Source organism: Podarcis cretensis, assembly GCF_951804945.1.
Source record: "Podarcis cretensis genome assembly, chromosome: 1".
In the NCBI taxonomy this organism is placed as follows: domain Eukaryota; kingdom Metazoa; phylum Chordata; class Lepidosauria; order Squamata; family Lacertidae; genus Podarcis; species Podarcis cretensis.
Window position 1 is genome coordinate 65,615,877 of NC_137170.1, and position 72,089 is coordinate 65,687,965.

Consider the following 72,089-nt stretch of genomic DNA (forward strand, 5'->3'; position numbering starts at 1 on the left):
ATTTCTAGGGATAATAATCAGTATGCTACTTCAATGGCTGTTCCTAGCTCTCAAATTATTCCCTTCCCTTTATTGAGGGAATTAAGCAATCACCTTTGCACTCCAATAGAGACATAGCTGCTAATGGCTGCTGATGAACCAGTACTTAAGCTAGAGATATGCCCATGTGTCACTTGCCTGTCCATCATCCTCTCAAAGCTACTACTGAATCAAACAAATGATTTCTAATTGCACGGACATCAAGATATTCAAGATATTTACCTACATATCTTACCTTAGCTTACATAGAATCATAGAATCGTAGAGCTGAAAGAGACCCTGAGGATCATCTAGTCCAATCCCCTACAATGCAAGAATATGCTGCTGTCCCATACGAGGATTGAACCTGCAACCTTGGTATTATCAGCACTAAGCTCTAACCGACTGAGCTATGCATACCATGAATATGGATATGAATTCATCTAGATAACCTAGATTCAAGCTAATGGGTTCAGATTATGGACTGTAGCTGTAGCTGGAGTCCAATGACCAATTTTATTCACAGCGAAGCAACTTTTAAAAAGCTACAACATTCATTGCATGCTGAAACCACCAAGATAAGTGACAGCTTAACAGAAATACAATCATCTGTCAGCTTCCAAGTTGTGTTCAAATGTGTCCCTCCACTGATAGGAGTTTGATCCAGTGGCACCTTCTGTGAGCAGAAAGTGGATAAGGACACCTTTTTGCAAATTTCCCCTTTCTCCTGCTGTGCCTTGCACCACTTCCCATGCTGTTGGTTCAAATTGTTCCCCAATTCTCTGGAGCAGATTTGGAGGGTACAGTGGGCTTCAAAGGGAAGAACTGAAAGAAACACCTCCCCCCACCCTTTCTACAAACAAGCATCCATTGGAACAAAGAGGTTTCCATCAGCAGGTGGACAGAACTGGATACCAGCTCCATTTTTTTTACAAATATTAAACAATACTGCTTGCTTAACTGCTTAGTGACTTTGGACCCAATGATATATTTGATTCTTTGTGAGTCTTACTGTATGGTGATCACAAAGGTTATCAGATAGTAAAATGACGCATTATCCATACCCAGCTCAAGAGTGATCACTTCAGTGCAAAGTAGTTGTGAATTCAAGAATGCACCCTTTGTCTTTGCACCATCTAGCTGATTAAGTTTGCATCAGTCCTTAAAGCATCTAAATGAAATCGAAACCGACAACACAATTCCATTAAAGTCTGAGTTACTCATGTGAACGATTCAAAGTCCAAAGTGCTCCAAGGGTGCTCATGTAAATGTGGGCACTCGTCAAAGGAAACAAATCCTCATGTTTTACCTACAAATTAGAAAACTGCTTTTGCTTTCAGCTCAGTTTACAACCCATTTAAAAATGGCAAATCACTTAATTGGTAAAGTAAAGATCACACCTGGAGCCCAAAGGCAGAAAAATGCACTGAGCTCATTCTATTTTTGTGGCTTTATACCAGTTGGTTCAACTTCTGCAGTCAATCTAGGTGACTGGTCCCAGTGGCGTAGCGTGGGTTGTCAGCACCCGGGGCAAGGCAAGTGATTTGCACCCCCTAACCCATGGATTTGCACCCCCTAACCCGTGGATTTGCGCCCCCTAACCCTAACCCCCAGATGTTGCGCCCAGTGCGGCCGGGCCCCCCTGCACCCCCCACGCTACGCCACTGACTGGTCCAATTGTTCATACTTCCCACCACCTTTTGTGCCTTATATATAAAGTGTGTCTACTAAGGGTTGCTACAATCTTATAATGAAATATGCCAGGACTTAACTCCAAGCAGAGAGAGAGAGAGAGAGACCTTATTTCTGAGTACTGATTTGAACCTGAATCTCTGTTATTTGTTCTTCTTACAAACTGCTATACCAAACCAGCTTTCATTTAACTTGATTATGAATTGGAGTTTATAAATTTCAGGCCTCCCCTTTCCCTTCCAAATCATCATTTAACAAAAAGATTTTAAGTGTTAAACAGGCTCAACTAAACAACTAGTTAAAAGAAAAATTGCAACAGGAGATGCTGAATATGACAATAGAATTCTGTTTCCAGGTGAGCAGTGTAGTTCAGAGCACATCAGTATCTTCCTAAGGATATGCCCCTCCAAGGAAAATGACTATAGAGCTATAGGCAGCCAACATGGTGGTCTTCAGATGTTGTTGGATTACAGCTCCCACCTTCCCCAACCACTGGAGCTGCTGGTTGGGGCTGATGGAGCTGGAGTCCATACACTGGTGGAGGAAGAGGCATGCAGGTGGAGCACACCGCCCCCGACAACGCGATCCCAGTGGGATGCCATCGTGGCTTCCCCCCACCCTAACTGGGTGCCTACAGGAGGGACACCATGCCCCCAGGACGCGTGCCACACCCCTATGGGCGGCGCGCCATGCCCCCAGGATGCGCGCCAGCCCCGCCCTGGCCTGCTCTCTGCCCCCTGGTGCTGGAGCATGAAGCTCCGCCATTGAGACCATAGCAACTTGATGGCATCTGCTATAGCACTAGTAAAGTCAATTCAATGCCATCAAGAAATATTTGCATGTATATTTCAAATGCAGCCACATTCCAGCAATTCCAGCTACATTGCTGCACCAACACAGCATTCAATATGCTTTGCTGGAAAGCACCGGCTTCATTACCTATGCTGATAACAATTTTATTTCCTTAGCGAGCTTGGTTTTTTAAAGCCTTTTTTTCTCCCAGATCCTTTAGCTTTTGTTTCATTATAATGCAACGCATGTCCCTTATAAAATGATCTCTGAAGTGTACAGCTTAAGTGTGTTTCGTGTATAATCATATGTGCCCCATTAAGCTCAGCAAAATATGTCCTGTAAGTATATGCTATTAAGAGCCTGACTTGCTCATTCTGTTTCTCTGTTGAAAAATGAAGTGTTCTTCAATAAGCCATGAGTGATTCTGCTAATGCTGCAGTCATTAATTCCTCAACTATCTACTTCTGCCCCTGGATCTGAAGTCAAACTTTGATAATGACGCCCAGGTGTCTTGGGCCTTATGGATGCGGGGGACTTGAAATCAAATAAATTAATCAATGTCAGCATACTGATGCAAGACCATGGTTGACTAAACAGAAGAAATTAATTATGGTTGAGGATAAATATTGTTGGAAGGTAAATAGGGGGAGAAAGAGTGTCGACCATTGGGCCATTAAGCTCAGATTTTCCGACACTGACTGACAGCAATTCTCAAGGATTACAACAGTTCTCAAGGAATCCAGACAGCAATATCTCCCAGGCCTACCAGGAGATGCAAGAGATTAAACATGAGAACTTCTGCAGCCAAAACCAATACTTTACCACTGAGCTTTAGCTTTTCCCCAAATAATAGGTAGAACTGCAAAGAGGGTAATAGCAGCTATAACTAGAATGTCAAAATCGTTTGGTGCGTATTCTGTAGAAAGATCATATCAATGGTAAATATCATAAAACAGCAACGCTGGTGATCAAGGAGAAATACAAAATGACATAATGAACAAAAAGAATGAAAAAGGGCTATGATCCTTCCGAACAAAAATGGCCAAGAGGTTTTGTTACTGTCCTATCGGGATGGTAAAATTCTAGTACTTTGGAATAATTAGATATCAGTTTTAATACTATGACACAGCTGTTACAATGTATTTCATCATCACCATTGTCCTCATGAGTGACAGTGTTTGTTGTTTTTGGTGCAACAAACTGACATGGCAATCTTTCTTAATGCTCCTGGAGAAAGGGTTGAACCAGCCCTTAATGTGTATACACAGATATATTTCTTTTCCAAGGTTTGATTCACATGTACATGATTTGATTTCTCTATATGTGATCACTGTATACTTTGGTGTAGTTTGCACATGCAGCAGCAGAATGAGGTGGAGTGGACTGCAACACTTCTGACTACAGGTGAGAGATGTGATATTTTAAGTACCCCTAATGTTGCAAGTCCCCTTCATGGATCACTGCCTTGCCGTGGCGAAGGGGTTTGAATAACTCAGAGAAGCTATGAGCTATGCCGTGCAGGGCCACCTAAGACGGACAGGTCATAGTCAAGAGTTTAGACTAAATGTGATCCACCTGGAGAAGGAACTGGCAAACCACTCCAGTATTTTGCCAAGAAAACTCCATGGACATAAAAAAGGAGAAGCTTTGAGAAGAAAGCAAAAGTTTCCAAGGCATGCTCTTGTTCATGGGGTCACAGAGAGTCAAGCACGACTAAGATGACTAAACAACAGCAGAGCTTTGAAAAATTAAGAAACAAAGTGCGAGATTGGCTTCATTATTATCAAATAATGGAGGCATACAACGTGGACAAGAAAATTGGCTTCCAGGTGGAAAAATCAAAATTGGAAACAGAACTGCTAGATCCCAAAACTAAGATTCTGTCAAGAATTTATAACTTGCTGTTGAAATGGAATACTCAGGATGAAACGGTGAAATCTGTTATGATTAAATGGGCACAAGATGTGGGTCACAACATTATGCTGGCTGGCTGGGAACAGTTATGGACCACTGGTATGAAGTTCACGGCATGTAATGCCTTAAGAGAGAATATTATGAAAATGATATACAGGTGGTACATGACACCGGTCAAGCTTGCAAAAATATATCATTTGCCTGATAATAAATGCTGGAAATGCAAAGAGATTGAAGGTACATTCTTTCACCTTTGGTGGACGTGCCCAAGGATTAAGGCTTTCTGGGAGATGATTTATAATGACATGAAAAAGGTATTTAAATATACCTTTAACCCCACCACTTGGCCTTCCATCATACATGTCATCTCTTTCATCTGTACCACACCGACTTGCATTTATTCGTGCAAGGTTCAATGTTTTTCCTTCGAACCTGCTGAGCCACAGATTTTCCAAGGGTTTGGTGTCTCCGCTATGCGAGTGTGACGGGAAAACAGTTGAATCTCTTCCACATATAATGTTCAGCTGTCCCTTACATAGCATAGCTAGGACTAAATTCCTGGGTCCTGCTTTACTGCGCTTGGTTGGCAGGCCTGTTGAGTCACATGCCGCACTGCTTTTGCAGGATACAGATCCTTCTGTAACTCTGCAGGTGGCGAGATTCCTGAATGCGGTTATCTCACATACAAAAATCACCAAAAAACAACAACAACAACAACAAAAACTAATCGGACAGTTATGATGAGAGTGCATGATGGATCTCGTCTCCAGTTCTCCTTTTTCTGTGAACCGTCCCTTGGATCTTTCCGGGCCCCAAGCTGTTATTTGTCACTGCTCAATGACCCACCCTTGCATCGTGGTGTTCCCCTTCTGTTGTTAGATGTATTGGTTTTTTATGCTTCTGTGCTTTTATGTTTGTACATATTTTATGGGCTAATAGCCGTAAATAAATTTGAATTTGAATTTGAATATACCTTCCTGAAGAAACCAGAGGCCTTTCTTCTGGGCATGGTCGGCCAATTGGTGCCAAAGAAGGACAGAATTTTTTTATGTATGCAACAACAACAGCAAGAATACTCATCGCAAAGTACTGGAAGACACAAGATCTACCCACCAGGGAAGAATGGCAGATGAAGGTGATGGAGTACATGGAATTGGCGGAAATGACTGGCAGAATCCGAGACCAGGGAGAAGAGTCGGTAGAAGAAGATTGGAAGAAATTTAAAGATTATTTACAGAAACATTGTAAAATTAAGGAATGTTAGAAGGATGCTGGAATGAAGTTTTGTGGTTTAGCAGTAATGTTATAGAAATAAGTAAAATCGGATTATGAATAGGTGAGAATGTAAAGTCACAACGTATTAAGATGAACTATTAAGATAAAAGTAAAGATGGAAAGGATTTGCTGAAATTGCTAATTGAATTAGAATACAAAAAAGGGAGGTGTGAGGAGGTCAGGGAAACAAGTAAATGAAAGACAAGACATGGAAAGATTGAAATGTTTTCAATTGTTTTTTTATTTTTCTGTATTTTGTATTTTTTGTTTTTTTCTCATTTCTGTAACTTTTTTTTGAAACTTTAATAAATATTATTATTTTTTTTAAAAAGATGACTAAACAACAACAAATTCTGCAAGTAATTTTAATAAAATTATGCAAGTAAAAGACTAGCAAATGAGAGAGGAAGGTTCTAGACCAGCCTGCTTCTTGCTGTGTTAGTTTTTGAATTGCATAGGAGTGAATGGAACCAAGGAGCGGAGGGGAAATACTGGATAGGGACTAAATCTGCTCCTGTTTTGTTGGTGATGCTAATGACCAGGCGAGGATGAATATGTCAGTTTCAGTTTCACTCGATTTCTCATTTTTCTAACTTAAGCTAAACTCGCCACATGTTCATATCAGTTTGCAGCTTTTAAATAAAATGAACCAGCAGCATTTTGGTGTGCATTTATATTAAATTTACTTTTTTAAAAAACAAACCTTTTTTATATATGCAATTGCTTTATGTATGTCTTGTATTGTGAAATCACTTTGAGATGTTTCATAGGAAGTGATTCACATATAAAAATAATAATAAGAAAATTTACATATGCAGTTTTGCCTAATATTCACATTTTTGCAAGCAATTATTCCTGAATATAATGTCTTTTGCATGCTATTATCATGAATATATGCATTTTAGGCATACATGTTTAGAGGACTGCATTGTAGAATGTGGAGAAGTGCAAACTTGGAAGGATAGTGAATATGTATGTATGTACTGAAACTCTGGAAAAATATAATAAATAAATAACAATTAATATTTTTTTGGAAGGATAGCTGTGCTTTGATTTATGCATCGTTTTGGAAAGTGAAAATTAGGTAGGTTTGTATTAAAATATGAAGCAAAAGTAATTTCTTCCCCATTCCTAGTAGTGATCTAAGCCATTAAGAAATCTGCTTTTGCTTGTAGCTGCCTAGCCCCATTCTAACGGAATGTTGGAGAATTTATAGAATATTGGACATATTGGCTTTTTACAGAGACTTATGGGGTTTATTCAGGGTTGAAAAAGCAGTGAGTACCTTTTGGTTCTTTTGCATTACTTTTGTACTTCTCAAATGCAGGGAGGGATCCTTATTCTTCAGACTTGATGAATCACTCCAGGAAATATGATGCTTAAGTTGCTTTAAGAAGCCCTGCATATAATTTCACATAACGATGTGACATAATTTGCTTAACTGAGGCAATCCGAAGTGATTCATTCTAAAGCAATGCATTATCCAGACTTTTTTTTAAAAAAAAAAGGAAAGGAAAGGAAAGCTTGTCATAGACATGTGACTTGAGAAACAATGTTTGAGAAAAATAATTGGGCAGGGGGTGTTTCTGTAATGGGGAAAATGCATGCAATTAAGTGGCCATATTTCAATTATTTGTTGACATTATCTGTGGGAAATGAATTTGAAAAGATGTCTATACAGTGGTACCTCGGGTTACATATGCTTCAGGTTACATACACTTCAGGTTACAGACTCCACTAACCCAGAAATATTACCTCGGCTTAAGAACTTTGCTTCAGGATGAGAACAGAAATCGTGCTCTGGCAGCGCGGCAGCAGCGGGAGGCCCCATTAGCTAAAGCGGTGCTTCAGGTTAAGAACAGTTTCAGGTTAAGAACAGACCTCCGGAACGAATTAAGTACTTAACCCGAGGTACCACTGTACCTTGTCTCGTCCATACTAAGGACAAAACACTTCAATTACTCTTGCTGACCTTGATCAGTAGAGTAAAGGGAACAATGTTGCCACTGGTGATGATAGTAGCACCATGGTCGCCAGCCATTCTTACAGCAAGCATTGGGGAGGAACACTTGGATGAGCCACAGCTGAATTGCAAATAGAGGCACCGCCTGGCCCATCTAACCACCCAGATGTCTTGCCATTTTTAATCCGAGCCAGAGAAAAGTTTGACAGCTTGTAAAGCTGTCCTTTGAGTCTTCAGGCCAGGTGTTTGGTCTTTTAAGAGACTGTATCCTCCAAAATGTGCAGAGCATAGAGGTGGTGTGGTGATAAGGCTCAAAAGGCTTTTGCTTACTTCCAGACCTTGTCAAGCAAGTTGCTCATTAGGAGCTCTCCATGGTGCTATGACAACCTACCAACCTTGCCCTCTTGCCCTGTCGGCTTTTTCCCAGGATCAGAACAGGATAATTGCATAGCCATGGCTGACAGGCTACAAGGTGCTATGATGCCACTAAGTTTGCTCCATGATCTCTGGTTGTCTAGGATCGTGCAGCGAGGAAGCTTTTTTGCAAAAATGAAATGTTGCAGAAGAAAGGCATCAAAACGTGCAAAAAAGATTTCATTCTCCAAAACATAAAATTTTAATGGGACAACCGTACAGGTGATTAAAAGGAACCAGAGGAAGGAATCAGTGAACACATTGTTATTGTGGCAAATTTCCCACTGGCTTTAGATACATAATGAGCCAGTTCCCACAGCCACTTTCTTCCTTCCATGAGGTAATAATGTCACTCTCACCTATTATCAGGCAGTCATTTTATACATGAAGAAGGCAGCGGACGCCATTTCAAGTTTCAATGCGTGGGCCTGTATCAAGAGGGTCAAAGGCCTGCTCCAATGTGGTTCTCCCAACCAGTAATATCAAGTTCAGGCCAAGAACCCATTCTGGATCCATGAGCCAATGGCACTATATAGTCCCAACTCAGCATCCTGGTCACTGCTGAACTCCAAGATTATGACAGTAATGATATTACTCAGGCCAAGGCAAGCCTTCCCACTGTTCTCATTCTGAGTAGTTAGAAAAAGTGCATCTCCATTGCTCAAGCAGTCAGACCAAGGGTAACCAGAATGGGAGGGCGGATCATTGTCCCAGTTGTATGTCCGTCCCCCCCCCCCCCCCCGCAATTTGGCAGGGGCTCAAATATTCGGAAAAATACACCCATTGTGTGCATTTCAGCTTAGCACTAATCATAAATATTCCAGAAATCCTTGAAGCATTTCACAACATAGGCAATTACATCTCCATTTTCTTATCGTTTTCTTTGGCTGTTTTGTTTTTGAGCAAAGCATTCTCGGAGTGCATTGTACAGCCCCCAAGCAAACCAGCACTGGATTTAGAAAGTGTCATTGCTTTGCCTAAGGTCTGATCATTTAGGAGCAGTTAAATAATTAAAAGGTAGCAGCAGCAGTTTGTTATGGCTTTTGTCAATGCCTGGGAATTTGTTTCCATGTCACAAACATTAATCAGAAGCAACCTACCTTCCAATTGTCCCTTGAAGCCTAAATATTACTTCTAAAGTTCAAACACTGCCTAGAGGAAAAGGCAAAGGCAGCACACAATTAATGCAAAGTTTTTGCTCCAGAGTTCAATATTTTTTGGTCTCATTTTCATAACACCTTTTGCTCTGTTTTCCCGCTGGAACGAAAGTGACTTCTCAAGTTACGTTGAATGTTGACAGATATTTCCAACATTCTCCTCCTCATACAGATAAGCAAATTGGGTGCCACTAACTTCCACTCAGAGTAAACCCATTGAAATTGGACCTGAGTGAGCCATGTCTACTCATTTCAGTGGGTTTACTCCAGTGGTACCTGGTGTCCATTGAGGCTGATGGGATGGGAGGCATGGAGCTCAACAGTGGGGGGAGCCACAGCCAATGACAAGCACAGCCAGTTTACACTAGTTTTGTCACCATCCTCATCCACACTGAGTTCCACAAGAGAAACACTGAAACTAAGGAGGAGAAAGAAGCTGACAGGCTGTGCCACTTCCTGGACCAGTTGCAAGTGGGAAAGCTGAGGGCAGACTGAGGTTGGTGGAGCAGTAGCCCTTTTGTCCTAATGGAACTACCACCACTGATCTACTCAGAGTATACAACCATATAATTTTTAGTCCTTTTCCGATATGAATTTAGGGCTAAATAATTTCTTTTCTTTTAAAATAATTTTTTATTGATTTTCTTTTCTATCATTACAAACATTGCATATCAATAACATACATATTACACATCATCACCCCCTCCCTTTGGACTTCCCTCAGCTTCCATTTCTGATTTGTTGTCCTCCTTATTATATACTGTATCGTTCCTTCATCACATTAATTGTTCTCTGTCAATCAAGGTGTGAATGTTTATTTAAATCCTACCATCGAGTCAGTGCTCTTTTTTTGTTTCTGCAAATATAATATAAAAGGTTCCCACTCTTTTTCGAAGTCACTGTTGTCCTTTTCTCACAGTTTATCCATCAGTTTTTCCAATTCTGTGTAATTCATCAGTTTTTCTTGCCATTGTTCTTCTGTTGGAATTTCTCCAGGCTTGCAGTTTTGTGCTATCAAAATTCTCGCCGCTGTAGTAGCATATGTAAATAGTGTCCTCTTCTCTTTCAACAGATCTTGACCTAAGATACCCAACAGGAAGGCTTCTGGGTGCTTAACAAATGTTATTTTGAACAGTTCATTATATATCATTTCCCAGTATATTTTTACATTTTTACAATCCCACCACATATGATAAAAAGTACCTTCAGCCTTACACCTCCAGCACTCCTGTTCATTTTTATACATTTTTGCTACTTTTACCGGTGATACATACCATATATACATCATCTTCATACAATTCTCTTTCAACAATATACAGTCCGTAAATATCAATTTTAGGACTAAATAATTTCACATGGGAGTGGGGAACAGCATTACAGTGACAAGCACCTTCCCTGAATTTTGAGCATCAGTTAGACCATGCATAGGTAGCCCTGGGTTTACATTCACATCTCAAAGGTTCATGTGGTATACATGCATGTGTTCATGCATAGGTTCCCAGCTAAATGTTTGCAAAATGCTCCTCTCCTTACCAGTCTGGGCTAGGTGACATAGCCCATGCAAGCAGAGTAAGGGCAGAAACTAGCAAGTGATAGGGGGAATTTGGCAGGTCGAGCCACATCAGAAGCCGAATTTGGCTGGGGTCAGTGCAGCCAATCTACTATTAGAGCATCCCAGATTGGTGGACATCCAGCACCCACTTAAAAACTTATATGATAATAATGGAAACATAAACTTGGAAGTGTGTGCCTCAACACTACAACATGAGTGGGATCCTCTACGCATGTAAGATCTGTGCTCAGATATCAATACTGGTTAACCATTTGCTACCGAGTCAGATTCAAAGTGTCACTACTGTGGTACCTCGGGTTAAGAACTTAATTCGTTCTGGAGGTCTGTTATTAACCTGAAACTGTTCTTAACCTGAAGCACCACTTCAGTTAATGGGGCCTCCCACTGCCGCTGCTGCACGATTTCTGTTCTCATCCTGAAGCAAAGTTCTTAACCCGAGGTACTATTTCTGGGTTAGCAGAGTCTGTAACCTGAAGCGTATGTAACCTGAAGCGTATGTAATCCAAGGTACCACTGTATTACTTTAGGAAGCTGTTAATGGTTTACTTGCAGGATCACCTCGCCCCCAATATACCCACCTGACTGCTTTTCTCTGCATTGTTACAGGTGCGGTATATTATTGATTCTGCACTTGTATGAAATTGACCTTTTGGTGTGGCAGCAGCAATACTTTGGAACTCCCTGCCGATTGACATCAGGCAGACACCATGACTGTTTTTTCGGTGCCTGCTTAAAGCATTTTTTGTTTAGGCAATCCTATCCAGAAATGTGATGTCACCTTGCCAACAAAGGTCCGTATAGTTAAAGCTATGGTTTTCCCAGTAGTGATGTATGGAAGTGAGAGCTGGACCATAAAGAAGGCTGATCGCCGAAGAATTGATGCTTTTAAATTATGGTGCTGGAGGAGACTCTTGAGAGTCCCATGGACTGCAAGAAGATCAAACCTATCCATTATGAAGGAAATCAGCCCTGAGTGCTCCCTGGAAGGACAGATCATGAAGCTGAGGCTCCAATACTTTGGCCACCTCATGAGAAGAGAAGACTCCCTGGAAAAGACCCTGATGTTCGGAAAGATGGAGGGCACAAGGAGAAGGGGACGACAGAGGACAAGATGGCTGGATAGTGTTCTCGAAGTTAGCAACATGAGTTTGACCAAACTGCGGGAGGCAATGGAAGACAGGAGTGCCTGGCGTGCTCTGGTCCATGGGGTCACGAAGAGTCAGACATGACTAAACGACTAAACAACAACAACAACACAATCCAGAAATGTAGAAGCTGCAGACATTTTATTCCTCCTTGGCTGTTGTTGGTTTTAATAATCTTCTGATTACTTTTAAATATTTGCTTTTAGCAGTTTTTATCAATAATTTCAGCATCCTACCTTATATTTTTGGTCCATGGGGTCACGAAGAGTCGGACACGACTAAACACACCTTATATTTTTGTAAGCTACATAGAGAGTTTTTTACAATCAAGGGATAGAGCAGACAGTTCAGTGCAGACAACAACACTGAGCTTTATGGACCAATGGTCTGGTTTAGTAGGAGACAGATTCTTGGGTTCTTAGACATGTTTGCCTGCAAGTATTGATAAAGGTTTTTCTTTCGAGCGCCATTTGATATTTATTTTCCTTAAAGCTGCTGACTAAAAGCAAAACAAAACCTAATACCAAGCTGATTTGAGCAACCTGTTATTCCATCACTGGGAGGTTCTGTTAATTGAAATAGTAAATACTGACTTCAGCATATATCACCTGGAGCACCTAAACACCCAAGTGAAACTCAGCATTTTTGGATCATGTGGAGAACAGAGCAGTGGGGGGGGGGCGAGAGAGAAAAACTTTCCTTCAACATTGCTGTATATGCATTTTTATTTTTTGGATATTTTACTGCAGCTTTGCAATTTGATGGTATGCAAAGTCTCCATGGGATAATGTACAACTATTATCACTATCTATTTAGGATGTTACCTGAACAAAGTGCTTTCCGAATTCTTATCATATTGGCCACATTGCCATATTCATTTTTTCCATTACTATAACTAGAATTCTTCTTTTAAATTAAGGCCCCGGTTAATTATTTGATGCTCCTGTCAGACCAAAGGTGGAAACAGCCTCGCGATGTGGGCAGAACCTAACATACAAATGGGAATTAGCATTTGCCTTCAGGTTTCTTTTGTAGAAATGTGTCAAGCTAAATGGTGCACATCATTCCCATGCAAAGTTCCACCACAATGTGAAGTTAAAGGAGTGGTGGCACGTGAAAGCTCCTTCTCTGCACCTGGCATCTCCCATCAGGAGCGCATCTGACACTGACACTCCTGACTTTTGGTTGGTTGGTGAAGAACAAACCTCTTTGGATGGGACACTGAGGGTCATCTAGTCCAGCCCCCTACAATGCTGAGATTCCTGCAGTGTAGGGGTTGGACTAGATGGCCCTTGGAGTAATGAGCCACTCAGTTTGAAGCTATTTATCACCTGCTGCTAGTTGACCAAGATGGTTTGAACATATTACACTGATCCTGGTCCGACTGCACTGGCTACCAATTGGTTTCCAAGCCCAATTCAAAGCACTGGTTTTGACCTATAAAGCCTTAAATGGCTCATGACCACAATTCCTCAAGAACTGCCTCTTTCCATATGAACCTACCAAGAGCCTGAGATCATCTTCTGAGGCCTTTCTTTGTGTGCCTCCTCCTCGAGAGGTCTGGAGGGTGGCAACACGAAAAGGGGCTTTCTCTGCAGTGACTCCCCATCTATCGAATGCTCTCCCCAGGGAAGTTCGCCTAGCGCCTTCATTATACACCTTTAGGTGCCAGGCAAAAACTTTTCTTTTTAACCAGGCCTTTGGTTGATCTGATTTACATCCTATGCCCTTTTAAAATGTGGTTTGGGGAGGGGAGCTATTGGTTGGTTGGTTATTGTATTTTGTGGCTTTATATCTTGATTTTATTCTGTGAACTGCCCTGAGACCCCCAGGTATAAGGCAATATATTATTATTATTATTAATAATAATAATAATAATAATAAATAAATAAATAAATAAATAAATAAATAATTTGCATTTTAAGGATCAGCTTCTACCTTCTAGCTCACATAACTCAACTCTCAACACTGCCTTTTTTCTTTCTAACTACCATCACACTCCCTTTGTGTGACCCTGGAGAGCCTCTTTCAATCACAGGAGAGCGTACTGGAAGAGATGGGCCAATCATCTGACCCGGTGTAATGCAGCTTCCCACATTGCTAGAGCTGATAAGAGTGGCTAAGAATGTGTGAGCTCTGAGCCAGGAAGCCATCAGTTTAAATATCAACACAGATATGAATGCACTAGGAAACCTGAGACATGAAACCCATCAAACTCTCAAAATATGTCTGAGTATTATTATTATATATTAATAGAAATATGATTCACCAACAGCACGACACACAGGTAGCTGTGTTTCCATGAGCCCAACGATGGGACATTATTAGCACAGAGACTCAGAAGGGTGGGAGCTGCTATGACTTTCCTGGAAATGAAGAATCCAAAGAGTTTACTTGCATAAGGGGATGTGTCACGAACCCCAAGCAAAAAAAAAGTTTACTTCCACAAGAGAGAAATTATATTTGCAGACTGAGTCAGTCTACCTGGCTTCCTCTGGAATCCCAGTCGCATCGTTCCTATTTATATCGAAAGGGAAACCTCATTGTCCTTGACACTGTCAGGGACAGGCAGGTGTCTGAAGGGTGGGCAGAGGAGCCAAGAGGGTGATCCGGGGGAAGGGGCCAGTAATCTGTGGGGTTCTGTGCCCCCCATAAGGCAGGGGGAGGAGGAAGAGGCTGGGCAGCCAAAGATGGAAGAAGAGGAGGCGGGGGGAAGCTGTAAGGAGGCAGAAAGGTGGAACAGACAGTTCTAGAGAGTATTGGGCCTGTAGAACAGGCATAGACAAACTCCGGCCCTCCAGGTGTTTGGGACTACAACTCCCATCATCCCTGACCACTGATCCTGTTAGCTAGGGGTGATACGAATTGTAGTCCCAAACGTCTGGAGGGCCGAAGTTTGCCTATGCCTGCTGTGGAATCTACTTTGTCCTCTCCCCCATTGTTTCCAAGGTCGAGGAGGGGCTTAAAATGACAAGACCAGCTGGAGATGCTGCACAGGAGAAGTTGTTGGTTGCTTGCATGCACCATGTCAGAAGAGAGGTCTAAGTGTGCTGGAAACACTGTTGCTCCAAGTATTAGACCGGAGCACAGGCCTGAAGAAGGAGATGCTCAGGAGCATTTAGCAGGAGCGGAGCATGTGATCGTTGCACCATAGGAGCTGATGTAAGCGAGTGCTTTGTCAATACATAACAACACTTTCAAGCCTGTGTTCTCCTCTGCTGAGGCTGGGTGTGCTCAGGATCTGAAGCTGCAGCACCACCTGCAACCCCTCCTAAATGGATCAGAGTTATCCATTCATCCACTTGAGCACTTAGGGGAAAATAGGGTGCTGAACTAGACAGTTCCCCCAGAGATTGGTGTGGGGACCTGTACTTTTTAACTTGTTCATAAATGGTCAGCAGTGGGGAGGCCATGTTTGCTGATGACACCAAACTGTTCAGGGTGGTAAAAACAAAAAAGAGGTTACCAGGTGGTCCAGTGGCATCTCTCCAAACTGGGTGAATGAGCATTAAAATGGCAAGTGTGGTTCGATGTAGCAAGCAAATTTAAGGGAAGGAGAGTGGAAAGTTCTGTTGTGCACCTTGCACTTACAGAACAAGTTATTTGGATCCCGTCCCATGGCTGCATATTTATTTATTCATTTATTTCTTTAATGTATTTTACCTTGTTCTTCAGCCAAGGGGCAGCATCAGAGCTAAATAAGGTATTATTTATTATGCTAATATATACAGCAAGTCTCTATATCAGTAAATGAGGGAAACCAGCAATTTACCAACACATTGGCGTGAAAGGCTGGCCTTCTTTCTCACCTTCCTTTGCACTGTAATGTAAAGAAACAGAAATAGCATAAGGGAATAACCTCTTGGCCCCTTGCTCTTTACAAATTTCAGTAAGATCAGAATACTTCACCATTATGTGTGCAGCTAAATTAAGGCCATCTGTATCCAGGACATCTTGTCAGAGGTCAGAGAGTGTAGGCTCTGCTGTGACAAAGTTCAAGATGTCTTTAAGTGCTGGGTTCCAAATTAAGAAACCGGCAGCACTACAAGATGAACGCATATGCTAAAGCAGTTCACCAGCATCACCAAGGAGGTTCATGAATTCTTCAGCACCATAAAACTGGTTGATCTTTTAGTTTATGCTTCCACTATTAAACGACATTGACATTGCTTGTAAGCATAGTGTGGCTGATTTTCCCCAATGCCCTTTGAAAACCCCCAAAAACGAACAGGTAGAAAAGCATCCTGATGAAGTTCCTCTAATACACACATGGAGGTTTTGCATATACAGGCTCATTCATTTCAATTCAAAGAATAGATCAAACAGGCAGAGGAGATCCATGCACTTATTAGCTCTGCCATGCTAATAGGAAATCACTGAACTGGCACCACTGGTTTTGTTTGTTTGTCTGCAGCATTGTTTTAGAGCAAACTGATTTGCAACTGTGCCTTAGATCAGTGTTTCCCAAACATGGGTCTCCAGCTGTTTTTGGACTACAGTTCCCATCATCCATGATCACTGGTCATGCTAGCTAGGGATGATGGGAGTTGTAGTCCAAGAACCGCAGGAGACCCAAGTTTGGAAAACACTACCTTCAATTGTCCATAAAAAGGATCCTCTTAATTACAATACATTCCTTTGCTGCAGCATAACTGCCATATCCCTGCCACCACCATATCCCTGCCACAACACAGATACTGGCACAGTGCAGTATATGTGATCCTCACCTACCATAAACTAGTGAAACTTCTGATTTCAACTCTCCTTCATCAGCAGTATAAACTGGTGTCTGGAACATAGGGTGAACAAAAACTAAACCCAGTAATCAGAGGATTTTCAGTTTGAAAAACTAATGCACAGAGTTAAATTGATCATATGGCAGACGGTTCACATTTTGCATGTAGCCCTTCTGTCTGTTTCTTTAAATGCAATCTCCAATAGTTTATTCTAATATAAACAGGTGGCATGGTTGCAAAAGTTCAATACATGTAGTCTTTTTTTCATCTTAAAAAGATTATGTTTCAATAGTTACTCGGTTATCTCAGAAAGGAATTCAAAATAAAGTGAATGAAAAGGAAAAAAACACAAACAAATGTGAATATTTTCCATCTTGGCATGAACAACTTAGGAACCCAGATTCAGTTGGGTAGCCGTGTTGGTATGACACAGTCGAAATAAAAATAAATAAAAAGAAAAATTGTCCAGTAGCACCTTAGAGACCAACTAAATCTGTTCTGGGTATAAGCTTTCATGTGCATGCACACTTCTTCAGAAGTCACCAGACCCTTATATAGAGATGGGTCTCTATATAAAGGTAGTAGGAGATGGGAGATGGGTGATAGGCTCAATGGGTATGGTAAACCTGTGGACGACTGTTAATGACTGTTAATGACTGCAATTAGTCCTACAGGAAAAAGCAAGGGATAGTATGCAGATGACCACAAAATAGCTTTAGCATGTGTAATGAGACAAGAATCCAATATCTCTATTCAGACCAGGTCTCTCCATAGTTTTCAGTTTGGTAATAAGTTGTAATTCAGCAACTTCTCTTTCAAGTCTATTTCTGAAAATCTTTAGTAATGAGACAGCTGCTTTGAGATCTTGTATGGAATGTCCTGGGAGATTAAAGTGTTCTCCTACTGGTTTCTCTGTCTTGTGATTTCTGGTGTAAGATTTATGTCCATTTATCCTTTGGCACAGGAACCAGAGACCAAATTGCAAACATGCACTGGATTATGGAGAAAGCTAGAGAGTTCCAGAAAGACATCTACTTCTGCTTCATTGACTATGCAAAAGCCTTTGACTGTGTCGACCACAGCAAACTATGGCAAATTCTTAAAGAAATGGGAGTGCCTGATCACCTCATCTGTCTGTTGAGAAATCTCTATGTGGGACAAGAAGCTACAGTTAGAACTGGATATGGAACAACTGATTGGTTCAAAATTGGGAAAGGATTGAAGAGCCAATAAGTACGGTAAAAGAAGTGTTGGAGGAAATGGAACAGTTTGGAAGTGTGGCAGGTTTTAAATTAAACAAGAAAAAAACAAAAATGATTGTGAAGAATATGGACCAAGGTGCAATAGAAGTAATGCAACAAGAAACACAGATAGAGGTGGTTAAAAAGGTGAAATATTTAGGAATATGGATAACTCCCAAAAATATAGATTTATACAAGAACAACTATGAGTCAGTATGGAAGGAAATAAAAAAGGACCTGGAGGTGTGGGGAAGAATGAAACTGTCATTTTGGGGAAGGATCTCCACAATTTAAATGAATGTGCTTCCAAAGATATTATTTTTATTTCAGACTATCCCCATAATAAAGGGGAATAGAATTTTTAAAGAGTGGCAAAGAGCGATTTCAAGATATATTTGACAGGCCAAAAAGCCAAGAATTCAGTTTAAGTTGCTAACAGATATAAAAGAAAGAGGAGGCTTTGCCCTGCCAGATTTGAAATTGTACTACGAGGCATCATGCCTTTGCTGGTTGAAAGAGTGGATTAAACTAGAAAATAATGAATTGTTGGACCTTGAGGGGTTTGATAATAGATTTGGATGGCATGCGTACCTATGGCATGAGAAAAAGAGAGTCCATAAAGGTTTTGAGAACCACATCTTCCGAGGTCCTTTAATTGAGGTATGGGATAGGTACAAAAACCTATTAGAACCTAGAACGCCACGCTGGCTATCACCTCTAGAAGTTATGAGTGTAAAGAAAACCAATATGAGAAGTAAGTGGATAACATATGGTCAATTGCTATTTAAAGAAGGAGAAAAATGGAAGATAAAACCTTATGAACAGGTTAAAGAACATGTATATGATTGGCTGCATTACTTCCAAACAAATGAGATGTTTAGGAAAGACGGTAAAGAACGAGGTTTTGCGGACAAGGATTCTAAATTTCAAAGTGAAATTATAGATAATGATGGTAAAAATCTATCCAAAATGTATAAACTGTTGTTAGAATGGAATTTGAAGGATGAGGAAGTTAAATCAGTAATGATTCGTTGGGCCAGAGATGTGGGTTATAATATACAATTTGAGGACTGGGAAAAATTATGGAAGGAGGGTTTAAAATTCACTGCTTGTATGACGTTAAAAGAGAATGTGATGAAAATGTTCTATAGATGGTATATGACACCGGCAAAATTAGCAAAAATGTATAAGACATGCAATAAGTGTTGGAAATGTAAAGATAAAGAAGGTACTTTTTATCACATGTGGTGGGAATGTAAGAAAATGAAAGACTTCTGGGGAAAGATATATAATGAACTGAAGAAGATTCTAAAATATACATTCACAAAGAAACCAGAAGTCTTTCTGTTAGGAATAGTAGGAAATGAGATAAAAAGAAAAGACTGTAAATTTTTCCAATATGCAGTAACAGCAGCAAGAGTGTTACTGGCCCAGAAATGGAAACAACAAGAAATACCGACTGTGGAAGAATGGAGAATGAAACTGTTAGATTACGCAGAGCTAGATAAATTGACAGGGAAGATTAGATACTTAAGAGACCAAAAGTTCATCGAGGACTGGGGAAAATTTGTGGAATATCTGGAATATATAAGTGAGGGACAGATGACGCTTAAGGGATTTAAAGAAGCACTGTGAAAAAGTAGGAAGTATTGTCTAAAGGGAATAGGAAAAAAGAGATAAACAATGTCAATATAAATCTGAGAAATGCGTAATTAAAATTATAACTATGGATGATTTACGGAACAGCTGAGGGAAGTCCAAAAAGGAAATAAGTTGTGAAAAACGATGTGAAATTAATATATTTTGTTTTGTTTTGATGTTAATTAATAAAAATTTATATGCAAAATTGGGAAAGTAGTATGACAAGGCTGTATATTGTCTCCCTGCTTATTTAATTTATATGCAGAATTCATCATGCGAAAGGCTGGGCTGGATGAATCCCTAGCCGTATTTAAGATTGCTGGAAGAAATATCAACAACCTCAGATATGCAGATGACACAACCTTGATGGCAGAAAGTGAGGAGGAATTAAAGAACCTTTTAATGAGGGTGAAAGAGGAGAGCGCAAAATATGGTTTGAAGCTCAACATCAAAAAAACGAAGATCATGGCTACTGGTCCCATCACCTCCAGGCAAATAGAAGGGGAAGAAATGGAGGCAGTGAGAGATTTTACTTTCTTGGGCTCCATGATCACTGCAGATGGTGACAGCAGCCATGAAATTAAAAGTCGCTTGCTTCTTGGGAGAAAAGCAATGACAAACCTAGACAGCATCTTAAAAAGCAGAGACATTACCTTGCCAACAAAGGTCCATATAGTTAAAGCTATGGTTTTCCTAGTAGTGATGTATGGAAGTGAGAGCTGAACCATAAAGAAGGCTGATCACCAAAGGATAGATGCTTTTGAATTATGGTGCTGGAGGAGGCTCTTGAGAGTCCCATGGACTGAAAGAAGATCAAACCTCTCCATTCTTAAGGAAATCAGTCCTGAGTGCTCACTGGAAGGACAGATCGTGAAGCTGAGACTCCAATACTTTGGCCACCTCATGAGAAGAGAAGACTCCCTGGAAAAGACCCTGATGTTGGGAAAGATGGAGGGCACAAGGAGAAAGAGAGGACGACAGAGGACGAGATGGTTGGACAGTGTTCTCAAAGCTACTAACATGAGTTTGACCAAACTGCGGGAGGCTGTGGAAGACAGGAGTGCCTGGCATGCTCTGCTCTGGTCCATGGGGTCACGAAGAGTCGGACACGACTAAACGACTAAACAGCAACAACATCCTTTGGCATAGGGTTTGGCCTGTTTGTCCAGTATAGAGAGCTGAAGGGCACTGCTGACATTTGATGGAATACACAATGTTGGAAGATGAGCAATTAAATAGGCCTAAGATGTTGTTGGGGCCAGTAATTTAGGAACCCTTCACCAATTTCCAGATGTTTTATAGTTTACTGTAATTCCCATTAGCTCCAGCCAGCATGAATTGTTGCATCATTTCTATAAAATATAAAAGGATGTTACATAGAGGAGGGAGAAAGGTTGTTTTCTGCTGCTCCAGAGAAGCGGACACGGAGCAATGGTTCCAAACTACAAGAAAGAAGATTCCACCTAAACATTAGGAAGAACTTCCTGACAGTAAGAGCTGTTCGACAGTGGAATTTGCTGCCAAGGAGTGTGGTGGAGTCTCCTTCTTTGGAGGTCTTTAAGCAGAGGCTTGACAACCATATGTCAGGAGTGCTCTGATGGTGTTTCCTGCTTGGCAGGGGGTTGGACTCGATGGCCCTTGTGGTCTCTTCCAACTCTATGATTCTATGATTCTATTGTGGTATAGGGCTTAGAGTGTTGGACTAGGACCTGAAAGATCAGGGTTAAATCCCAACTCAGCCATAAAGCTCACTGGGTATCCTAAGCCCCCCACTATTTCTCAGCCTAACCTACCTCACAGGGTTGCTGTAGGGATTAACTGAGGAAGAGGGATTAATTGAGCTCCCGGGAAGGTAGGCTATAATTACAAAATGAAAAAATGAAATGAAAAACATCTAGATGACACCAGGCTGGTGAAAGTTGAACTATGCAGATAACCCTGAAAGAATAGGAGGAGGAGGAGGAGGAGGAGGAGGAGGAGGAGGAGGAGGAGGAGGAGGAGGAAGAGGAGTTTGGATTTGATATCCTGCTTTATCACTACCCTAATGAATCTCAAAGCGGCTAACAATCTCCTTTCCCTTCCTCCCCCACAACAAACACTCTGTGAGGTGAGTGGGGCTGAGAGACTTCAGAGAAGTGTGACTAGCCCAAGGTCACCCAGCAGCTGCATGTGGAGGAGTGGAGACACGAACCCAGTTCACCAGATTATGAGTCCACCGCTCTTAACCACTATACCACACTGGTTCTCAGAAAACTGTAGATAGCATTTTAAAACATTTCACAAACACTGCAGAGATTTTTAAATCTGAGCAATAATTCATTGCTTTCAATACAATCAAGAAAACAATGACACATGGGTATAAGAGCAAAGAGCATACACGTATTCAAACTTGTAAATATATATCAGCCTTTAACAATACTACTGTTTTCTCATTCAGCTGTAAAATCTGACCCCAGACCAGGCAAAGGTGGTTTGCTTGGAAAAGTAAAATGTGCCTTTCTTTTCATTTAAGAATATTATCTTTCAGTAGATGTTCAGTTTCATCATAAAGATTCAGATAAATGGTGTTATTTTTTAAAAAGAAATATAAGCCAAGCAAATGTGAATATTCCCCCATACAAGTCTATACATGTATAATAACTCTATAAATTAACTCTATTAAATGGAGACAGGGTCACAGTATGAATGTGCTGATAGAGAAATGACTACTATTTGAGGATTTTTGGAAAAATTATTAGGGAGGGGGGCAATTGTAGATATATCATGGTGTGTAGATACTTATCAGTGTAATTCTCTTATCATTGGGGAAAGGAGCATTAGAAAATGTGTACACACAAATCCCATACGGTCATACACTCAAAACAAACATGCAGTGGAAGCACAAATAAATATATGTAATTGCATCAAATATTATTGTAAATCTAATATTTTAAGACAGCAACTAGATAGGCAACAAATAGGCAACCTCTGGCTCTCCCAAAGTTTGGGACTACAATTCCCATCATCCCTAGCTAACAGAACCAATGGTCAGGGATGGTGGGAATTGTAGTCCCAAACATCTGGAGGGCCGGAGTTTGCTTATGCCTGCCTTATATGTATTGCTGTCCATTTTAAACAATTAATTCATGAAGGACACATATAGAGTCCATCTGATAAATTTGCCAATGGCTAAATGCCAAGTCTTATAAAACCATTCATTCACAACTGGTATGATGAGAAATAATTTAGAGGCAACCAATTTATTTTTACAATTCCTGCATTACAGGGGGTTGGACTAGATGAACCTGGGGTCCCTTCCAACTCCACAATTGTATGATTCTATGAAACCAAAATGGACAGATTCACCCAACTTAAGACTGGGCGAAACAGAGAGAAACTGAAATCAACAGATTTGCCATCCCTATCTATGCGAGACAATACCTGCCACATGTATATGAAGTCAGCCCCTTCCTTACTGCACTTCCAGCATATGAGAATATATTTTGGCCAAGTCCTGTGGTATCAAATACCAGTAATATGAAATTTTAAACTAGTTTTAATTTTAAGTTAGCAAAAGGCAAAAAAAAAAAACCACCAACAACAACCAGGTCATTTTATAAGTGTAAATGTCAACCTTTTCTGACCTTTCCCCGTATTTTTCTTTTTAAAAAGCAAACAAACAATACTTTTTAGCCTCAAGGAGTGGGTGATCTTGAACAGCAACTATTTAATGTTCCCACTTCAACTTATTAATGTTTCAAAAGGGGGGCCAATTTAGTTTTTATTTAGTCTGTTCCTGGAATTCTTCTTTGGTGTGGATTGGGTTTTTATAATAATATTTTTTTAAAACCCTTCTCAGTTCAAACCAGGATGAATCTTGCATTTCCAGTTTTCTGTCTTTACACAGGGTTGGTTTTTTTTAATGAGCAAGAATCTTATACTTTATGTATGTAGGAGATGGAACTATTTGCTGTGTGTAGGATGAGGAAACTTGTCCTTTCACAGGCTGTACAATGGAAACCAACCACTTCTTTTGATAATTTCAGCAGAAGATCCCATGAAAAGCTTCTGGTACTGATACAAATTGAGTGACTCTGAAGGATGCATTCTTGTTTTTGTTTTTATTATGTATTTTGTGATTTTATATTGTGATTTTAAGCTGTGAACTGCCCTCAGACCTGCAGGTATTGGGTGGTATACAAATTGTTGTTGTTTAGTCGTTTAGTCGGGTCCGACTCTTCGTGAACCCATGGACCAGAGCATGCCAGGCACTCCTGTCTTCCACTGCCTCCCGCATCATCATCATCATCATCATGATTATTATTATTATTATTATTCAGTGTGTTTAGGATTGCAGACTTTTTTTTTCTAATGGTCATACATTATTACATTCTTGATGCTTTTTCAAAAAATATAGCACAGAAAAGATGGTTGAGGGTCCTCTTTGCAATGTACCAAAAAGGTTATGAGATTAATGCCTGATTGGCAGTAGTTCACTACAACTTTGACAGAGAATCATGTTACAGCTCCAGGCAGAGGCCCCAGCTGCTTTTACGTCAATGACAATTATATCCTCCAAGGAGCGATCAAATGGAACAATTTACGGACATACCACAGAAATGCTACTCTTGTGTCAAGGATATACATGCTTCCTGTATGACAAGAATGTCTATGCTCCTTTCAGCTCCCCAAAGGCCAAAATTGGACACAGAGTTGAGCATTGGTGTGGGAATATGGTCATTTGTCCATAAGAGCATGGGCAAAAGTTCATTATTGCAAGGATGATTTCATAGCAGAAAGCATTGCTTGGAGCATGATCAACGCGTGGAGAGCTCATGCCATCCAATGATTGGTTCACGTAGCATAGCATGATCAAATACGTGGTCTGGTGTGAGAACATGAGGCTAATGTATTGTATTGTCTTTTATCTGCTGACTGAGGCAAAGCTCTCTCCTTGAATTTGTATCTTTTCGTGGGCACACAATAAAGGTTGGGGCAGCAGCAGCTTCTAGAGAGAGCTGCAGCCAGACTTCTTCAACCCATTTTGGCGTGAGACTGATTATTTACGGATGGCGAGCAGGTTCTCGTCACATTGGTGATTTGACATCAATGCCTATAGCCAAAAAAACCCTACCCCAAAATCTACCTTCAATAGGAAGAGGTAAAATATGGATGATGACATCAGTTGGGTCTTTGAAGCAGGATTTCCCTTTACGCCAATGGGAATCGATGCTGATATTCTAATGTTATCTCTGCAAATGCATTGAGTTCAAACCTCCGTATGCTGCTGGCTGCAGATTTTGTTATAGTCAAAATGTTAGAATCGGAAGACTGCCATGAGAAATCACACCAAAGGTACTGAAGCTGAAAAGTGCCTTGTATTGGCTACTGAGGAATTGCTGAGGATACCTTCTTAATAAGAAACTCATGATGGCAACTAAGGAAGACATATGGAATATATTGCGATCAGACCAAGTGCACTACAGCCCAGTATAACTCGTCCTGGTTTTTAGCTTTGGGTGGCGTCTGAATGGTCTTCATAAACGTAATGCAGTTATTGAGTTGGCCCTCATCATGTTTTCCATAGGTTTTTAGTGTGAATGCCCAAGGCTTATTGTATATTTCTGATGACGACTGCATGACTACAAGAACAGACCTACTGGATGAGGCCAAAGGCCCATCTAGTTCAGCTTCATAGGAGCCAACGCCTAGGGGCTGAGGTGCCTTTGGGGGGCCCCAATAAAATATTTGAGGGGGCTGCTCCCAAGTTGATGCACATTGCCATTCAAATGATGCATGTGTCTTGTGTTTAATTATGTGAGGTGGGGCTTACCTGGGCTTCCCCCACATACACACACACACATTTTGTTCAAGTTGGCACCCCACCCAGCATCCTGTTCTCACACCTTATTCTATATGAATTTGCCCAGTCAATTTTGAAAACTATCCAAGTTGAAAGCCAGCAAGTTTGTGGCCTGCCACTGCACGTTGTGGGAGACGGCAAGCACATGAATTCAGTCCAGAGTCTTTCAGTTTTAGCCAAGGCACAGCAAGGTGTGTTGTTACTTTTAATGACTCAAAATAGGTAGCCTAATCCAAAGACTCCCATGGTATAGTGCAAAGTCAGCTACCAAGTGGGGAAAGGGAAGCAGAAAGAAGAATACATTACTGCAGCCATAAACACTATCAAAAATCGTTGTCAGCAGCAAGGCCTCTTGAAGCAATGTCAGCAGCATCAGAAAACATCTGCCAAACCCAGCAGGGAACTCATAGACACCACAGTCCAGAACACATTGCCTTTGAAGTCAGTCCTGTTGATTTTTAATGGGGCTTCTGTTCAACTAAGAGTCAGGCTTTGTGTGCTGGTTGCAGCCTATAAAGCCCTCCGAGGCTTCAGTCCAAGCTATCTGAAAGACCGTCTTCCCTAATACAAACCTGCTCAGGTTTTGAGATGTTCCAGGGATGCCATTCTCTCGGTCCTACCACTCTCATAGGCACTCTTGGTGGGGACGCAGAAAATGGCCTGCTCAGTGGCTGCTCCCAGACTTTGGAACTCCTTCCCTGGAGAAGCTAGACTGGCTTCCTCCTTGTTGTCCTTCTACTGGCAGGTGAAGACTAGGCTTTTGGGAACAGATTGCTTTTAATGCTGTTTTTATTGTAATCATGTGTAAGTTTTACAAAGATTTTGTATAGGTATATGGTTTCAATTGTATGAATATTTCGTTGTTTTTAAATGATTGTTTTTTCTATGTTATTAGCAATTCTTGTTTTTCTCTGTAAGCCACCTTTAGTCCCATCCCAGAAAAAGGCAGGCTGTAGGAATGTCAATGACAACATTGTTGTAGTGAGTTAGCTCTTTTTCAATTGTAATGTGTAAGAAAACGCCACACATGATACATCCTCATCCTGACATTAGTTACTTCTGGGAAAAAGCAGAGAATTGTCATAAAGGCCAGATTTTTCAGTGAACATCCCTCCCTCATTCGTCTCAAAGAACTAGTATTTGGGAAGAGCTGTAGATCTGCAGTTTAGCTTACAGATCTACAAACCTTTATGAGGACTGGTCTGACTATTGTGCTAAGGTGTACTGAGGCTATTCTGGTTCCCCTCTCCCTGCTTCTAACCTCTACCAAATAGCATAAGAAGACGTTTTTTTAATGGTGCAGGAAGCTATGGCACATCACTTCCTGTTTAATTCTATGCACAAGGGGCCATTGCACATACAACAAAATGTCTGTCCCCCAACAGTACATAGAATTAGATAGGAAGTGGACTGCTGTAGCTTCCTGCACCATTAAAAATATTGTTTTATCTGATGTGGTGATGCCATAGTTTACAGAATAATTTGTGTTGGGGGTGTGGCTTTGGGGGGGGTGTTATTTTTTTAATATGAGGATCTTTTAGAATTTTCCTGGATTTATCCTTAAAAATCTAACCAGAAACTGAGTAGGAGATAATTTGAGATGTCCACGGACCAAAACAGGGTGGAACAGACTCGTTATTCCATCTCTCTATTATCTTATGCTGGTGGACGTGGAGAAAAGGGATGAGGCTGCTGTGATACATGATATGTTGGTGACTTTTGGATTTTACACCAAGGAAAATAAAAACTCACCAAGGCAATGCCTTTTTAACGGCATTGACATGATGGTCATAAAGTGCAGCTAAGCTTAGGATAACAGTGAGAGATTACCCGGTGTATGTACCCTTGAGGAAGGGCAAATTGCAAATATGGCAAATACATTTATGGATGTAAACCCTGTTTAATACATCACATTGGGGGATATATTTGCCCTCTAACATGTAGTTTTTAGAAGCCATTTTTCTGATGAACACTTGGTACCATAATTGTGGCTTAAACTGTGGCTTGTAATAAATAGATAAACCTCTCCTAAGCCTACTTTCACTTCTCAGTGAGAATTTAGCTTGGGAATTCAGGATCTCCTTTAGCTATGTCATTATTCTCTTTAAGAACTAAAGCATAGCTTTTCATTTGAATATGCAAGCCCTGGTGATGTCCGGTGATTGCATTTTCTATTTAACAGAAACAATATCTGTGTCTCCAGACAGTACTGTACCAAGTGTCTTAGTAAGTGCAATAATGATTTCCAGTATGTTTGTTGTCTCTGAAAGAGGAATAATCTATATTTGGCAGATAAAAACATTTTTAAAATATTGTAATCAATTAGACCTCTTTTCAGCTAAGTAGGTCATTCTAGACTTAAAATAATCTCTATGAATTCAAAAAACAGGTAATGGCAACGGTGGGCAAGTAAAAAAAAAAGAATCAGATGCATGTTTCACTGTGGATGGCAAAAATGTTCTCTCACATAATTGCTCTTTTGATGCATGATGAAAAAAGCTCAGAGGGCTGAATACCTTAAGCTGGTTGGGTGGTACTTATCTCAGCTGTTTACATTAAGTCAGGGACTGCCAATGTGGCACCTGCAGGCTCCAGTGTGACCTCTGGTATCTCTTATGACACCCTCAAAAGGTCTAAGTAAATATTCATTTTGTGATATGCCATGCCCTCATGGGAACCATTTTGTGACAGGGACCCACAACACCTCTCCAAATTCTAAATGTGCCCACTGGACCAAAGGGGTTGGCAACCCCTGTACTGAGAGTTGGTCACAGTCTTAATTAAGGCAAGCCCAGTCATGTGGTGAAAAGTAGGCCTGAGTCCCCCCCCCACTACAGCATAATTTAACATGTGAAATGGGTACTCCTTAGAGAAGCATGCACTGGCAATAAACTAAATTTGCACAGTCTCTTCTTCCAGTGCTTTTGCAGGGAAGTCACACAATTATCCTCTGAAAGTTGGTCCTCCACATGGAGTACCTGCCTCACGTTACTCTATGTGCATGGTGGGAGGGCAGAACATGCAGCCATTTACCCAGCCTATGAAACAAAGTGCAGTGGTACCTCAGTTTACTAGCTTAATCTGTTCCGGAAGTACATTCTTAAACCAAAGCCATTCTTAAACTGAGGCGCGCTTTCCCTTCTAAGGCCTCCCGCTGGCAGTGCCCTTCCACCATTCGGCTTCCGTTCATAGATTGAAGTAAAGTTCGCTAACCAGAACACCAATTCCGGTTTTGCAGAGTTTGTATACCGAATATGTAGTTCATTAACAGGGCTGTTCGTAGACCAAGGTACCACTGTATATGATCCAAAGCAAGGAATCCCAGATAGAAATATAAGGACAACTTATATTTGCCCAAAACATAGGAAACTGTAGGATACTTTGTGACACTACTGAATTTGACAAGCTAATGGTTTTACATGCATTAAGGTGATTTCTCATAGGTTGCTGATAATCTGAAGTCACTGTTTGTTCTTTATGACAGCCTCACCCTGTATAAAACACCATTTCTGAATTGTGGATGTTCTCCCTAGCTCTCATGATAAATGAGCTTGCAAGTATATATTAAAACTGGAAGAACGCTGCTGCTGCTGCTACTGCTGTTACTGTTTAACTTTTATTTAGCGCCAGCAGGGGCTAGGCACTGTACAACCCCTTCTGTTTAATTGCCAGCTTTCACGTTGCGTTTCCCCTATTCGCACATCTCATTAACACCTGAAGTGTGGACGTGTGCATCTTCCCTGCAAAGAGAAACATATGATGCACATCTCCCATGGGGAGAGATATACAAGTTCCCATTTGGGCAATAATGACTTTTTCCCGCATTTCCACATATCATTAGTGTCCAGAGCTGGTCCTCAAGGTATTATCAATTCCATCTGTGAATTTATTTCCACCTGTCTCCTTTGAAACCCCCAAACCCTGCAGCTTCACCATCCTATATCATTGCTTCACTTGTCCTTTGAGCATTCTGGCTCCAATTTATTGGCTCACGGTGATCTGCAGTTATTCAACACCACAATTCATAAAGAATAAGACTTAAAACTGATCTTGCCCTCCCAAGAGGAAGAAATGTTATTTCACCAGGCGTTTAATGGATTTTAACTGTATGTTTTAACTTTTGCTGGCTTTGGGGTTCGATATCATTGTTTTTGTACTGGTTTCAATGTTCTTGAATGTTGTGTTTTTACTATTGTGAAGACCCATGGAGGTCCTGATGGGAGGTAAAAAGCAAATGACAAGTGTTTATATAAATAAACAAACAATTAAAGGTAAAGGTAAAGGTACCCCTGCCCGTACGGGCCAGTCTTGACAGACTCTGGGGTTTTGCGCCCATCTCACTCAAGAGGCCAGGGGCCAGCGCTGTCCGGAGACACTTCCGGGTCACGTGGCCAGCGTGACAAAGCTGCATCTGGCGAGCCAGAGCCGCACACGGAAACGCCGTTTACCTTCCCGCTGGTAAGCGGTCCCTATTTATCTACTTGCACCCGGAGGTGCTTTCGAACTGCTAGGTTGGCAGGCGCTGGGACCGAGCAGCGGGAGCGCACCCCGCCGCAGGGATTCGAACCACCGACCTTTCGATCGGCAAGTCCTAGGCGCTGAGGCTTTAACCCACAGCGCCACCTGCGTCCCTTAAACAATTAGACTACTATAATGCTGAAATCCATTTGTAGCATAGATGCACCCCTAAAAACATTCAGTGTTCTCAAATCAACCAGTGAAAGCCTTCGGGAATCTTTGCCCCATCTCTCTTTGCTAGTTGAGAGTAAGTTTGTAGTCATTTTCACTTGATCTGGAAAGTCTCTTAAAACATTAAGAGGACCAGTATGTTGAACAGAAAGAAGAGCGCTTTTTCCCAGAGCATGCCACTGTTAATAGGGCGACGTGCGATTTTAGACAAAGAGGGCATTTCTGAGATTTGCCTAAAGGGTGTTGTTCTGTGGCTTCAGGCAAGGCTTTTCAACACATCCTCCACATCTGACAGGTGTTGTTATGCGAGTATCCTTCTTCTTATTCCCAGAATGTCATCACATGATTAGAAAGCACATGTATTTAATTTGGATGACAGCTGCAGGGCCAATGTGAAAATTTGATAAAGAGGTAATTCAGGCAGGAAATTAAGAATCTGAAGTGGCATGGAGAGATCACAGTCTTATCTTGCAGCTAGATGTTGCCCACTGATTCACAGATTCTTAACAAAGAAAAGAGGGCATCAAGCAGAAAATGTCAAAGATAACAGCAAAATTTGAGGAGGGGGAGGAATAAATGATTGCTCTGAGTTTGAGATTCCTGTCTGCCCAGAATTGGATAGAGGGAACAGTTGCCCAGAGAATACAGCAATTCCTTTAGTGTCTGCTCATCTATAATTCCAATATAAAACTGATGCTTTCCTATAATGGTGCACTTGATGAAGACGGCTCTTGCCTGCACTGATGCCACAATAAAATGGTTAGTTTTAAAACTGTTACAGCAATTCATCATAGTATAAAACGTTAAGTTTTTACTTGCCTCTTTCTACTGTCAAATCAAATGTTCCCTTTTCCCAATATCACTGAGTCGATGAGAGCTAGAAACTCAGGCCTTTAAAAAAATTGTAACTGTAGCACAAGCGGATTGGATAGGGTGTGGATTTTCCCACTTTCTGCTGAAAGCCATGCATGTCTCTGAGAGGAAGCGTGCCAAATAACCCTGTGAGTTTGCCCCCTAATGGATCCCAGCAGGGATTGGGGAATGCTTGTTGGCTCTGGGACAGTCTGAAAGGATGTTTTCTTTCTATACCAGTATAGTAAAACATTGGCTCTTTTCTGTGTGGCATTCTGGGAGATTCTGGGAGAGTCTGGGAATCACTATTGCCCTCCTTTTTTGCCTTTCTTGAAACACTCAAGCTTCACCTTTTTAATCCTATAGCTATCCTTTTAATCCCCCTTGCACATACCAAAGATGTACCATGCACAACATTCCTTTTCTTAGTTCACCTAAAGTTTAACCTGATGTATTCTTCTTCAACATATAATTGATTATGTGCTCTTATGCTATGATCAGAATATTAGTGATTGCTTTAGACATATTATAATCAATCTTAGTTATAAGTGGATTAAGAGCTTTCATACCTGTCTAAGCTCTACCTTGTTTAACAGTCTTTGAACTATTAAGATTAATGTTTATATGTAATCCTGCCTTGTACCCGCCTTATGCAAATATTAACCAATCAGCAATGAGTTTCTTTGTTTGTATATTAACCAATCAGCTACCAGCACACTAGTGGCAATGTTTTGTAATACTTAATAAAAGAGAGGTTCTGGAGGCTGGCCAGAAGGAACGTCTCTCAATCATCAAACTCTTTGTCTGTCCTGATTCCCCATTCCTACATCAGTCCTTTGCCTTGGATGGAGGGGAGGTTGTAGAATCCGCCTGCCCCTCCAAACACTGGGGTATCCCATGAAAGGGATCCGGGGGGAGTGGTCATGTCTGTGTAACCAGGCAGGGCCAGGGCCGAAGGCGCTTCCCCAAATATTGGTCCCTGCAGCAGTCACCCTATGTGATGTACATAAGTCTTAGGAACGTGGCTTGACTATACATGCGGGCCGGAAGTATTTTGATTGCCCCATGCCCAGGCCAAACCTCTTTCATCTGTTTTCAATAAAGTTGTGGCCTGTTTTGATCCAAACCAGTCTTAGTGGTCTTTTATTTATCTGGGGTTGGGGGCTGGGGAGCATGATGCCTGGACCCACAATGCTTGTTGGCTCTCAGCAAGAGCAACAGGAGTTCTAGAAGGAAACAGGAACAATTTGCTGTGTTACCTGCTGGTCGTACAAATATAGCAGCTGTGTGCACAGTATTAAGGGAAAAGAGAAACAGTGATATGGACAACATCAAAGCCACTGCTCTCCTTTCTTATAGTTCTTTAAGTGCAAAAGGACTCTCTCAAGCAGATGACTGACAACTCTTCAAATGGAGGACTGCCCTCTGTAAAGCAGGGCACATGGACCCCTTAAGTGTGACTAAGAAGCCACGGGCAACTCATGTGGTGAGCTCTAGGTTTTTTTGGACTACAACTCCCATACAACCAACACGATTAATGATCAGGAATGATTGGAGTTGTAGTCCACTGCATGTGAAGGGTGCTGCACTGGCTTTCCCTTATGGAGAACAATAGAAGCATTTTGTGACACAGATTGCTGTTGGGGTGAGGGAAGAGATAGAAAGAGTGGGCTGAGCTGACTTTTTGAAGCTGTATAAACTAACAGCAAAGAGGGCTAAAGAGCCACCCTCTCAGGAGAGGCTGCAAAGCTTGCTTTGTTGGTGTGTTTCAGCTGCATGCTTCTACCCATGCTCAACCTGTATATTTGTAAATAAACTCAAATATTGCAAAACACAGTAAGCCTCCAGGAATTCTTCCTACCAAAGGAAATGTGCTTTTTTTATTTTTAAAGAATGATAATGAATTCATTAATCTTGACACTTTTCGGGAAATGTAATTTATCTTTTCTGAAAGGCTGTAGTCTCAAGTAAAACTGTTTTGAAACAAGACCTGACATGAGTTCTGGTCGGTGCTCATGTTAATCAAAAACATAGCATGTGGGTTGCCTTCTTTTGCTTCGCTTCCCGTGACTTTTCTACTGTGAAATCCTGAATTAATGTCTTCATTAGGATGTGGGAATATTGCTCCATTTAGCCCAGATTCTCTACAGCTTTTTTGGGGAAATATGTCATTTACTATTTGTCCGGGTTTGGTTGCGTTAGTGCAGGAAGCTTACTGACGAGCCTAGCAAACAAATTAAACGGTTATTTTTCATTGCAGAAAGAACAATGCTTGCTGGGATTCAGAGTGACGTTAAGGAAGAAAAACTCTTGGGCTAGACCAACCGCCCACCCCCACCTCCCAGAAAAAAGGATATGAGGAGAATATCCAGATAAATGAATTCTTTTACCTGGTGGAATCCCAGGAGAAAATAAGTAGACAGAAACAGAAGTGTGCAGAATACAAAATGTGGTGATGGCTGCCACTGTGGATGGCTTTAAAGAGGGATTAGACATATACATAGAGGAGAAGGCTGTCAATAGTGACTAGGCATGATGGCTTCATGCTACCCCCCAGGAAGAGAGGCAGTCTGAAATCTAGTCACTGGAGAACAGCAGCAGGAGAGTACTATTGTTCGCAAGTGGGCAGTAGCTTGTGGACTTGCTAGAAACATCTGGCTGGTCACTGTGGGAAATGTTATTCCAGATGAGAGAGGAGTTTGGTCCCGCTTCAGCAGAGCTATTCTTGTGTTCCAAAATGGTATGAGGAGGGGTCTGTATATTTGTGGATTCCACCAAACCTTGAAATTGGATCAACAAAAAGTCGTGCCAAAAAATGTGAGGCAGGCATCTCTTGCTGCAAGAACTAGATTGAAATGCTGGGCTTAATTGTGTGTTTGGGAACTTTTCCATGTGTAGCACAGGTTCCAAGCTGTTGGCATTTAGATAGCTCTTGCAGACCCTCCAAATGTTCCTGTTTTCCAGGGATGTCCCTGATTTAGAGAAGCCATCCCGGTTCCTGATTTGATCCCAGAATGTCCCACTTTTCCTTAGGATGTCCCTATTTTTATTGGAGAAATGTTGGGGGGGTATGGAGTTATCTGACCCCTGAGCCGTCTGAAGGCAATCCTGTATAGGGAAGGTTTTTTTAATGTTTAATGTTTTGTTATGTTTTTATATATGTTGGAAGCTGCTCAGAGTTGCTGGGGCAACCCAGTAAGATATGCGGGGTATAAATAGTAAAAATATCATTATGGAATGGGACGTTCCTATTTCATTGGTTAAATTTTGGAGGGTATGCTATTGTTTTGTTCCAGTCCTGGTTGTCTGAATCCACCTTAGTTGTCAGATTGTTTTCTAGTTGTTGCACGCATCACTTCCTCCTGAAATGTGAGCTGAAGACACTGATACACAAGGGTTGGCAATATATCAAAATGAGCAGGGCTCCCATCCTATACATTTAAGAATCAAGTAGAAAATGAGATTTATTTTTCAGGATTAGAAGTTCTGAACATTCACTTCTTTACAAAATGAATAAAAATGCCGGAACGCTGTCCTCTTTTGCATCTGGTCACCCTAATTTGCACAATCAGACAAAGATCAGATACGGTCTTCCCAGGCAGCCCAAAATCTATGGAATCTCACTGCTGGTCATTACTATGGGATGGTACAAAGGGAATAATCCAACAGCCTCAAACAAAATCTTCTTACAGCATGATCCTAAACATGTTTGCACAAAAATCATTAACAGTGAATACAATTGGACCAGTTCTGACACAATAATAATCAGCCTTCATACAATTATGCTCCTAAGAATAATATCCACAAAGGTTTGTAAACACACAATTCTATTACTCCCTGCTCCATCCAAGGTTCTTTCCTTGGAATTCCACAGGAAATTTACATTCTGTTATTACAGTTTCATTGTGCATTTCTCCATGGAGGAAAACCATTGCACTGAGCATCCTGCACACTGATTTCCAAAGGGGGTGCCATTCAGTGAAGCTGTTAAATCACCCCCATTATCAGTGTAGCAGGCCTGGGTTACACATTTGGGAAGCAGACAGGACTTCTGGTATGAATACCCTGATTACTTTTTTTTTATGAAAAGCCATAACAAAGAGACAGACATAATTAAGTCACATGTTTTCCATCCAGAAAACATTTTACATGTTGATTTCTCTCTGTTGCCCAGCTCAGTAGTGGCATAGCTACAATGACGGCATGATGGTCCTATTGAGATGTGGCAAACCACATTGAGTTCCATTGTTTCGTTGCAATGCAGGGTTCCATTCAGCATAATGCGAAGTAGTGCTCTGTGTGAGCAGAACAACTTCTGCACGTGTAGCAGGGCTTCCCTCTCTCTCCTGCCCTATCAACAATATATTCTGGCGAGTCCCTTGCCCCCCCCCACAGAGCACATTTCATTGCTACATGGCAAGTTATTTGCATTTATATTTTTATCTAAGTGGGGTTTTAAGTTTTAACAATGTACACTGCCCTGATACATTATGGTATGGTGGTACAGAAATAGTTGCATAAATAAATAAATAAATAAATAAATAAATGTTATTCTTAATATATGTTGAGATTCTTAATATGTTGAGATTAATCAAATGCATTGTTTGCAATTAATAGAAATATTTCTATCCTGCCCATTTCCCAAGGATCCTACTTCAGTAATCTTCCTCCACTGTTTTTACCTTTACCCACAGCAGGTCTGTGTGGTTGTTTAGTCTGAGAGGCAGTAGCAGATCCAAGAACACTCAGTGTTTGAATGAATATTTGAACTAGGGTCTCCCAGGACTGCTAGGTTCAACAGTCTTTTCAGTAGTTTCTCCTCCTGTCCCATTCTTGCTGCCACCTTCTTATTGATGAACCAACTAAACAACGCCAAATGCTCAGGGTGTTGCGTTCGCAAAGTAAAGGAAGGACTGGACCCTGATTAAAAACAAGACACGAGGCTTTGACCAGCAAGGCTCTCGGAGAAAGTGCGTCAACCACACCCCTCACCAGGCCATTTTATTAGCAAAAGAATCTTTTACACAGTGCTCGTAAGAACCGATCATATTTCCTCTGAACATTTCATCAAACCCCACGTGGGGGAAAAGTAACACTACAACACTAATTAGCATGCATATATTTTGCGGTAAAGAAGTTGAGAACTACAAAGAAGAGTATCTGGCAACCCTGGAGGTGAGAAATAAACATGATAAGAAGGATGGCCAGAAAGACCAGATCACTACCACCTTCATGTGATTAACATTTTAAGATTATATAAATAAAACTACATCAAAGTAACTTGCCTACTATCTTTATGGCCCAGGAAGCCTGCCTGGCGAAGCAACTGCTGTGTACGCTGTGTACGTGACTCGTGAAGAAGAGGGGAATGGGCAGTAGAGGCAATGGCCAGAGATGCAGAGGTGTGGATTAATCAAGAATCATATCAAAATAGTTTAAACCCAGCCAGCGCAATGCTTTCATTGCTGACACAGATGGCTTACTCTATATCTGTTATAATTCCTCATAGCAATCCCACCTGATCACTACATCTCTGGATATTTGCACTCCTACACAGGGAACTTCAGGTGGCAAGTTAAAATTTTATTGGATCAAACTCAAAGTCAGGACTCATTATACATATGAAGTATGTGCTAAATTCAAAGTTTGGATCAAGCTTCAGAACCATCACTCACTCTTTCTGCCATAGAGGGGTTTGAATATGCTAATTTAATCACCCACTAGGTGGCAGTGATGGCACATTTAGGCCCACTGTGTAAGACCTGCGGGTCAAATTACCACAGCATGGCCAGGGCATATTCATCAAGATCACTTATTAGCACCTCAGTCAATATGTTTACTTCTAATTAAGTTCAACTGACTTCTGCAAGCTTTATTTTGGAGTAAGCTTCATGCGTCACTCCAGTGTGGGCTCCCACAACCCAATGTAGAAGGAAGTTTAAGAACACCATAAGGAATATTATGGGCTGTATTCAGCTGATAACCTTATTCAACCTTAGCCTTAGGGCTACACTGAATACAATCCAATACTTTTCCAAAGAGGAATGATGTGGCCTACAGCTCCCATGAAGCAGCATCATGCTTGGCAAAAGGTGACCACGAAAATGACCACCACACTTGCGTGTTTATTGCACCAGTATATTAGGCTGTGGGCAGCTGGGAAGGGCAGCAGATCTGGGCTCTAAGAAGAATGCCTCTTGCTGCCTCCTGCACTTGTCACCTTTCACCTCTACCACTTCTTCCTGCTCCTCTCCAGCCTCCTCCCCCCCCCCAGCCTTCAGCACATCGGAGCTTCCCTGGGCCACCTCCAGTTGCCTCAGCCGCAGAAAAGGAGGCAGCTAGGTGTGGCTTCCATTTTTTGTTTTGCTTTAAGCAGCAAAACATTCTGGGCCAGCCCTGGATTATCTCATTACATCCTCACCACCCCAGACTGCGAAGAGCACAACCCTGTGCTCAGAGACAGTCACTTGCCGAAAACCACCCAATGAATTTCACGGATGAGCTTTCTCCTCCTAAATCATACACTCTGAGCCACCCTGGTTCTCCTGAGTACAGTGGCACCTTGGTTCTCAAACGCCTTGGTACTTAAACAACTTGGAATGCAAACACTGCAAACCCAAAAGTGTCCTGGTTTGCGAACTGTTTTCAGAAGCCAAACATGCTCCATTTTGAGTGTTACGCTTCCGATTTGAGTGCCACACTTTCATTTTGAGTGCCACACTTCTGTTTTTAGTGTTACACTGAGGTCCGTCTGTTTTTGCTATTTATTTTCCATGGGGGTTTTTTGTGGCTCTTTTTATGACTGTGTGGAACCCAGTTCAGCTACTGATTGATTGATTGATTGATTGATTGTGTTACTGCAGTACATTGTTTACTGCTTTCATTTTATGGATCAATGGTCTTGTTAGATAGTAAAATTCATGTTAAATTGCTGTTTTAGGGGTTGTTTTTAAGTGTCTTGAATGGATTAATCCATTTTGCATTACTTTCTATGGGAAAGTGTGCCTTCGTTTTGGAATGGGCTTCTGGAACGGATGGAGTTTGAGAACCAAAGTACCACTGTACTGCATAGAGTTCCAAATCTAGCCTAAGAACTTTTCATTCTGCTGCACTGCATGGGAATTTAACAAAGCCTCTCGCCGACTCCACCCTCTGCATCCACGCAAAGGCCCTCAGTCGCATTTTCAGTGAGGAACGGTTTTCAAATGCAGACACTATTCAATTTACCCAGAAATATATCCGTTTAACAAGGCCTAAAACATGAAGCAATGAATCAATAATAAATCTCAAAGGCCTCAAAATGAATCCCAGGACAGTTGGTTTTTAATCTACTAAGAACTTAAAGCTGATATGAAGTTTGAAGAATTTGGCAATGATATTGCATTACTTTGTGTCAGGCTTTTGCACTTACACTACCTGAATAACAAATGCAGGGTCTTGCTGTATATAATGAAAGTTACAAGCCTGCTACTGCAACAAAGTGTGGCTAGCTTTTCTAGCTATTTCAAAACTATTGCTGTTTGGTTTCCTTCTGGAGCCATAAAAACAGAGAAGCCAAATTAAAATAAGATTGGAAAATTGCGGTGTGTAAATCATATGAATATAATGAAATAGTTACGATGACAGATTTAGTGAGAATTAGGAAAGGTGACTCTATTCAGAATAATCTCATAACCAGGTGGGAACCAATGATTGCTGCCAGCCATTGCATGGAGGTACAAGTTTTGCAAAGCTATCCACATTAACCTTGGCACTGTCTAAGCCTCTAATTCTTGCTAATTGACTGTCTTCCTCTCACAGTACAACATTGGCTTGTACTTTCTCATCTTTAGTTTTAGTGGTCTGTATTAGGGAAGGAGGGATTCTTATCAATCACCATCCACAATACAGTTTGTAGATACAAATATATACCAGTACAAAGTATCTCTGTTGCTCCAGCAATTCATGACCACCCTGCTGAGAGCCTCAGGGCCCACTCTTGCCTCTCTCCACTGGGGCCTGACAGGCTTCATAAGGACTGCTACTGCCCAGCAGAGAGCGCTGTTTCTTCTTTTAAATTTAGTGTGTGTGTGTGTGTGTGTGTGTGTGTGTGTGTGTGTGTGTGTTTAGTGTTTGAACTGTTTTTAGCTGTGTTGATTGACACCCTATGCCCTTTTAAAATGTGTTGGGGGGGTTATTGGGTTGTTGTTTTTATTTTGATTACCGGTATGTATTTTGTGGTTTTATATTCTGATTTTATCCTGTGAACCGCACCACTTTAGCTAATGGGGCCTCCTGCTGCCACCACGCTGCCGGAGCACGATTTCTGTTCTCATACTGAAGCAAAGTTCTTAACCCAAGGTAATATTTCTGGGGTAGCAGAGTCTGTAACCTGAAGCGTATGTAACCCAAGGTACTACTGTAGACTGGAAAGAGAAGTTGCTGAATTGCAACTGATTACCAAACTTAAAACCATGGAGAGACCTGGGTCTGAATAGAGACATTGGATTCTTATCTCATTATACATGATACAGCTATTTTTAGCCATCTCACCCCTTGCTTGTTCCTGTAAGACCAATTGCAGTCCTTAACAGTCGTCAACAGGTTTACCACACCTATCAGCCAATCACTCATTCCCACCACCCTTCCTAGTAATACCCCTCCCCACCCTCCCATTATATATAAGGATCTGGTGACTTCTGTTTCAGTGTATCTGAAGGAATGTGCATGCACACGAAACCTCATACCAATAACAAACTTAGTTGGTCTCTAAGGTGCTACTGGAAGGAATTTTTAAATTTTGTTTCAACGATAAAAAATGTTCAACTTGTGTGTCAAGTTTAAATATACCATTTGTTTCTCTAGGGAGGAACCTCGTTGATCTTAGAAAGGATGGTGTAGAGGGGGGCCAACACTGCAGAGAAGGAGCACAGTGCACCCATGTTGCTGTGAGGAAAGGGTAAATGAAAACTAAATGCACCGGCATCTGTCTGACTTTCATTGTAAAGCAATACAGTACTGTGAAAAGCAGTGGGAGAGGTCTGAGCTACAGAAGAAAGGTGGGGGTGCGAATTATTTGATTCCTGAGAGTATGCGGCAGCCTTACACAATAGGCAGCCTAGTATCAATTAGGTTTCCAAGACAAAAGGCTCTGTGTGTATTCACCGCTTGCTCAGAAATAAGGCTATTGAAGCATATCGCAGCTCTTTTGCCTGGAAGCAGAGATTAGGAGCAGCTGTGTGGGCTCTCCCTGCTGTGGGTGCACAAGCAGTAATAAGGGGGTGTGATTGTGTAGCGCAGGGGGCAGCGGTGGCACTGTAGCGAAAGCTAGGCAAAGCCAATCCAGCAAAGATGATGAGAAAAGTCTTGAAAATACTGTACTTAGCTTTTTTTTTAACCACAAAGGAAACAGTAGGCTTAAGGTCCCAAATTATATGGGCTCCACAAAATGAGCTACAGACCTCTCACTCTTGCAGCACCAGCACCATCAACACAAAGCCAGTTCCGAGCTGGAGAGGAGGTGGGGTTGCGGGCTTTATGCCCTCCCCCCATGTGCGCAGGGGCTGGCTTGCAGCCCCCGCGAGATCAGGGAAACCTCGGACGCATCATCTCCCTTGCCAGCCAATCGGCTGGCCCAGGAGCCGTAACCTGCGCTATTTAGGGCTGGTGCGGCCGAGGATTTCCCTCTTTCTCCGCTCCAGCACCCCAGCTGCTCCGGTTTCCCACCCTCCCACTCTTTAGGTTTGGCTCTCTGACATTGCTATGGACCTTGGTTGGTCGCCGTTAAGGGGCCTGGTAGGAATTTTTTCCACTTGGCAAATTGGCACCAGCCACTTGGTTTTTCGCCTAGGTAAAAGGTAAAGGTAATTGGGCTAAAGCCGGTTAGTCGATAGAACCAATGCCTAAGCCAATACCGCTCAAATTCCTGTAATCAATAAAGTTGTGGCCTATTTTCACCCATTAACCTATAATACTGGTGTCCTGTGTCTTTATTTCCGAGGAGGAGGCGGAAACTCGCCACACAATAAATAAAAAACAGTATTGTACCGCTTTAAATGGGCATAGCTTCCCCCTAAGAATCCTGGGCACTGTAGTTTGTTAAGGAAGCCAAAAGTTGTTAGGAGACCCCTATTCCCCACAGCGAGAGACAATCCCCTCGTTCCCAGGAGAGAAGGATTAATTGTTAAACCATTCTGGAACTCTGCCACCAGCAAACCCACACAGCCCAAATGTTGCTGCCACCCCAGCCCTGTGTTTGGGGGTCAGCTCCACCCCACTGCACACACCACTACTGGGCACAAGGTGTTGTACAGGATGTTTCAGAAGCCATGGGGAAGGGAGGTTGGAGGAAATAGGTTTGGCCAATGTCAGTAGGCCACAAAAATCAGAACTAAACATAACTTTCAGATTAGGATGCCTACAAATTGCACGGGCTGCACCAAATCCATTTTAAAAGAAGCAAGGCCATATTTTTATGGAGTGCACACACAATGGTCAGCTGATATTGTGGAAACACAGCAAGTTTTCTGATGGCAACAAGGACTTCAAGTGCATTGTAACAGACATAGACATCCTGTCTGAATGTGCCTGGGCTGTACCTCTTGACGCTCTAAAACACAAAACAGGCAGAGAATAGCATTCAGAGATTTAATGATTTTTTCCCCCAGACATGATAGAAGGAAGTCTGAAATGCTCCAGACAGATAATGGTAAATAGTTTCTAAGCAAGTCTGTAAGCAGTCTGTTTAAACAACTTGGGGTTCATCACTTTGTCACCAATAATGATGTCAAAGCTGGTGTTGTGGTCAATTTAATAGCATTACAGACAAGAATGTGGAGGCATTTTAAATCTAACAATACCTTCAGCTATAGTGACATGCTGGCACAATTCTTAAAAAGTTATAGTCAAAGCTACACAGAAGTATCACCACCAGGTTTGTCAATATTAAGAGTTTCAAGGTTCTAGTAGGGAGAGGGAGAGAATCCTGCTGAGCAGAAAAGGACATATTCCTAACCAATACGCTTAAAAAAAAACCACCTGCCTTTCACAATGGACATCAAAGGAGTTTTTGATACTTTGTGCCTTTCACAAACATATTGTTGCGCACTTCTTTGGACCCTTACTGCATTGTGTAGTATTTCATGAACGCCTATAATCCCTGGACCCAGCAAGTGTTAGAATTATCAAGGCTTGGGGTATTAAGATAGATGCCAGACCTTTCTAATTCTTGAATACAGCCAGTGTTAAAAGCTAAGCAAGCCTTCAAATTCCAGGAAATAGCCAGACTTGTGCCTGAGGGATGGGCCATTAAGAGAACAAAGAATCAAAGGGCTCCTATGAGACGGCAAATGGGTTTCCCTCAACAGATAAAGTCAGAGTTGAGAGTTGAGAGGTTAGAGTTAGGAGTGATGTGACCTAGAAGCAAAGTAAAGGGTAAAGGTAAAGGGACCCCTGACCATTAGATCCAGTCGCGGATGACTCTGGTGTTGCAGCGCTCATCTCGCTTTATTGGCCGAGGGAGCCGGCGTACAGCTTCCGGGTCATGTGCCAGCATGACTAAGCCGCTTCTGGCGAAACAAGAGCAGCACACGGAAATGCCGCAATGGGAGCTCACCCCGTTGCAGGGATTTGAACCACTGACCTTCTGATCGGCAAGTCCTAGGCTCTGTGGTTTAGACCACAGCACCACCCGCTGTAAAGTAGCAAGCTGGAAAGCCAGAGAGGCAGATTACGATGCTTGATGTCTGTTTGCATCCAAAACTGTGGCGATGGAAGAAACAAGATTCTCTTGGGGTGTTAATGCTGTGAACCCCTCTATTGTAGGCTCAGGTTGTAGATGTGTAAACAAACCATATATCATATAGACACCACAATATTTATTGTGCCTTGTTTTCAAAAGGAAGCATGAACCCTAGTTAAGCACCTGGAACCCCTGGAATCTTATAATGCTTGGAAATTGGGGTGGCAGGCAACAGTATAAATATGCTTTAAATGTATGACATGGATGTGACCAAAGATGGGGATGGTTTACTTTCAGCTAAGAAATACATGTTTTAAACCACCATGGTTTTTATACACCATGGCTCTGAAGAATGTACTAATCTAAATGACATCTATATCCAGTTGGGCCTCCACCAACCATTACTGAGAGAAGCTTGTTTAATTAGGTGCCCTGCTGGCAGCCCTGACAGAATCCACATTGCTAGCCTTTTCCATTGTAGGAAATTATGAAGGTTATATGGATTTAAACAATGCATTGCTGTACATGTGCTGCAAAACTGCAACTAAACATGGAACAAATCTTTCCAGCAATTAAGAAGTAGGCCTGGTGATTTATCCAATAGCTTCTACGATTAGTCAACTCAATGTGACATTGTGATATCACCTCATCAGCCAAGAGCAGCAACTGCTACCTTTCTAGAGTTTTTGTAATACTCTAGCCACACAATTCTCTGCAGGGCTATTTTACACAGATACAACTGAACAACACAAATCAACTGAAAGCCAAGAAATAGACCTTCTGGAACATCTTTATGTTGACCTGCGATTTTTTTGCGCTATAAAGATGCAGTTAACTGGTAAATATGTGGAAATGGTCTACTTGATGATGGGCAATGCTCATACTTCTTAACTTGAACAAAATAAAAAAATTCCTTCCAGTAGCACCTTAAAGACCAACTAAGTTAGTTCTTGGTATGAGCTTTCGTGTGCATGCACACTTCTTCAGATACGTGGTATTTTTTTATTTTGTTCTGACTATGGCAGACCAACACCTATCTGTAACTTCTTAACTTCTGAGGCTCATACTTCTTAACACAATTTTCACACTATAATTATAAACTTATTTTGCACCCTAGGCTCTTTTCAACCCCTAGGGTTTTATTCCACCCCCCCCTTCCCATCCCATCAACATGTTGCATTCAACCCTTTGGGAAACTGGTCTAGAAATAAATGATCAAATTGGGGAAAAAATCACAAACGTGATCTAGTCTGCCTTGTCGCCACAAGGCTCTGGGCCATGCAATGACTTCCATAGCCACACATCCAAATGTGGCTTAAAGGTTTAAGCGCATTTTAATTTTATGTCTGGAAAAACAGCAGGGGTATAAGTTAAGCCAGGTTGGAACACTAGCCACTGTGTAGAGTTTTGTTGAAGCATGGTGAGAAATAGCCCACAATTGTGTAGTACTGGTGGTAATCTACAACTTCTCCATTGGCAAGGTTGCCCAGTGCAGAAGTGGAAGTTTTTAGTTCAGCTATGGCTCTTGTTAAAACATCCCAACCCCCTTTTTGCATTTGGCTCATAGGGTATGATATGGAATGATTCCCTTGACCAAGTCCAGCATATATTAGAACTAGCTATAGCTTCCCCCTTGTGTACACAAAGGTCCGTTTGTTATCTCATGAACACACACTCTTGTTCTGCATCATTTTGTTTAACAGCAGCCTGGTGGGGTTCTTCTGTCTAGCAGGCAGACTGCCCAGTACTTCTCGGAAGATTGTGTCAGGATTTTGCAGATACTTTTGCAGAGGTCTGCTGTGAGGCAGGGGTAGAAGATAGTTTAGTTTTCGTTACTTTCCTCTGTCTTCATAAGTTAGGCATTTTTTAAGCAGAGCATTATGACATGTGGCTTCTGTTCAGTCACTCTTATGAGGAATCCCCTTCATTTCAGTATCAAGGGGTTCTTCTCAATGGGTTGCTTCTGATGCTTTCTTATTTAGGAAGGCATCCTTTTAATTGTTGGCATTGATGGCTGTGGTCCAAACATATCTTCTCAATATAGACCATTTGTTGTTGTTTAGTCATTTAGTCGTGTCCGACTCTTCATGACCCCATGGACCAGAGCATGCCAGGCACTCCTGTCTTCCACAGCCTCCCGCAGTTTGGTCAAACTCATGTTAGTAGCTTTGAGAACACCATCCAACCATCTCATCCTCTGTCGTCCTCTCTTTCTCATTGTGCCCTCCATCTTTCCCAACATCAGGGTCTTTTCCAAGGAGTCTTCTCTTCTCATGAGGTAGCCAAAGTATTGGAGCCGCAGCTTCAGGATTTGTCTTCCCAGTGAGCACTCAGGGCTGATTTCCTTCAGAATGGACAGGTTTGATCTTCTTGCAGTCCATGGGACTCTCAAGAGTCTCCTCCAGCACCATAATTCAATATATACCATAAAAAGGTAAAGGGACCCCCGACCATTAGGTCCAGTCACGGACGACTCTGGGGTTGTGGTGCTCATCTCACTTTATTGGCCAAGGGAGCCGGCGTACAGCTTCCGGGTCATGTGGCCAGCATGACTAAGCCACTTCTGGCGAACCAGAGCAGCGCACAGAAACGCTGTTTACCTTCCCACCGGAGCGGTACCTATTTATCTACTTGCACTTTGGCATGCTTTTGAACTGCTAGGTTGGCAGGAGCTGGGACCGAGCAATGGGAGCTCACCCCGTCGCGGGAATTCGAACCGCCGACCTTCTGATCGGCAAGTCCTAGGCTCTGTGGTTTAACCCACAGCGCCACCCGGGTCCTTTAATATAGACCATACACACCTCATATATATTTCCACTGAAGTGGGGTGCGGACAAGTAAAGATGTGACTGCTAAGGAAGCAACTTGGACTCTTAAAATGTACTCCTGATTGTTCCCTGACAAGTGGGGCTTGTATTCAGGGTCTTTTAATTTTCCACCAAATAGAAACCTCCCCCCCTCCACACTGCAAATTGTTCCTCCCGAGCGTCCTCCCAAGCAAAAAGAACAGCACAAAGACAATGCCGAAGCCTCCTCCTCTTGGAACGAGCTACATTCTGGAGTTTCCGGTCAGGGACTTCGAAGTGCAGCTGATCCAAGTAGGACTTGAGGTCACCATCAGTCAGTTCAGCAGTGACTTCAAGCCCTGCTTGGATTGGCCGGGATCTTCACTTGTAGTGCACCTTGAGTTCAAACTGCATGGCAAAGTGTGGGGGGGGGGAGTCAGCTGATGTCATGGTGATGTCAGGCGGCTGACAGACAGGTGGTCCCACATGCCTGTCAGAGTGGCCCACAAGGCATGGGGCAGCTGTTGATCCAGCCTACCATGTTGAACAAGTTCCCACCCCTGACTGATTTTAAGATCCATGTTGTCAAAGCCTGGATGGAAATTTTTGTTGAGAAATAAGAAGATACTGAGACAGACCCTATTGGTCTCTTTAGCTCAATGCTGTTTGCATGAGATCTGTTTTTTAGCAATCATAATAAGGATGGAACCTACATTTATGCATACCACTTTTAATCACGGGCAAACCCTGGAAATTAGAAAGGAATTCCCTGCAGATGGGAGAGTGATACACCTGTATAAAGTGATACACCTGTATAAAGCTCTCCATCCATTTTGTGACCTTGTCTAGTTATTTCCTAACTGCCCAGTGACGTTGCTAATAGGACTCCTGGTATAATACGTAAACCAGCCCCAAGCCAAGGCTTTCTGGTGACATTTTAAAACAGGTACTATTGAAAACACCAGTAAAACCCATGGCCTTCATTTTGCAAGGTTTCGCCCACGCGTCTGGCTACAAATTTGTTCTCTTTCATCAGGGTGTAACCTGATGCCAGTTGTCTTAATACCCCACAAATCCTCCAAGGTGTCTGTTGCATCTAATTTTGTATAAAAGGGCAACGGAAGGCTTTCCGCTCTTTACAGCTACCATAATTGCAGCAAGGCAAGTCTAAGACAGGTAACTTTTCAACAGATTCTTAATTAACACTGCTTCAGAAATGGTAAGGTCTCTGTAGAACTTTTTTTGAAAAAAAGCCATTTAATAAGGAATCTTCTCTGCCTTTTTAAATACATTTATTCTGTTTTGTTTGGTTTTTGGTTTTTTTAAAGAATGTAAAAGTTTCCAGAGCTTATTTGTAAGAGCAATTGAGATATCTTTCTATTCAGCAGAAATGCCTTTTTTCATTATTTCATTATTTTCTCTCAAGTGTAACTGGATTAAGACTTCATTCTGCTGAACAAATCTCTTATCCTCTGACAATAACCTTAGTACTGTTTTGCTGACTTTACTCTATGAATGTATGCATACGTACCACTATCCTTTCTTTTTAAAAGCTTGCCTTTGTATCAGCATGGGAAGAATGGTAATATTGTCTGCTTCTAAAGATATGTTGAATTGTAAGTCTCAGTGTACTCCAGGACCCCTCTGCTTTGCACTACAGGATGAAGCCGATTAATTTCTTTGTCGTGTTGCTTTTCTGGCAAACTGTTTGCTGCAATCATTGCCAGCTGTCCAATATCACAATAGCACTGGAGAAGGAAGAGTGTGGTTTCTGCATCAGCGTGAACACAACATGGTGCTCTGGCTACTGCTTAACAAAGGTGAGGAGCCAAGAGGTTAATAAGTATATGCATTTGTATGATTTGTTCACATGAAGATAACGTGTACATTTAAGGACTTCTTCCGCATCAAATTGCATTGAACAGGCTGTTGACTTCTATATTCTCAGTGAACATAGCTTATGTTCAAGGCAGTAAGCACTTTATTGTTTGCTCAAAGAAGAAATTCTGCACACAAAGGAATTTGTTCCAGTTTATATGGTTTCCTATTTTGTTATAGAGCAATATCACCCACTTGATACAGAACTAGGACAGCTAGTCTTGTAACAAATGTTTCAGATTTGATAGGTCTTAAAATAGAAATTGATTTTAGTTTAACAAGCTGTCCAAAGATCACTGAAGTCAGGGAAGAACATAATCAATCACCTTAATTTGGGTTTTGGTAGGGTTTTTCAAAATCAAAGAAAGTCATGGTTAGACACTGCTAAAAGGCCGTTGGTGTCATATGGATTTAACATTCAGACTCTCTTTTTTATGTCATGATTAGGATCTAATTGATCAGAACCTAGCAATGAGATATGTCCAGAACATCTGCACATTCAAGTCAGTTGTGTACGAGACTATCAAGATCCCAGGCTGTGCTGGTCACGAAGAATCATTTTATTCCTACCCAGTGGCAACAGGATGTCACTGCGGAACCTGCAACACTGACGTCACCGACTGCACCCGGAGAGGCTTGGACCCGAATTATTGTTCGTATGATCAATATGAGATCAGCGAGTGAGGCTTGTCTTTCTCATCTTGCAAAAACTGTACAGTAATGAATGTCGGGGAAAGGGGCAATGTGTGCAGATATTACAGTACGGTTGCATCTTATGAGCGTTTAACTTGTGTTATTTCAATCTTGCATGGTTGAAGGTCAGCCGCTTGAAAATGCCCAAGTTAAATGCAAGGCAGAGAACTTAGAAGCTCTTTTCGTGCCGGGTAACACAAGCAGACCTGGTTCAGAAAGAGCTTTAAAGCTCTATGCCTTGCTTGGGGGGGGGGCTCCAGAAGGCTAGGGATGCTCATATGGGGGGGGGGGGGTCCAAGGATTTGAGTATACACATTTTCATGTATATGCAGAACTTTTGGAACTGAACCTCTGCATAAGATGTGATTGTACTATCCTGCCAACTTTCTCTTTTTTTAAGTATGTGTGCAAAGAATACAACCTGTTGCATTCACCTTCAATGGCTTCATTGTGGCATCTTAAGCAAAAAGTGTTTTCGCCTGTGTCTTTCAAAGCACAGTTCCTTCACAGTCTGCTCCCGATACATCCTCCACTCTTTGCAATTCTCTCTTCAAGTGCCAGCTTCTCTTTCGAAACAAAATTTAAAAATTGCTGTATCTGAAGAAGTGTGCATGCACACGAAAGCTTAGTTAGTCTCTAAGATGCTACTGGAAGGATTTATTATTATTATTTGTTTGTTTTGACTACGGCAGACCAACATGGCTACCTACCTGTAACTGCAGCTTCTCTTTAACATCCATTTAATAACTTACATGAGTTATTTAAGAGTTTCTCTACTGACTAGCTTGTTCAGTATGACATGATCTCTTTCCTATTAAAGTTATATAACAGTGCAATCCTATGCATGTCTACTCAGAAGTAATCCCCATTTAAGTGTGTGTATAGGTAAGTGTGTATAGAGAGAGCTGCAGCCCCATCTATGGATCTATGTTGGTACATCAGTTTAATTTCACTTGGAGTCAACTGTGAGAGAGTGCAGACTAAGGAGGTCCCATTGGACAGACCCCTAGCTTTAACTAGAAGAAAGTTCCCTTGCTTCAGGCATGCTGTTGGGGGGGGGGGTACTTTGTGCCGTTTGTGTAATTTCCAGATCTCTCGACCCTTTCTCCATTTTTAAGTCTCCAGCCACCTGCCACCTTAATTTGCCCAGGGGGTTCCCCTGTTGGTTCCCCATAGCTCACAGTAAGCTCTGACAGTAAGAACTATAGTTATTTTTCCCCTCTAAAAGTTGCCTTGAATTGGCCTACATTTGCATCCGATTTATAAAAATTAGCATGTGTATACTTTACGCAAATTGGTATAATGAGCCTGGGCAGACTTCGGTCTTTTAAATTTCAGCGGTGCCCTGTGTGAGGCCAAAATTCAGTACCCACCCCATCCCCTGCCTCACCTTTTATTCTGTTCAGTTCACTTATGCCATAGTAGCAGCACCCTATGGCACTCCTTGGCTCAGCACCCAGTGTGGTTGAACCAGTTGTTCTGCCCTAAATCCACCTTGCCTATGTCTTTTAAGTATCTGTCAACACCCCTGCCTGGCTTCTCTGTGTTGTTAACATGGTGCTTCTGCTATAGTATGAAATGGTATAGATGCATGTGTGTACTTATTTAGGCAGAGTTTATTCTTGTATTGTTAGCTTTAATTGTTTACTGTTAAGTACATATCTGTTGAACTTATAACTTCTTGTACTGAAAATATAATTTCAGCACATTTATGTCTCCAATAAACTATAAAAATAAAAATGGGAAACTTTGGGCAAAGAGATGCGTTTTCCGTCTGATTATTATTTTCTTATACAATATGAGAATTTCTTAGGGGAATTCACTATGTCAGAGGCAGCCTACTGTGAATTCTGGGACCCTACTATTCTACCATTGATCTGTCAGAGACACTGCATAAGCAAGGACTGTGAGTTTCAAGGCCCATTCATAGCGGTGAAAGGACACCGTTCGATGTGCATTCTAAACTGTTTCTGTAAATTCATGTGCTTCTTAGAAACACACATATATGGTTTTATTTTGTCGCACTTACACGACTTGGTTCTTTTTAATGAACTTGTAAATGAGTAACAAGCCATCTGTTCTTGTATTCGCAACACAAGTTTTTTTCATGCTTTACTCCCAAACAACCAATTTCCTTGATTGACTTTGAAGAAAGGGCTTGTTCACTCAGCACTTACCCCCTGCTTGCACTTTAGAACAAGGCACTCCAATCTGTTGCTAGATAAACTGGTAGGTCAGTTGCTTCGGCCTGGGTTTCCTCCAACTTAGTAGGGCTTTCCAGAGGAGAGGACAAAACAGGAAAGAGGACAACCTAGCTTCTCTGTAGCCCAGAGGGATCAGAAATGGTGCAAAGGCAGGCAAACATCAGAGTAGGCAAGAGAGCAGAAAATTTGCCAAGTACAGAAGAGTCAACACCACACTCAATAGGCATGTGGGAGACTAAGCAGCAGCAACAGCTCTGCCTCCTTCCCTCCAGGAGCCTCACTCAAACTGGTAACTCATTGGACAGGAAAGAGAAAGGTTGTCCTTGCCACACCACGGCTGTGGTCAGATCTTGAATGAATGAGTCCATGTGGAGTGCCTGCCCAATTAAACAGCTGTGCCGACACATTTTACAAGCCAAGTATAGCCAGAAGACCATTCAAGACCCTTAGGGCTTAGGGCAGGCATAGGCAAACTCGGCCCTCCAAATGTTTTGGGAATACAACCCCCATCATCCCTAGCTAACAGGACCAGTGGTCAGGGATGATGGCAGTTGTAGTCCTAAAACAGCTGGAGGGTGGCGTTTGCCTATGCCTGGCTTAGGGGAAGGCCTGCAGCTCAGTGGTAGAGCATCTGTTTAACTTGCAGAAGGTCCCAGGTTCAAGCCCTAGCATCTCCAGGTAGGTCTGGGAGAGAGCCCTGTCTGAAACCCTGGAGAAATGCTGCTGCTCTGTGTAGACAGTGCTGAGCTAGATGGCCCAATGGCCCGACTCAGTACAAGGCACCTTCCTGTGTTCCTGCCTTGTTATGTTAAATTGTAAATGCAACAGAGAGAGAAGGAGAAATGCTACAGGTGTAAGGCAGCTCCACTTGCTCCACTAAACCCTTTCTATCTAGGGTTGAGTGCTGATGAATCCGATGCATGTTCACTCAAGAGATAATGCCAGTGGGACTTACTCCCAGTTTCACACATTTGTCAGCTAGTTGGTTTCAGTCAGGCCATTGGGCTCCTTTGCTTACAGTCCAGCTACAGTGGTGATGCTATAGGAATCTGAACTAGGAGTTGCCAGGATTCAGCTCCAGTACTTTAATTCAATGCCAGGAGGATGTGATTGAACCAACTGTAGAGAGAACAGTACCTTTCAGCATGTACAAGGTTCATTCACTTTACCACTGAGTATGCAGAACTGCCCCCATTCATCTCAGCGCTCCTCAAACACAGAGTTGTCAGGGGATCCATTGCCTGAAGATCCATCACACCGCAATAAAGGGTGGGGTTTTTTTGGGGGGGGTGCTGCTTGAGTGAGTAAGCACTCCTGCTTGAATTCTTGCCATGAAGCAGTTTCCCACCTTGATGGTGCTTGCACCCTAATTTTCTCCGTGACTTGCTACTTGTGTTACCAGATTTCTATATTTTACATAGGTAATCATGATTTTGGGGTTCTTTATTAGAGGCAAATGCATGCCACAGACATTATTGTGATGGATAAAATTACCCTAGCAAACGCCTATGTCTGAAGAATTTAGCTATAACTCATAAATGTCAATATGATCTATCTCACTTAGGGGAATTAGCAGTGATCATGCAGGCTGATATCATTAGAATATTTAATAATAATAATAATAATAATAATAATAATAATAATAATAATAATTTATTATTTGTACCCCGCCCATCTGGCTGGGTTATTTGCACAAAAAGCTGTCAGAAAGTAAAAAAATGTCTCTGTGGCTTGAAGTGCCAGTATAGAAAAGAATGAGAGTGTATCTAACTAGACTTTCCTGTTAGTGCTAGGATCTCTGATTATACATTGAGACTTCCCCACCCCTCTCCTTCCTCATGCACAGATTGGGGGGAGATACACAGGGGGAGGCAAGGGACACGGGTGGCGCTGTGGGTTAAACCACAGAGACTAGGACTTGCTGATCAGAAGGTCGGCGGTTCGAATCCCTGTGACGGGGTGAGCTCCTGTTGCTCAGTCCCAGCTCCTGCCAACCTAGCAGTTCGAAAGCATGTCAAAGTGCAAGTAAATAAATAGGTACTGCTACGGCGGGAAGGTAAACAGTGTTTCCGTGCGCTGCTCTGGTTTGCCAGAAGCGACTTAGTCATGCTGGCGACATGACCCGGAAGCTGTCTGCAGACAAACGCTGGCTCCCTCGGCCCATAGAGTGAGATGAGTGCCGCAACCCCAGAGTCGGTCATGACTGGACCTAATGGTCAGGGGTACATTTACCTTTACCTTACACAGGGGGAGAGGAGGGTAGTCTCACTGTTCACTCAGAAATCCTTGTGCTAATGGGACTGTGACTTAACACTGCTTTAGATAAAACCCTTAGATCAGGGGTTAACAACCTTTTTCAGCAGGGGGCCGGTCCACCGTCCCTCAGACCATGTGGTGGGCCGGACTATATTTTGGAGGGGGGGAAATAAACAAATTCCTATGACCCACAAATAACCCAGAGATGCATTTTAAATAAAAACACACATTCTACTCATGTACAAACACCAGGCAGGCCCCACAAATAACACAGAGGTGCATTTTAAATAAAAGGACACATTCTACTGATGTAAAAACACACTGATTCCCGGACCGTCCGCGGGCCGGATTGAGAAGGCGATTGGGCCTTAGGTTGCCTACCCCTGCCTTAGATGTTACACAGGCTACCAAGCCCATGATTTGTGCACCATACATTTCAACAGTTCCCAGCTGAGATATGCTGTACACAGCACTTTGAGGTGGGCTTTAAAGCCAGCAGACCTGTAGGGACACTTAATAAATTATATGAGAGGTTAAGATAATCTGTCTCCTGCTGATGGTCTGAAAGGGATGACACTAAATCAACCCCTGAACCAAACTTACTATTTTCCATTGGGTTCCTTAGGGCCTTTCTATATAGTTAAGAATGGCAGACAGTCCTTGTTAGGAAATCACTGTCCTCTGAAAAGTACTCTGAATTTTCCTGGGCAAAACAACAAATAGAGATCAGAGGCAAGGGTACAGGGTTGAGAGGCAAGGAGGAGATCCTAACTAAGTTGGTGAAAAGGGAGGTATGCTTCTGCCACAATTAATGGGGTCATATAATCTTCAAGAAGAAGCATGGAGCAGCCTTGAACAAACTTGAGGATGCAAATGCAGTCTGGTTATATGGGAGGCAATGATCTATGGGTGTTGACCTAACTTGCCAAGGTGATTTTCTTAATGTCCAGGAGGGGCATAGGAGACTTTACATAATGAAGGGGAAAACAGTTACTGAACTACCACAAGTCAATATCACTCACAGAATTGTGTCAGAATCACACATCATGTTTCAGGAGTGATCCTGTGCTGCTGGTGACCGCTGAGATTGGATATCTCAGGAAATGCAAACTAGGGGGCTGCCTTTAATTAAGCTGGAACCTGTTTTCTGGATGCAATCTATTGCTCTCAAGGGGCAACCCTTGCAATAAATATAGCACTATTTGCTGTGGGGTTCACTAGGTTAGGCAGACCTGCTCATGTTTTCATTATCTTACTAGAATCAGAGTTGGCTTATACTCGCTTGCACTTCCAGCTCAGAACAAAGCCAATTTACACACCCATAGTCCCGGGACGCAGAAAGTTCTAACTGAGTCAAACTTCACAGTAACACCTGCCCCCATCCCAATGGAGGGAATTGAGACAGCAGGCAGGAGACAGCACCACTGTCCTTTCCTAGAACAAGTGATACTAACTGGCAGTGTTGCTCACTCTTCTGGTAAGGAGAAGAGGACATTATTGGGCTATGTCACAAAAGAGGAATACTAAATGGCATGGCTGGAGTTACTAGGTCCTGAGCACAATGCTATTACAAAATCTAACCGTATTAACCAGGGGCTCATCCTGCAGAGAGATATACACCATCATCTGCCAACAAGACCCTTCTGCTAGTTTCCTCATCCTTGATCTCTATCTGAGTGCACACACAGTAGCTGGTGGGTGTGCTAACTAACAAAGAGCCCACGTGTTCTTTCTGATAGACTGGCTGCTATTAGGATTATCTAGTTCAATCTGTGAATATGTGGGTGTTCTATCGTCTTCATTTTCATTTATTGTCCTGGCAACTCGGCCTTGATCTTATAGCTGGCTCCTCCGGTTATGATTCATGCTCTGCAGACACCTGGATAAGAACCCGATGTAACCGTCATAACAAACCTTGTTAAATCATTGGCTTAACCCTAGACTTAATGAATATAGAAAATGTGAAATAAATGGCCTTCATTTGATTCTTGTTCCCACTTTGCAATAATCTCACATTGCAATAAAAGAAAATGATATCCTTATTCTTATTCTTATTCTTATTCTTATTCTTATTCTTATGGCTTGTTAGTTGCTTGCTACCCAAAGGTCTGCAAGTAATTTACAACACATTTAAAAACATAAAGATAGCTACATTATATTAAAAAATCATACAGAACACCTCCCATTTATTCAAATATACACAGAAATATATACAGTGGTACCTTTGGTTATGTACTTAATTCGTTCCGGAGGTCCATTCTTAACCTGAAGCACCACTTTAGCTAATGGGGCCTCCCGCCGCTGCCATGCTGCTGCCGTGTGATTTGTGTTCTCATCCTGAAGCAAAGTTCTTTTTTATATATATATAAAATTTTTATTGGGTTTTCACATTTTATAAACACAGACACACACACACAGACAAAGACAACACATATAAAGTTTCATATCCTTACTTTCCTAACCCCAGTTCTTGACCTCCCCCCACCCCCCCTTCATACATCCTAATTCAATTAAATTAGCTCAGCAAGTTCATATCTCTCATCCTTTACATATTATTATTATATATATATATTTTTAAAGAAATACTTAATTCTTATTACTTGACCAAATTTTACTTATCCAGTTTCCTTATAAACATTAAATCCTTTTCTAAGGTCGACTCGAATTCCTTCCACGAATTTCCCTTTTATCTTAAAAATAGGTCATAATAATCAAACACAAAGGTCATAAACATATTTTTAAAAATTCTTTCCCCCCCCCCGCCCCGGTTTCTGTCCCTTCCCAATGTCCCCATGTCCACAAAAACAGTCTTTAGCCTGGATTCCTCACATCTGAGGCCTTTAAATCTCTGTCAGTCTCTCTCTGCCGATTTTGTTGGTAGCCCTCTTTGTTGGTCCTCGGTCTCGAAGGAGTTCTAGCTCAGTCTCATCAGATTTTCTTCCATCCAAAGTACTTGACACCAGCTGCTGCGAAAGGTCAGCCAATCCATACTCAAAGAGGAAGCCCCAATCATATTTCTTATTTCTTTTAAATTCAAATGTTCCAGGGGCTTCCTCCCTCCTCTTTCGCATCTCTCGCAGGTTTGTAATCCAAAGGTCTTCTTCTTTGTGTTCTGACAATGTAGGCTTGTGGTTGGTACTCTCCATCTGTACTGGCCCTTGTTCCCTCTCCTCCTGTTCCGAAGTTATCTCTTCTAATTCAGCTGCAGATTTTTTCCCGGTCAAGTCCATTGTGCATTCAGCAGAGTCACTTATTTTAGAGTTCAAGGTTATAAGTTGTTTACTCATAGCCGTAGTCTGTTCCTGCAACTTTCCCACAAGAAAAAACATTCTTTCTATCTCTGCCTGTAATTTTCCATCTGCAGCCATTGTAGTGTTTCAATGTTTCCCCTAGGGGGATTCTGGTTACTTAATAGTCTTTTCCCAACAGTCCGTTATTTTGTTATTTCACTGCTTTGTTCCCAACCATTTTAATTCAAATATAACAAATTTAGTCCAGAAAGGTGTTAAATAATAAGATTTTTAACTTTCACTGCCCATTTGACAGCTCCTTTGACAGCTGTCAAACTCCTTGTTCCTTTTTCTCCAGCTCACATACAGGACACTCCCGGGTCTGGGGGGGTTTAAACAAAGACTTCTAAAATTCCAGTCTTACTCTCCAGCACAAATCTTCTTGTGTCAAATTCATGAAGATATTATCTTTTAAAAAACACCAAAAAGAAAAAACTCTCCACCTTAGTTCTCCGATCCTTGCTTTAAATCTTCTGTAAGCAGGGGGGTGCGGACTTCCCTTTAGCACATCCCCCGATCGTACCGAATTCAAGGATAAAAATTTTAAAGTCCAAATTCCATTCTACTCACGGATTAATTAAAGTCCATATTTCAGGGAAGAAAGTCAGCGGTCTCCGGCCATGGCTCACGGCTTTGCTCCACTGCAGTAGCGGTCCACTCACAGCACCACGCCGCTCCCCGTACCCTCTCCGCAGCCTTTAAAAAGGCTCTTCGTGGGTCGGGGGGCGCTTTAGGTGCCCGCCGAGTCACCAAGTTCGCAGGCTTCCGCGCCTGCGGTTTCTGAGGGTCCCCGTGTCGCCGTCGCGGTAGAACCCTTCTCCAGCGGAGCCGATTCCCTCCGGAGCTCGGAAGGAATCCGCCATTAACCAGATCGCGCTAACCCGGAAGCAAAGTTCTTAAGCCGAGGTATTATTTCTGGGTTAGCGGAGTCTGTAATCTGAAGCGTATGTAACCTGAAGCGTATGTAACCCAAGGTACCACTGTATACACCAAACAGTCACAGGGAGCTTATAGGCAGCCATTGGGCAGCACACAAATATACTAACACAAACAACCTAATCCCAGTCCATTAAAAGCCTGAGAGAAAAGCTAAACCTTTACCTGATGCTGAAAACATGTCAGTGAAGAAACCAGACGGCCCTTGCTACGGAGAGCATTCCAAAAATAGGGAGCGACATCTTGAAAGGCCCTCTTTCTTGCCACCACCCTCTGAGCCTCCCTCCTTAAGGGGAGACCCAGAGAAGAGCCTCAGAAGAAGATCTAAGAGTCCAGGTAGACAGGTGTTCTAGAAGATATTGGGGTGCTGAACCATAAATAGCTTGATAAGTCAAAACCATCACTTTGAATTGGGCTCAGAAGCATACAGGCAGGCAGTGTAGTTGTAACAGATCAGGTAGCAAATGGGGTGAGGGACCTCTTTCTATGACACCCTAGAGAGCAGCTGCCAGTCAGAGTAGAGAAGACAGTGTTGGAGATGATGAAGGAAATAATCAGGCCTGAGGTAAAGGAGAGGCTCCTGTTTTCTTAAGTGATTTGTCTCTTCAGCCATGATGACTGATGAAACAAAAATAGTGAGTGAAGCTCCATCTGTGGGTATACAATTAATTTCCACACATACAACCTCCAGCTTTGGATTTTGTCCTCAGAACACAGTGTGTTTGATTAGAACAGCCTAGAAAATGTGTGAAAACTCCTCATTTGTCAGCTGCTGAAACGAAGTTCCTGGAAGATATCATTTTCCCATTTCACCACTTTCCTTGCCACATTCTTGCTCTTGGGTGAAAAAGAGAATGGGGGCACTTCGGTCTTTAGAGCTTCCTGAAATCTCAAGTGTCCTTGGGTGTCACAAGTCCCACCATTTATGTTTTAAAGATGTTCCTCATTCCCTTTGAAAAACGTTTGCTTCTCAGCCTGTGATGATGTTCTTTTGGATTTCTGTGCCGTGGTGTCTGATGCATCCAGATACTATTATGGTACTCATTAAACTAACAGTTAAGATGGTCTTGCTCAGCTGCTTTATCCACTTAAATACCCCAGAATCGTAATTCTTCAAAAGTTCTACCTTCTGCTCAAAACTTCCAGAAATATCCGTTGTAATATCCACCAGGTATTATTACTTCACATCCCCTGAATTCAATGGAATAAATACTGAAGAAAGAGTAATCCAATGAGTTTCTCATCATGTTAATCCTGCCATTTAATTGTTTAACCAATACGAACATAACGTAAGAATGTAAGGCAAGCCTGCTGGATCAGGACAATGGCTCATGTCATGGACCGGCTAGATACAAAGGTGCGATGGCCTGGGATTCAGACACGGTGCCGAACCTGAGGGATCCCAGCCTGCACAGGATTACCTGCCTCCAGAACCAGCTGAGCCGGGGCTGGGACATGAGCCTGAAGGGTCCTCACCTGTGCTGGATCCTCAGATGCAGGCATCAGCTGAGTCTGCTCTGGCTCCTGAGGTGATGGAGGACCCATTGCCTGCAGGTGCTCCACTCTCAGCCCTGTCAGAGGAAGCTGAGGTTGCCTCTGGGTCTGGTAACCCTCCAGCCTCTCCTGAGCTGCAGAGGCTCAGGGCAGAGAGGCGGAGGGAACTAAGTTCCTGCAGGAGGAGTGCTCGCCTCCAGGCCAGGAGAGACGAGTCACCAGAGGATCGGGGCCGCCCTATGCCTCGGGGCAGATAAAAGCCGGCCAGCCCCAGTCCCAAGTTGCAGGAGCAACATTGTGGTTGCTAGTTCTTGCCTGAACCATGTCTTGCTTTCCTGCCTGATCTCCTGACCCACCCTGGTTCCCTGCTTGCAAGTCTTCAGCTTCAGCTACTATGGACTGCCTCCATGTTGCACCTTTGACCATTGGACCTCGCCTCTCAGGTAACCCATGGGACCAGCACAAAAGGAGTGGCAGAGGGCAGCAGCTGGTGAACCACCAGGGGAAGAAGTCTCGGAGCCCAGGGGATTGGTGGTGGGAGAAGGGGGAGCAGACTCGGAGGAGAAGGTGTTGGAAGCTGAAGAGATAACAGGGTTTAGTAAGCAGGAGGAGGCTGAGGCAGAGAGCAATCTAGATCCAGAGGAGGCTGGAGAGGAGGGGAGCCAGGAGACAGAGATGAGGCAGACTGCTGAAGAAGCCAGGGAGTTTCCCCTCCTGCTGCAACCAGCTCCCCTCCCTCCTGTTCTCCCAGAAAACAGAGAAATGAAGGTGGAGCAGAGAAAAACAAGATGAAGGAGCCTCAGGCTGCTGGGGAAGGACCTGAGGGAGGAGTCTTACAGAGCAGTGGGAAGGCAGGGACCTTTAGTACTCACAACTGCCTCATTGGGAAGAGTTGCTGTGATCACTAGGCCTGCTGTTGTTTTTGTTTCTTTGAATAGTTAACTTTGCTGACACCAGGTGTTTTATTGCTAACCCTGACTCTGGCTCCTGACAGCTTATCTCGTCTACTACAATATTTTCACAGAGGCCGACCAGATGCCTGAAGGAAGCCTGCAAGCTGGACATAAGCATAACGGCAGTCTGCCCACCTGTGATTCCCATCAACAGGTATTCAGAGGCATTATCCCATTGACAGTGGAGGTAGAATACAGTGGTACCTCAGGTTAAGTACTTAATTCGTTCCGGCGGTCCCTACTTAACCTGAAGCTGTTCTTAACCTGAAGCACCACTTTAGCTAATGGGACCTCCTGCTGCCGCCGTGCCGCCGGAGCATGATTTCTGTTCTCATCCTGAAGCAAAGTTCTTAACCCAAGGTACTATTTCTGGGTTAGCGGAGTCTGTAACCTGAAGCGTATGTAACCTGAATCGTATGTAACCTGAGGTACCACTGTATACCCATCATTGATTGTCTTATTCTCTATGGATTTTTTCTAATCTACCTTTAAAGCCATCGAAAATTAGATGGGAATCATAGGTGGGCAGAAGTGCTGTTGTTCTTTGGAGGAGATTTGTGGATGGCACAGGGCACGTGTGGGAAGAGGAAAGTGGGCATTGTTTAATTATTTAGATGAATAGCACCCAAACCTTCTAGTTGGGATGGGGGGGGGGAATTGGCAAACATTCTTTATGTTAGGGTCACTAAACTATTTGGGCCTAGAGGTACATTGGCAAACTGTAGAAACTGTTGTGGGCACTACACCCACACCCCCACACACCACAACCAAGCACACACCACAACCTGCTTTATTGGCTACAATAGAACACTCTTCCAGGCCTAATTTCAATGTGCAGAGAGAGCCCGTGGATCCCAGAGAAGGTCTTTGCAGGAGCCATGTTGACCACCCTCTGCCTTGTGTGTTGTTGTTTAATTGTTTAGTCGTGTCCAACTCTTCGTAACCCCATGGATCAGAGCACGCCAGGCTTCCTGCCTTGTGTAATACCTTCATTTATAAGTACTTGTTTAAACCCTCTCAAAAGCAAATCCATTATGAGTCAAAAGTCTGGGGGCCAACGTGAATGAAGGAGAGGGGCATAGTGAGCAAATTATTCTAGCTTATATTTGCTGGCAAATATATCTTCTGATTCATATTTCCCCCCTTTGGGATGATTTACAAATTAGGTTTCAGATATTTGGGGGGGGGGGGTATGCAGAAAGAAGGTGTAAAAGTGCAGAACTGAGCAAGTTCCTACTTAATTATTTTCCCCTTCAAATGTATCACTAAGTATGCACTAAGGTTTTTGCTGTTGAAATATATATATCCTTTGAAGTCAAAATTCAAAAGCAAACTAGGGTTAGTTTGAAATTCTAAATAAGAACAGTAATAATTCTGATAATCCTGTGCCAAACTAATAATTTTTTGCTCATTCCAAAAAGTGTGGTCTTTAACATCATTCCTGAAAGAGCATCACTTTGTTGCATGGCAATAACAGGCCATAACATCCGGTTCTTTGCGGATTATTATGTCTAGATCCTCCCACGGAGCTGCACATTATGCCGCCCATTCAGGGTCAAAGGAAGACGTAATGAAAGGAAATAATCTTCCCTGTTGCAGCTGCCCTGTGGTATCTACATACATAATCAAGCACACAGAGCCTTGGCATTTAAATAAATGTCAGCATTAGATTATCAGACAAGGTGAGACAGGGTTTTCCTGGAACTCACCTTGAACACCTCCCTTGTTCTCTTATAATGGCAATGGAGCCTAGTGCCGGAACTGTGCTCCAATGAGTTCCAGTTGAAAAAAGGCAACCAATATTGTCCTTCTGTTTGGGATTTTCCTAACACATCAACAACTGGATTTTTGTTTTTTGTTTTTTTTAATAAATTTTTTATTAATTTCCAATTTTTAACAAACACAAAAACAACACAAAAACAAACACAAAAAATCATAATTTCTTTACCTTATTTCCATAAACCTCTTTTCTCGGACTTCCCCATACCTTCCCCTTTTTGCATCCTTTATTTTAACAATTGTTCAACAACCCTTTTTAGCCAATTAAATATAAATTCATTCTCCTTTTCAATTTCACCCTGAGCTAAACACAATTTACCGCTGCAATTCTACGTCTTCCTCTCCCTCAGCATTTTAGCACTCCTCAATTTTATAATAGCTCTTAAGATATATTTTAAACTTCTTCCAATCTTCTTCCACAGTCTCTTTCTCTTGGTCGCGGATTCTGCCGGTCATTTCTGCCAGTCCCATAAAGTCGATCACTTTCGCCTGCCATTCCTCCAGCGTGGGTAACTCTTGTGTCTTCCAATACTTTGCTAGGAGAATCCTTGCTGCTGTAGTAGCGTACAAAAAGAAATTCTTATCCTTCTTCAGCACCAGCTGGCCAACCATACCCAAGAGAAATGCCTCTGGTTTCTTGTGAAAGGTGCATTTAAGTACTTTCTTAATCTCATTATAAATCATTTCCCAGAAGGCCTTAATCTTTGGGCAGGTCCACCAAAGGTGGAAGAAGGTACCTTCAGTCTCTTTACATTTCCAACATTTGTCATTGGGCAAATGATAAATCTTCGCAAGCTTGACTGGGGTCATGTACCACCTATAAATCATTTTCATAATGTTTTCTTGTAGGGCATTACATGCCGTGAATTTAATACCTGTGGTCCATAACTGCTCCCAGTCAGCAAACATAATGTCATGGCCTATGTCCTGTGCCCATCTAATCATAGCTGGCTTCACTGTCTCATCTATTGTATTCCACTTCAACAGCAAGTTATACATTCTTGATAAATTCTTAGTATTGGGTTCTAACAGTTCTGTTTCTAATTTCGATTTCGAAACAACTGGATTTTTGGACAAAGCCATTGCCTTCCTCTTGTTTCATCCAATATCCTTCTTGCATGGACAAAGCCTGCTACAGTGGTACCTCTGGTTACGAACTTAATTAATTCTGGAGATCCATTCTTAACCTGAAACCGTTCTTTACCTGTGGTACCACTTTAGCTAATGGGGCCTCGTGCTGCCGCCGCACTATTTCTGTTCTCATCCTGAGGTAAAGTTCTTAACCCGAGGTACTACTTCCAGGTTAGCGGAGTCTGTAACCTGAAGTGGTTTTAACCCAAGGTGTTTGTAACCTGAGGTACCACTGTATTAAGAACTTGCAAGGTGATTTAAGTCAGTGTTTACCTCCCAATGCTATGTAACAGTGTCATTCCGGCAGTGTGATTGGTTAATCTCTCTCTCTTGCGTGCTCTCTCTGTGTGTGTGTGTGTGTGGTTGTGTGTGTGTTACAATATTATTCCAATAATAGCCCCATTATAACAATTCATATCCAATTAATACAAATGAATCAAATACCAGATTATACATTTTAGTTAAAGTGGCCCCCCGTGTGCTAGATTTGATGGCTTCCTAAAAACGTTCTGTGTTCCAAAATCTAATTAATTTCAGTTACATTCCAGTTAAAATTATAATCCTTTATAGGGCAGCTGCAATCTTGAGGATTTCTATTTGTGTTGTTACATTAGGTAATTTATAAAACTTCAAGTAAGGAACTCGAACTGTTTTTTCTTTCTGTGTGTGGCAATTATTTTGTCCATGATGTTTCTTGCTGTCCACGTATGATGTTGTGTCTTTCTTTCCTCTGATTGTTGCTGTTATTCAAAGAATGAGTTTTCCCCACCATTCTTTGTTTATCTCCGCCTGTCTCTCCCTGCAATATCGAAGGGGGTGTACATTCCCGGTGCACCGGAAACGGAAGCCCTGTAAAACTGTTTTAGTGTAACTTGGCCTCAGACCTGCTGCTGAAAAGCAGGTAGTAACTTTGTGGGGGGTGGGGATCCTTTAGATAGATTTTCACGGCTATCAAAAATCCAGGAGCAGGCTGCCATGTCTTATTCTTACATCAATCTACACATGGGAGCTGCACCAATCCCTGACAGAAACAAGAAGACACTATACAAGGGTGCTGTGGAAAGGAAGTTTTATTTTTAAGAATTGCCTGAGGGGTTTCAAGCTTAACAGCTCTTTTCTAAGGGGCATTTTCTATTTTCAGCTCTTTTGAGGAAACTAGGCTCTCTTTCCTCACTTACGTACTGGCTGTGTTCACGCCATCTTTCCCAGCTTTGTAAACCAGTATCCTGGCTTCTTATCCTAGCTTGTTAACTGATATTGAGCCAGAGTTCCAGGTTCAGATTTAAAAGGGAACTTTGATTTAATGCAAGCCAGCAATGAAGTGCCGAGCCAGGAAATGTGCAGTGACATCATGAGGAAGAAAGTGTAAAGTGATGGCAGTGTGCCAGGTGACAGTGTCCTTTAGTGATTACTTCCGGAAACAAGAGTTGCAATTTGCAACTTGGGCAGCAACACAGTGTTGTGACTCAGCCTGCATACACCTTACCCTTTACTCTGCATTCAGTGCGCTCCCACTGATAGTTTTTGAAGATGCATCCCCACCACGTTAGCCACAAACCATATCGCTCCTGTAGTTCCTTGAGAAAGACTGCTGTTCGCTGTGTCATTTCAAAGCAGCTCCAAATCCAACTAGAAAACATTAGCCACATTCCTTCTGCAGGTGAGCCTGGTGTGCACATTGGAAAGAGCTATTGTGCATGCCCAGATGATAGCTTCATTAATGTTAGTTTCTGTTTGCCACTGAGCAGTGCTTTGGAGTCACAAGGCTCTATTTACATTCCAGAGACAGTCCAGGCTGTTGGAAGTCTCACGGGAGATGGGAGACGGCTGTGACGTACTGGTTTCCTGTTCCTTTGTTGTTGCAGTTGCTCTCTGCTTTCATAGAGAGAGGATGTATTTTTCTTTGCTGTCTGCGTAGCGAGAAATAAAACTCTAGCCATAAATCTCATCATTTCCCTGTGCTGGAAACTCTGCTGAACTGGAATGTGCCTGAAGCCTCATCAAAGGCTCAGGTCATTAATTATTGTCGGAGGATGAGCTTTATCAGCTTGGCCGAAAGGAGATTCCGACACTTAATAGGAGTGTTGTGGGAATTGCAAGAGCAGTTTGGACTATGACCTGAGACACCAGGGTTTGAATTTCCTCTCAGCCATGAAACTCAATGGGTGACCTTGGGCTAGTCAACATCTCTTAGCCTAACCTACCTCACAGGGTTGCTGTGAGGATGAAATGGGGTGGGGGAAGAACCATGTACACCAGCTTGAGCTCCTTGGAAGATAAAAGTGGTATATAAGTGTATTAAATAAATAAAATAATGCATGTTGGGTAAATACAACCCCCAGCCCCTCTCTGATGTATATAATGAGGTGCAAATGTGACTTGAAATGCAACAGAGTGAGGGGGACAACATCACTGGTTTGAGAAATGGGCATCAGCTTGGTTGCCACATAACACCGGTCTTGAAAGATCTACATTGGCTCCCAGTACGTTTCCGAGCACAATTCAAAGTGTTGGTGCTGACCTTTAAAGCCCTAAATAGCCTCGGTCTAGTATAGCTGAAGGAGCGTCTCCACCCCCATCGTTCCGCCCGGACACTGAGGTCCAGCGCCGAGAGCCTTCTGGAGGTTCCCTCACTGCGAGAAGCCAAGTTACAGGGAACCAGGCAGAGGGCCTTCTCGCTAGTGGCACGTGCCCTGTGGAATGCCCTCCCACCAGATGTCAAAGAACAACTACCAGACTTTTAGAAGACATCTGAAGGCAGCTCTGTTTAGGGAAGCTTTTAATGTTTAACAGACCAGTGTATTTTAATACTTTGTTGGAAGCCACCCAGGGTGGCTGGGGACACCCAGCCAGATGGGTGGGGTATAAATAATAAATTATTATTATTATATTATTATTGCTCATTCCTGGCAAACCATAGTTTGTTTCATTCTGGCTTGCCATTACATGCAAACCAGGCTAGTTTTGGTGAACAGTGAAATCTTCCGGAATGAAATCTTCCCAGCAATTGAGTGCCAGTACCAACAGTCATGGGAGTGAATGAGTAGAATGCTTTGCAGTAGCATGCTGAAGGAAGGTTGTAGTCAAAAACAGCTCTGAGGCTGCTGAAATGGGGTTTGACATAATGAGGACACTAGCAATGCCCTGGATGTCACAAATGATGCTATAAAAAGCAGTGTGGGCCCAAGGTGAGAGGTCTGGTCAAGAAGAGGAGGAACTGCAAGACAGCAAATATATCTGTGCACATGAGAACTCAGTCCGGTCTACAAACCCATGTACAGCAGGTTTGTCAGCTCTCGTACAACATAGGACTTAACTCTCATGCAGTCCTGGAATTTGGTTCAAAATGTGCAGTTCCCTTCCAATGGAATGGAGTTATAAAACAGCTGTCAGAACTCTAAAATTCCTGCCATTTTTAGTCAATTCCGCAGTAGGTTCATCCATCTAGAAAGAGCTCTAGTGTTTAACAGAGCCAAACTACTGTGTTTGGAGCTTTCATGGTAATTTTCTACTCAACATATTTTGCAAAACATAAAACTCGGTTTGGGGGGCTCCAAATGTAGCACTTTAGCATAACTGGTAGTTTTATCCTCAGCCCCATGACATAAGTATTCTGTATTCTCACAGCATCCTTATTCCTGAAATACTAACTCTTTTTGCCCTGAACTGCTTCCTGCACTCTTCATACTAGTGCAGGCTCAGAAGGATCTGTGGTCTAATCCACCAAGAAAAGCATTTATTGACACATTACTTCCAACAAACAGAAGGGGACAGAGAAGTTTGACATCCTGTCCTGATGACGCCACAAAGACATTTATACACCATTCTCTTGAAGTTCTTGTGCAATTTTATGAAACCATGATGGTGTGTGTCTGAATGCAAAATGAGGAAGAGATTCTGACAGTGCATCTTAAGATTACAAAGTCCATGGTGTTGTGTGACTGCGAGAGAAGTGCACGTTCATTGTTTGTTTTTATTTAAGAATTGATAAACTGTGTAATGGAAAATATTTCAAGTGGCGAAGAGTGTATGGAAATATGTAAGAGAATACCAATCATAAAACAAAATTAAGAGCGTAATAAAAATCCTTCATGTAAATTGCATGGACCACAAACTAAAAACAGCTCATTAAAATAGCTGCGCTGATAACTCCAGAACTGCAACAAACAGGTGGATTTCCCATGGGAATCTGCTGCCTAGGGCTAGGAAAGAGATTTGATAATAAAACCCTTCTTGAGGGTTTCACACATCTCTAGTCATAGATGCTGCTGGGATTTCTCAGTTCCTCAGTCAATTAAATCTGTTAAGACTAGTTCTGAAGGAAGTACCTAGTGTACAAGATGAGATTTTGTCCATTTCTATACCAGCCAAGAATAGTTAGGGTGGAATAGGGTTCTCTCCCTCTCATCCTGAAGTAAATAATCCAGGAGCTAAAGAAGATGGGGGGGGGGTGACAAACATTTACAGTGGTACCTCAGTTTTCAAACGTAATCTGTTCCGGAAGACCGTTCGAGTTATGAAATGTTTGAAAACCGAAAACTCGATAGCCAACAGCTAGGCCTCAGGATCTTGCACTCAGCAGAAGCATGTTCGACTTCCGAGGCGTGTTTGAAAACCGAAGCGTTTACATCCAGGTTTATGGTGTTCAAAAAACGAAATGTTCGTCAATGGAGATGTTTGAAAACCGAGGTACCGCTGTATTTCATTTTGCCAGCAAACAAACATGCATCTTTATTGCTGGCTTGGTAGAGAACACAACTGAAACTTAAAAGCAGACCAAAGGAAAAGCCAATGGGTAGAGCCTCAATAGTTTGAATATTTGACTCCTCAAGGGTCCACAAAGGACGAAGTTTAGGGCCATTTAGTGTTACCTCGGGTTAAGTACTTAATTCGTTCTGGAGGTCCGTACTTAACCTGAAACTGTTCTTAACCTGAAGCACCACTTTAGCTAATGGGGCCTCCCGCTGCTGCTGCGCCGCCAGAGCACGATTTTTATTCTCATCCTGAAGCAAAGTTCTTAACCTGAAGCACTATTTCTGGGTTAGCGGGGTCTGTAACCTGAAGCATATGTAACCTCAGGTACCACTGTATATGGGGGTGAAGTTTGCTCTGGGTGAACAGTACACCCACTGGCACATACACACTCTTGTTACAAGGCTAAGTCACATTCAAACAAACCAGAGAAAACTCAAACAATCTGGTGCATTCAAAACAATCAATCAATGCAGTAAATATAGATATCTTTTCCTCTGATGGTTACTATTTAAATCTCCCATCTAATGAGAAACAGCAGACATCTCTGTGCAGTGAAAGCATTTGGAGATAGCTTTGTGTATGAAAAAAATTGTTCTAATGAATTTGCTTTGCATAGGTCACTGATGCAGATCTTCATGAAAAGCACAGAACTGCATTAATCTTTCTTATCTCACTTTGTAAACACGAGGAGGAGGTTTTATTCATATCAGCAACTTAGCTAACTGAGCTGCATTTGGAGAGGAGAGAAATTACTCGTGATCTTCCAGTATCCTGTGCTGCTAGCCAAATGTAGAATCCATGCTGTCATGTTCAAGTCTGAAGTCAATGTGCGATAATGAAAATATAGCATCTGGACAAATTTGCAGCATGACCAGTCCTTGAAGAAAGATATTAGCTTTGGAATGTGGAAGTTGTCATGGTTTGCATTTTTGAGTACAGGTGTAGAGATCTTTTCTAGTGCAACTGTTGCATTGGATTCCTGTTGCACAACATTCAAACACACATGTCTACTAGCACAAGAGCCCTTGTACTTGCAGACAGAAAACATTGCATGCAAGCCAGTGAGATTATGTGCAGATGTGTAGCAAAGCTTACTGTATGGGTTGCAACTTACAGTATGCAGACTACCGAAACCCCTAGTTAAGTAAAACAATCCTTGGACAAGAATGTCTTGCGTGGCGAGTTCCCGCCTCCCCCCAAAGAAATAAAGACACAGGACACAAGAATTCAGGCCACAACTTTATTGATTACAGGAATTGAGCGGTATTGGCCTTAGGCATTGGTCCTAACTACTAACCGGCTAAAAGCCGGAAGGGTTAATCACCAGTGGGAGGAGTCCTGCTGAGGCACGTCAACTAGGACCTCCCCCCGGTGTCACCACGTGGGGGCGTGTCGAGGGCCCACACCTCCTTAGGCTGTCAGCTGGAGCGGAGGAAAGAGGAGGGGCCTCGGCTGCAGCCGGGTTAAATAGTTGAGGCCCCGCCCCCCTGGAGCCAGCCGATTGGCTGGCCCGGTGTATGAGGTGGACGGGGATTCCCTTATTAACGCAGGGGTTGGAGCCATCCCCCACGTGAGTGGGGGAGGGGCATGAAGCCCGCAACCCCACCTCCTTGCGAGCACGGAAGTGGCTTTCTCACTGTCCTAAAATACTGTTTTGCATTGTTGGCTAAAATATTCCACCTCTAATGACTAGACCTTTGTATTCTTTCACAGGCAACTACCATGCAGTGCTGATCAAAGGTGGATTAATTTGCCTGGAATTGGGAGCCTGTGGATTTTGGCCTTCTGTTTTCAGAATAAAAGGAGTTCCATATTCCAGAGTCTGAGCTTTGCTTCTATCTAGGTCCTCTCAGATGACGTCTGAGCCATTAAATATTCACTAATGCTTTTAAGGCTGGGATGGGTGTCAGATCTAGAATTTGGGAGAGGAAATCTTTTTAATGTCGCTAATTTCTATCACACCTTTTCATGTTATTTGTAGCACCTCAAGCTAGGATATTAATAGCACGTAGAAAGCAATGTTTCCATTTGTAAAGCAGAGCCAGAGAGAGAAGATAAGCTGGTCTATTCTCAGCCGCACCCATCCCGCCTTGTAGACACCATTATGGTGAAAAGGAGACATAAAGAGGTCAAATGATTCGTGCTCAAGGCTGCATGGTGAATCCCAGGATTACAGCTCAGAAACATGTGGCTTTTTAGCCTGATTTGTAGACAGCGCAGTGAGAACTGCTTGACCCCTTATTCTCTTTGACACCAAATCATGATACATTTATGAGCACTGGGCCTTAATACTGAGTGAAGTGAGGCCACTTGTAAGTGAATAATATTACCATTTGGCTTTTGTCAGTTAACTTGCCTCGTGCACAAATGGGGGGGGCCCTTCCCATAAATTATTTCCACTGTGCTTTCATGATGATTGGTGCTCGTGGTACTATTGGGGTGGTCACTCACAATCCTGCTTTCAATAATGTGGCATCGGCATACTTTTTGGGGCAGTTATACCACTTCATTTTCATATCCCATCACTTCCCATAACTCAAATATTCTGGTTTATTCCGCCCGCCACCGTGCACGCTTTTGTTGCTCTATAACTGCTCCGGATGTGATAATGTGGCAACATTGGGGAAACATTGCAGAACAAACTAAAGCAGAAAAAAAAATCCACCACTAACTCACTCCAGTGGTACCTCGGGTTACAAACGCTTCGGGTTACAGACGCTTCAGGTTACAGACTCCGCTAACCTGGAAGTAGTGCCTTCGGTTAAGAACTTTGCTTCAGGATGAGAACAGAAATCGTGCTCCGGTGGCACGGCAGCAGCAGGAGGTCCCATTAGCTAAAGTGGTACTTCAGGTTAAGAACTGTTTCAGGTTAAGAATGGACCTTCAGAACAAATTAAGTTCTTAACCAGAGGTGGTGGTTGTTGTTGTTTAGTTGTTTACTCGTGTCTGACTCTTCGTGACCCCATGGACCAGAGCACGCCAGGCACTCCTGTCTTCCACTGCCTCCCGCAGTTTGGTCAGACTCATGTTTGTAGCTTTGAGAACACTGTCCAACCATCTCGTCCTCTGTCGTCCCCTTCTCCTTGTGCCCTCCATCTAACCAGAGGTACCACTGCGACATGTTGTCAACAACCTGTTGCAGAATATATCAGCAATAAAATCCCAGTCTGGGGGGAGGGGGTGTCTTTGGTGACATTGGGGGCTGGGGAGGTGAAATAGGCTGATTATAGGGAAAAAACCCAGGTGACACCAATTCTGGTTTCTGATCCCTGTAGGTGAGTCAGATTGAACGCTTCACCCTCTTTTCCCCATTCTCAGGGCCTTCCTAATGAACAAAAAAACCCCAAAGACTTCTTTAGGTGGTATTCACCTGAACTAAGTTTTACTCAAAGAAAGCCCATTGGAATTAACGAACCTAACGTAATGTCCATTAATTTCAGTGTGCCTACTCTGAGTGGGCCAGTGCATTTGCATTTGCATTGCATAAGACTGCCCCCCTCCCCATCTTGCCCTTCTCCCTCTCCTTCCCAGTGCCATCACCCCACCATGCCATCCACTACTACGGAGTAAAATAACAAATAAAGTAGAATACCAATAACAGGTTCCCACACAGTTATTGTTTGCAAAGGGTAATGTAGTTCTGCTAGATTTTGAACAAAGATCCTGAGGGAACCACTGAGTACGTGTTCTTACCACACTAATGAGGAGGAAGACAGTGTGAGGTGAGAATGTGTCTGTTTTGCTCTCTAGATTACTACTAGCAAACTGAATCTATCAGATAAATAATGGCAGAAGGAGATGCTGCACAGATGTGATAAATAGGTGCTGGTCACCTCTGCAAGCAAAAGGGGGAGGAGAGACGTATTATAAAAGTAAGAATTAAAAAAATGAAATGCAGTGCTGTAACAATCTCGTAAAGTGACTAAAGCTGGTGAAATCATTGTTATTAATAGATTAGAAGGTGTAAAATGATGTGAGGTCAAAATGCAGAAATGCCGCAAGCATTAGCTGGTGTCAACACAGAAAAGAGTCAGGGAGCTGCAAGCTTTAAAACTGCAGTTAATGCTTTGCAGTGGCAGCCCCAGCTTTGTAGAACAGGGGTAGGCAACCTAAGGTCCATGGGCCACAAGCAGCCCATGGGGGGGTCATTTAAGCAGCCCGAGCCGCCCGCTCGGTGGGTCCCTGCGTGCTGCACTAAACCATCACAGCATGGCACAAGGACTCGCTTCCACGGCACTGGAAATAGCATCTGCTATAGGATCTCCGCTGGAGTGAACCGGCCCAGGTGAGGTAAACATTCCTTAAACACCTATTTGTTTCAATCTGCTTTTAAGCAATGATGCTAATCTAAATTTCTAAATTGTCACAACTTTGTTTTTATTGTTTGTTTATTATTTTGATTATTCCTTATTAAATTTGCTAGTCTCTTTATCTTACCCTGGACAACTCAAAGCAACTTACAAGCAAGCAAACATACAAACAAAAAACCCCACATAGATACATTGAAATCAAGGGAGAGAAAGTAATACATTAGAAACATCCCATCCACTTATAAAAGGCCACAGATAAAGGCCAAAGGCCTGTTTATAGAGGAAAGTGTTTGTCTGGTGCCTAAAGATGGTGCCAGGTTGATGGCGCCAGGTGACCTTTCCTGGGAAGAGCATTCCACAAATAAAGAATTGCCTCAGAAAAGTCTTATTCTCGTGTTGCCACCCTCCAAACCTTAAATGATTATTGCAGAGTTCAGTTCAGAGGTACAGTGGTACCTCAGGTTACAAACACCTTGGGTTACAAACACTTCGGGTTACAGACTCCACTAACCCGTAAGTAATACCTCAGGTTGAGAACTTTGCCCCAGAATGAGAACAGAAATTGTGCAGTGGTGGCACGGCAACAGCAGGAGGCCCCATTAGCTAAAGTGGTACCTCAGGTTAAGAACAGTTTCAGGTTAAGAACGGACCTCCAGAACGAATTAAGTTTGTAACCAGAGGTACCACTGTAGTCCTTAAGCTTCTGTGGCCTTGAGCAATTGTATGCTTTATAGGTCAAAAACAGCACTTTGAATTAGGCCTAAAAACTGATTGGCAGCCCGTGCAGTCGGGCCACAATTTATGTTATATGTTCAAACCATCTTGCCTCAGTGAGCAACCTGGTTGCTGAATTCTGCACCAGCTAAAGCTTCTGAACAGTCTTCAAAGGTGGCCCCACACATAATGCATTGCAGTAATCTAACCTAGAGCCTACCAGAGCATAGACAACAGACATTAGGCT

General features: G+C 42.4%; 1 protein-coding gene across 1 annotated transcript; it reads left to right on the forward strand.

Annotated features, from left to right (window-relative positions):
• Nucleotides 1-32,264: 32,264 nt before the first annotated feature.
• On the forward strand, nt 32,265-48,260 carry FSHB (follicle stimulating hormone subunit beta). Its single transcript, XM_079975945.1, has 3 exons — nt 32,265-32,400; nt 47,110-47,269; nt 47,775-48,260. The coding sequence occupies exons 2-3, from the start codon at nt 47,111-47,113 to the stop codon at nt 48,009-48,011; spliced, it is 396 nt and encodes a 131-aa protein (XP_079832071.1). The 5' UTR covers nt 32,265-32,400; nt 47,110; the 3' UTR covers nt 48,012-48,260.
• Nucleotides 48,261-72,089: the final 23,829 nt, after the last annotated feature.

Excerpts from the sequence above, each read along its gene's own strand:
- FSHB (XM_079975945.1), top strand. The coding sequence starts at position 47,111 with ATGAAGCCGATTAATTTCTTTGTCGTGTTGCTTTTCTGGCAAACTGTT. Across the intron at positions 47,270-47,774 it reads CTGGCTACTGCTTAACAAAG|GATCTAATTGATCAGAACCT; the intron begins GTGAGGAGCCAA and ends TGTCATGATTAG.